At 36.9% G+C, this 72,089-nt stretch overlaps 2 protein-coding genes across 2 annotated transcripts in view; both read right to left on the bottom strand.

Moving 5' to 3' along the window:
• Positions 1–12,934: 12,934 nt before the first annotated feature.
• Positions 12,935–45,616, bottom strand: LOC145667936 (uncharacterized). Its single transcript, XM_081735359.1, has 5 exons — positions 43,825–45,616; positions 32,179–32,367; positions 28,405–28,533; positions 22,033–22,206; positions 12,935–18,929 (listed from the first exon to the last, which is right to left on the bottom strand). Exons 1-5 carry the CDS (start codon positions 45,614–45,616, stop codon positions 13,009–13,011), a joined length of 8,205 nt encoding a protein of 2,734 aa, XP_081591485.1. The 3' UTR covers positions 12,935–13,008.
• A 24,496-nt stretch (positions 45,617–70,112) lies between these two features.
• The window catches only part of LOC145667937 (uncharacterized), a 5,112-nt gene continuing 3,135 nt past the window's right edge, over positions 70,113–72,089 (bottom strand). The window contains exon 1 of the mRNA XM_081735361.1: positions 70,113–72,089. This exon is cut by the window's right edge and continues 3,135 nt beyond it. Coding sequence (XP_081591487.1) covers positions 70,113–72,089 — 1,977 coding nt within the window.

Consider the following 72,089-nt stretch of genomic DNA (forward strand, 5'->3'; position numbering starts at 1 on the left):
TAAATTCTCTTTAAGTAATAGTTTGCAGGACTATCGTTTTATGTATTTTGCTGATCATTTTTTTCTTTTGCTTAGTAATTTCTTACCAACAGTACATGGTTGCTTCAATTCCCGGCAGCAGCTCATATGGTTCAGATTCCACGTTAATAAGTAGGTCAACGTCTCATATAATCTCGCTGCTGAACGGACGTTAAACTCAAAATCATCAACAACATCTACATGGTTGTTGTGGGAAAATTAGTAATTTATTATGTTGCATAAACCACGTTTTCCACTATTACTGAAATAGTAAGAAAACAAGACAACGCGGGCATTTGCTACGTTTTTACAAATTAATATTTGTCATCTAGCAAGCAATTTAGAAGAAACAGAGTATCAGGCCCGTAGCCAGCCCACAAATTTAGGGGGGGGGGCGGCCGAAGTTAGGGGGAGCCCGACCCAATCATATTATACTTCATCACCATATTATAGTTTATTTGCAAGCCTATCGTGAAACCTTTATTGGGGCCAGCCAAAGTTTAGGGGGGGCGGCCCCCCTAGCCCCCCCCCGTGGATACGGGCCTGCAGAGTATTCAATACATTAAATGTATAGCACAGTTGTGAATCTTCTTTTCCGATGTATATTAAATCATTTGCTCCGTTCCCTCTATTTTTCTCTCTGTCTCTATGTCTCTCTCTCTCTCCTTGATATTCATTTTCCTGCAACTTATATTTTTGCTTGTTCTTCCTGTGTTCTCACCTCTATATTTTTTTCTTCTTCCTCTATTTCTATAGTCAGAGATAGAGTGAGACAGACAAAGTGATGTGTACTAACTACTCATTTGATTTTACTTTTCTATGCACGTGTAGAACTAGCTTTTTTAAGTACCAATTAGACATAGGTCATAGGCGGTCTGTCGTGGACATGTTAGACGTAGTTTTCTGCAGACTCCATTCCATCTTTCATAGGTAATGATGGAGGAACAGGGTATTACTGTCAGACTAGCTACATTAGTAGAGTGTTGGATTTCTAACACTATGGTTCTGGGTTCGAATCCCAGCCAAAGACGGTACTTTTTTCCATTTAGCAGTTTCCGATATTGTATACGTGCGAATCTCTTAAGATGTTATCTCTTTCTCATTTCTCCATGTAGATGGATGCTACGAAGAAAAACAATAGAGAAGTAATCTCTTGTTTCAGTTATGGTTGAGATTTTAAAGACATTTTCAGCTTTCTGCAAGCATTTTTATTTGTTTAAATAAATATGTGTTGTATAACACTTACTGTGTGTAATTATGTCTTTGTGGTTTGCTGATTCTCACAGTTATTATATATGGTTCATAACAAAATTTGAGATGGTCTCCTTTGAAGTGCATGTGTCATTTGTCAATATATGCGCACGTTTTCTTTTCCTTTATATTTCATATATTCCTCTTTATTTAGTTTTTATCACGTTGACCTTTTTCTCTTTCTCTCTCTTTAAAACTGAGGATGTAAAATGAGAAGAACCTCAATCTATTACTCCATCTTGTGAGAAATTTGTGGTTTGTAGTCACGTGGTCTATGCATTTCTTGCTCCAAACGAAGTGTGCAGGGGGACGAAGCCGAAGGTTATCCTGGCGTGATCAGTGCCACAAAGACGTTAGGTTGGTTGCCTATGTTGTTGGCGTAGTTTCACAATGAACTTAAACTTTCATGTTGCAGGTTTTTTGATTCGTATTGTACAATTTTGACAAAGTGAATACTTTCAAATATCTAGGATCAATATTAGCAGATCAAAGTCACATCCACGAAGAAACTAAATGTCGACTGAAAGGAAATTTATATTATTATTCAGTTCAAAATCTTTTTTTGTCGTCGCGGATTATGTTGAGGAATTTGCAGCTTAAAATATGTAAAATAATAATTATACTTGTTGTGCTGTATGGTTGTGAAACATGGCCGCTTACTCTGAGGGAAGAACGGAGATTGAAAGTATTTGAGAATAAAATCCTTAGACGTATATTCGTACTCAAGAAGAATGGGATGAGGAACTGAATAATTTATAACGTTTATTAAACATTGTTAGGGTCACCAAGTCTAGGAATCTCAACTTTGTAGGTCATGTAGCCAGAATGGAATAAAGTAGGAACTTTCCACGTTTTAACTAGCAATCCAATCGGAAAACATCTTTTAGGAAGACCTAGGCGCAGATGGGATTCTAATATTAAGATGGATCTCTCATTAATAGAAATACAAAGTAGAAACTTGATCCAATTGGCTAAGAACAGAAATCAATGGAGAACTTTTCTGAGTGCGACGTTGAACCTCCGGGCTCCATAGGCCTTAGAGTTAGGGTCGGTATGGGGGTGAGAGATGGATAGGAAGGGGTGACATGTAAAAAATAATCGAAAATGACCGAAATTAATGTCCTTTGCGTAATTTTTGGAGTCACTGAGATGATTAGTGGCACTCTTGATGCCATTTAAGTGCAGTTCAGCCCCCATCGACATGGAAGTGAAAGGGTGGGGTGGGAAGGGGTAGAAATTAAGTATTTTTTGTCATTACACTATAATTAAAATGCATTTCCTAAGGGAAGAAGGGTTCAAACGTTTTCCATAAATCTATCCTACCCGTCTGAACAAGGGGACGTTTCAGCTAGTTAAAATATAATTAACACATGTTATTACCATCCGACGAGAATTTTCCATTATTATTATTATTATTATTATTATTATTATTATTATTATTATTATTATTATTATTATTATTAATGTTAGTTCTACCTTACTCAAGTTCTGGGACTAATGAGTTTATGTTTTTTTTTTTTTTTTTTTTTTAATTTTAGATTTGTACCTGAAAATGTTTCTTCCAAGTCTCTCAATCTTCAGCTCCTTGTTTTAATTCCCAATATTTTCTTCTAGTTTTCAAATAATGGATCAGTTGTTCTTCTTCTTCCTATTCCTTGCTTTCCTTCTATCCTTCCTTCTATGACGGTATGAAGAAGACAATTTCTTAGCAGAATGTGTCTAATCCAACTGGCTTTCTTACGAAGGATGCTAGCTAAAAGCGTTCTCCTCTATTCTATCTGTTTTAAAACGTCTTCGTTTGTTACTCTTTCTATCCATTTTATCTTCTCCATCTTTCTCCAACACCACATTTCAAAGCTCTCTAATATTATTCTTCCCCAAGTCTCTGAACCATACAATCCAATGCTCCATATATGACACTTGACCAACTTTTTCCTTAGTCCAATATTGATCCTGATAGTTACAAGTGATCTTTTCTTGTTAAATACTTCTTTGGCTATGACATTTCTAGATCAGATCTCTCTAGTGTAGTACGCGTCTTTCGCTAAAATACTTCCCAGATATTTGAAATTATCGACCTCTTCATGTTCTCTTTGTTCTACTCTTACCCATAAGGGCGCATTTCCATGAGATATTCTCATGACTTTTGACTTTGTAATGTTGATTTCTGTTTCATAGTTTCCCAGTGCCAACGATTTTGTCAATCGTCCCCTGTAGTCCTTTTCCAGTTTTAGTTATATAAAGGTAACGAAGAAACTTTTGTCGCTTTTTCACCCACCATCTTCGAACATCGATATCACCTACGACGTATCTGGAAGATAAAAAATAGTCTCCGTCAGCATCGACGACCTTCTGCCAACGTTCTGGAAGGTCATGGATTCCATCACGATATAACTTGGTGGGCCATGAAGCGAATAAGTTATCAAGTGCATTTTCCACCTCTACTAAGGATTTGAATTGGTGTCCAATATGGTGGTTGTCCAAGCAATGGAATAGGTGATAATCGAACTGTGCAATGTCTAGTTCGGCGGAAGTATGGCGGATGCAATAGTGTTTTCCATCCAAGGCGTAGAATGGTGTCTCGGTCATCCTAGCCACCAACGGGGCTTAGCGTTGTCCTGTAACAAGAGGATCCATTTGCGATTCAGAAGTGTTGGCTCCAGAGTTTTGAATTTTTCTTGAACACGGCTCAACTGCTGACAGTACACAGTTGCATTGATGCTCTGACCAGCTGGTAGCAGTTCCCGATGCATGATGCTGGGAGCAGTCCACTACACACAGGAGGACCTACTTCTATTGCAGTGCTGGTTTCGGCTGTTTTGGAATCGGTTCATTGGATGCTAACCAATGCTGACGGCGCCATGGAGCTTCGTAGAGGACCCACTTCTCATTTTATTTGAGTTAGTCTTCCGGCGCGTGGTGCATCTTCAAGTCTTTCGTCACCTTCTTTAAACTTGTTAAACCACCGCTGCACTTTCCGCGTAGTCACGACACCCTCATCAAAGGCTTGGCATATCTTCCTCCCTGCTGCAGTGGTGTTTGACCCCAGTTTGAACTCGTACAACATGCACGCCCTTATGACGCTCTGTGGAGGCCCCATGTTCACTTTGCCCTTACGCAAGTTCATGGTGTAACTGAACTGCTACAGGTAGCAGTAGCAGGTAGCATGTTGGATATACCAACAACTGACCTTCGACTTCATAAATTCATATTCAACTCACGGTGTGAGGTCCAATTGAACACGGACCATCACAAAAAGCGACAGAACTTTCTTGGTTACCTTTATGATAACCGTATCTTCTGCATACCTGACCTTGCTAATGATTTATCCTTAAATCTCGAAATCTCCAATTCTCATTAATGCTTCTTTCATGAAACATTCACTGTAAATGTTGAATAATTGTGGCGACATACAACATCCTTGTCTGACTCCTCTTCCAATCTCCACACTATTGGTTTTTCCTTCATTCAAGCGCAACTTCACTCATTTTCCTGTGTACAATTTTCGAATGAGTCGTCAGTCTCTCTAGTTGACTTCAATTTCTTTAAGTATTTTCATAAGTTTCGCCCAATTGGCCCAGTCGAAAGCCTTATACCAGTCGATGAAGCACAAACACAACTCCTCCTTTACATCAAGAACTCTTTTTGATATAATTCGTATTAACCCAATAGCATCTCGCGTGCTTTTTTTTTTCCTTTTCGGAATGCAAGTTGATCTTCTTCCAACCTCTCATCTATCTTACTTTTCCAGCCGTCTGTTCAGGATGCGTACAATAATCTTTCCAGTGTGGGAAATCAGGCTAATGGTTCTGTGATCGCTGCACTTCTTTGCTTGCTTTTTCTTGGGCAATACAATCACTGTAACATCCAAAAAAAAAAAAAAATTCTTTGGCTATTCTTCCCTCAGGTAAATCTTGTTAATAAGTAATGTCAGTACTTTCATTGCATTGTCTTTTAATCCCTTGAGCGAATCTACTGGTGTCATCGTCTCCAGTGGCCTTTCTCTTTCGCATGTCTTTGATTCCTTGTACTATTTCATTTTCCAATATACTGGATCCTTTTTCTTCGTTATCCTCCTCTTCCTCTGCTTCGATCGCAATATCTTTGGGGCGGGTCTTCTGATCCTCGCAAATTCTAAGGATTCTTTGATGGTCAGTGATTACATGACCTTGTTGATTTTTTTATTTCAAACGTTTGTATACTTTTGTAACTTTCCATTACAACTAATTACTACATTACAAGGATTCCATTAAAACGTATAGTGTAGTCACGTAATCTTACCTTCACAGAACCTGTACCGTTTGTAGTGGGTGTACCTTTACGGTTGACTTTTCTTGAAATGGAACGAATCTACCATTTGAGGTGCAAGTAAATAATTTAGCACGAGTTATATTGTCTTTAGGAAGAAAAATTCACTTTCGGTAGTGTGAAAAATGGAATATCGTTCCGGAAATCCTAATGACTGTTTAAAAGTGGTCTTAATTTATAGTAAATCCTACAAGGATGAAAGAAAATAGGACAATTTTCTTTAAGAAATTTACTATTATTCTACTTGGTAACAATCCGCGTAAAAGCACGTGGTGCGTTCGGAAAGTAACCAACGATTGGTCACTGAGCGTGAAGTAGTGAGGACAGCACTACCATCTTTGCACAGACATGCGCAGTAGGTCAGTCTGCATCCAGCCGTGGTAGAGTGAAGGTTGTCTGATCACTAGTTCCACTTTTGTAGCGTCTCAAAACGTGTGCTGCCATAGAAAACCCCGCCAAGTGCGAAATGCGAGCTGTTATACGTTTTCTTTACGGTAAAACAATATTCGGCAGCAGCTATTCATCGAGAACTTTGTGCTGTGTATGGACCAAGTGTGATGAGTGAAGGAATTGTTCGTGAATGGGTTCGCTCATTTAAAAGTGGACGAACAAATATTCATGACGAAGAGAGGAGTGGCAGGCCATCAGTGGTCACTCATGAACTCGTTCAGAAAATTGATGGAAAAGTTTGTGAAAATCGACGTTTCACAATCTCGGAGCTTTCCGATGAATTTCCCCAGAACTGTGTTATATGACGTAGTGACACAGAGGCTAGGCTACAGGAAGCAGGCACGTAGCCAAGGGGTGGGTCCGGGGGGTCCGGACCCCCCCTTCGAAACCTAAAATAATAAAAAAAAGTAAGGAAGGATGAAACAAAAAGAATAATCAGCGTTAAAAATAAAAAGCTACACCAAGCGTTTAGTTACTCTTTCTTATGATGAGCTCTGTGTGGAAAAAACGGCGGGGGGAGTCCTGCCATTAAAAATGAATATTATTGGAAAGAAATGCTTGCAATCACCAATAATATGAGCCTGGGAACATAGATTCCAGTTACATTTTTTAAAGGAATTTTCAATTTCACGGCAACACTAATCCATTTTATAGGATGTCTTTACTGCCGAAAGAGATCTCGTTGTTATTCTTCTCTGAATAAGAAAAAGAAGACAAGTACAACCGAGTTCGAATGACCTCGGAAGACTATATCTTTTTCAATACTTTTTATATTTTACCCGAGATCTCTTCATACTTTGTTATTAAAATACTTACTAACATATCCTCTTTTTATTGTCCTAACAAGCGAATTTGGGTATGTTGGCAGTAAAATAGTTTAGATTGATCGAGCTCCTGTTGTGTAACCACAGTATTTCTTGTCACGCCTCCCCATTACGAAATCCTGGCTAAACGAACCAATATGTGTTGCCAGTAAAATACTTTAGAATGATTGAGCCCCTGGTGTGATACTACAGTATTTCATTACGGACCCCCCCCCCTATTACGAAACCTTGGCTACGTGCCTGCAGGAAGTACTGTGGCTTCAGGCGTAGGCGGGAGATTTTTATGTTGATGGAATTTCTAAGCTAATGCAGAAAAATGATAAGCGCTTAATTGTTTATGAAAACTGTGTTGAAAAATAAAGGAAAGAATTAATTTTCAGATGTATATAATAAATTCTTCTTATTTACGTTGGTGTTTCTTTTTTAACCAATCGGAAATTACTTTTCGAACGGTCCTCGTAATTATTTCTTAACGTACCTCGAGAAATCATAACCCATGATTTTAACTCTGACTTTACTAGAGATTTTAAACTTCAAGTATGAGAAATGTGTATCAATTAAAAACTTTTCATCTGGTTTATTTACCCACATGAGTATAGTTCCGTGTACTATTTAGCATGCTGGTAAAAGCTACTGGGATTGAAACCCTGTAATCATGAAAAGTGAGGTTCGATTGAGGTGGAGTAGGAGTTCTTTTTTCTTTCCTCTTCCTTTTTCTGCGAGTCGAGTGAACACATTAAAACGTTGGCATGAAGACTAATGCGCGTGTCCTCACCCACGTGGCCTTGGCTCATTTACATCCCCCTCCTCCTCCTCCGCAGAGGCTGCTCGGATTACGGGTTGCTATCACTCATCTGCAGACAGTTCGTTTATGCGAAGGGGTTTTCTCTGCTCGCGACGCCCGTTGTCGTCGGGAGACAAAGCTGATGGATTGGGGCTTCTTTTCGCTCCTCTGATGCTGCTCATAAGAGCTTCCAATACGCCACGCACACACAAGGAAATACTGCACAACGGGTAAAGGACTTATCAGTGTGGTCGTCGTTACATTCAAAATATTCGCGGAAACAAATACTTGTAAACAACCCAGAAACAGAATATTTATTTTACACTATATCGAAAATCGTAATTAATATTTATGTGTTTAAGAATTAAGTTGACGAGGGAAAGAAATTCATATTAATGGCGGAAAATACGATATACAGGGTGTTCCCGGAATAAGACTACAAATTTCGAATACGTGTTCAGGATCTCTATATCAAGAAAAATACTTATCCACGACTTTGACTGGAAAAGGCCTAATTACCCAGATAGGACCAATTTACAGTAATTAGTGTTATTGGTTGTAGGATTACTACACTGAATATAAAAACCGACAAACTTCACATGCGTATTCAGAACCTTAATACAAGAAAAAAAATGTATCTGCGACTTTGGTCGGAAACGTCTAATTACAGAAATGAGACCAATTTAAATTAACACTCTACAGCGAATCCGTTAATTACTTTATATAGCCCCAATCTCCGTAATTAGACGTTTCGACAAAAGTTGAAGGTAATCGTTTTTCTTGTATTGAGAACCTGAATAGGTATGTAAAGTTTGTCTCTTTATTCCTGGAATGCTATGTCTGCCAATAACCCAGAAAGAAACTCCCGGTTAAAAAAAAAAAAAAAAAAAAACTGATAAGTTTACTCTTTAAAATTATGTGCTTTACTACTTTAGCTACAATATTTTTAAAAGCATTTCCGGACTTTTGTTACACAGTGTATGTATGTGTATATAAAAGATTTCTTGTCTTTTACATCTAATTCCAATCTTGAATAAGAAGAATCATGAAGTGAAAAAAAACAAATCCATCAATTACTTGTTTCTCAAATTCCTATCTCCACTCTTCAAAAATTTCTTATTCTTCTTTCAAAGACTTCGGGAAATACAGTAGACGAACAGAACTTTAATGTGCTTATTCACTACGTAGTCGCATCGCATTTTCCAATTCGTCGAAGTTAAATTTGGACTACTTTCAGGAAGGACAGAGAAAGTTACGAATTTAGAAAAGCAGAAAAAGAAAATGAAGGTGAAGGTAGTGATCTTTCACCTACTCAATATGCTCCTTCTAATTCTAGGAATTATAGTATTCGTTTCTTTCTTCCCATCTTGGGATTTTTTTCTCCCTACGTTGGCGTTGAAACAAGTGAAATCCTGCAGCAGTCCTTCCTTGTTGCGTATTCCCAGAGGAAAGAGCCGGTGGAGTGCAGGTCGTTGCGTGGGCTGCTGGTGTTTAGGGAGACCCCATTGATTAAACAATAAGCCACGACAGAGAAGCAGGTGTTCGTCCATATACTTGTTTACTTGTTATCCAGGGAGACTTAACTTCCACATCTACACGCTAACGCCAAGGGAGGCCAGGCCCTTCATCCAAACCAAGGGAGAGATCTCTAGCCGAACCAACCAACCCTGTTGCCAAGTTGAATGAGTACACCTCAGTTCTCTCCCTGGATGATAGGAGGCAAAATTTTGTAATGAAACTGTGTTATCATTGTCAGTAAATGAAACAATCTTGTTTCCAGCAATGTTTTGCTTTTTCCAGACTTTCAAATTGTGCTGCGCATTCAAGTCTATGGGAAACCTATAGAATGACTATACCCGTTCGTCTATTGATAGTATCAGAGCAACAGGGACTCAGTTGTAGAGTGCTTACCTTTGGTGCATGGAATCCTTGGTTTGTGCCGGCCAAGTAAATTTGTGGTGGACAACATCGTGTCTGTGGGTTCTATCGGGGCACTCCTGTTTCCTCCCACATTATCATTCCACCAATTATTCCATCATTATTCGCTTGCCTTAGTCACCCGTCTCCCTTAGCCTAAGGGACATAAACGTGGGAAATTAAAGTGAAAATTTTCATTTGGAAGTATCAGCAAAAACGGCAACACATGCTGAAAATTGTGCTTTCGATTCAGATGGTGTTGCCCAAAGACGAGGGAACAATTTCCCTAAAATCTAAGTTAAGGCAGCGAGTAAAGGAACAAACTTAACTGCATTTGGTTACGTATCATATTGTTTTGGTTTCCTGTGAACTACTTTTTAAATAATAGTTGTATTTAGTTTGTAATAAACAAAATAGTTTTAACATACAGTTATTAAAATTAAATAATAATGTTAATTAAAAAGTAGCTCACAAGGAACCAAAACAACATGATACGTAATCAAATGCAGTTGAGTTCATTCTTCTACTCTTTGTCTTAACTTAGATTTTAGGGAAATTGTTTTTTCTGGCACCACTGTAATTTCTATGGATGGCAACACTGAACATTCTTCAGGTTCATATTTTCTGTTGTAGAATAGCATTATCTATGATTGTGGTGACTTGCATTTCATTATCTCCTTTCACTGATGAATAATCAAGCAAAAGGAAAATGGTAAATTTTGTATTATTTTTAGTAAGGCAGGCTCTTAAACGCAGTTTCAGTGTTACATAGTGCGGAGTATAAAATTATAAATTGATAAAGAGATACAGTAGTAGGAACACAATGACAAGCATTTACCAACGTTTAAAAATATGCAAGTCATTACACAATATACTTAAATAATAAATATGGCTTAAATGCGATTATATCACACTTTTCACGGATCACACTATTACACTTAGGGCATAAATTTAGTATATATATTTACAAAAGGAGACAAGAAGATTTTTGAGACAAGACTTCAACAAAATTTACGAAAAAAAAAAACAAGGAAACCTTATTTCTTGTCTCATCTCGTCTCGTGGTTAAAACACTAGATTCAAGGCGCCGAGAATATGTTTTATTTCAACTTTTATTCCTATATTGCTACCGGGAGCATAATCGTGGCTAAGCAGTTAGTGTATGCGCCTTTGGTGTAGGAGCTTATGTGGTTAGTGTAGGAGCTCATGTGGTTCGGATCCCATGTTAAACTGTAGGTCCAAGTCTCATATAGCTTCGCTGCTTTAAAGAGACACTAAACTGAAAATCAATCAATCAAGTTGTTGCTACCGGAAGTGGCAGAAATAAATTATTTCCGGTTTCAATATTAGTCTATATATGGCAAAATCACTAAGAAACTATTTTTGATATGAATTCAGAATTCAAAAGGATAGAAAGATCCCATCTCCACTCAATCACGCTATTACAAGGGTGTGTCATAAATCTTGCAATGTTTCCACAACCCAAAAAGCAGGCGCGTGTATACGCCGTAATCGACTACAAGTACAAGGTCAAACTCGCCCAATAGGTAGTGTGGTAAGCGGACAATTTAACACCACTCCACTCTTATCTTCAGATAGTTTTTTTTTTTTTTTTTTTTTGTGAGAGTGACAATGAATGCATAACAAAGTCTAATACGTGCACTGTATATATCAGTTCGAACTCGTGCATTATAGTGCGGCAGCAACTCAAAACATTTTTCATGCGAAAGGGGAAGGTGAAGTGAAGCACAGCACAGCAGCTCGTTTGTTCCAGAAATCTCGTGCAGATTGTGTCAAAGATCAGTCAAGGTCCGGCCGTCCCAGAGTAACAGATTTTGAGATCATACGACACGCAATTGAGGAAAATTATCTACCAATAGACAACGATTGTCAAACCAATGCCTTGTGTTCCAGCCTATTGTAGTGTGTCAAGTTCACAAACTCGGGAAGACCATCAGGACCAGCGGCATTATGCCACTAGAGTTGACCCCAGCTGAGGCCCAAAGAAGAATAGACGTGAGCGGACAACTGCTGCAAAATCCATATGATTCCTGAAATTGTCATATGTATTTTTTCCCGAGTTCGAATATCCGAAAACATTGGTTGGACAAGTCCAAACTTCCAGAACGGATCATCAAACAAGCCCGTTTCAAGCATAAAGTTATGGTCCGTATGTGCTGGAACTACGAGTCTAATTCACTTTGAGTTTGCTCCTAACAGTCATGCCATCAATGCCGACCTTTATTCCGAACAGTTACATTGCATTATTCTTCACTACGCCAAAGTATCCAGCATTGGTGAACCGAAAGCGCGTCCTGCTAAGTTACAACAGAATAACGCAAAACGGCACACTCAACTCGAAGCACACAACACAAAGTTCACAAACCTGAGGTATCGAACTGATGCCACCCCTGGTCCTGACTTTGACCCTTCGGATTAGTACATGTTTCGGTCCATGGCACTTTCGGAAATTACGATGCTTCACCAACCACCAGGAGGCGGAAACAGTAGTGACTGACTTCATTATTGTGTCTTAGGACAAGACATGGTACCTACGTGAATTTGAAGAATTGGCAGGAAGGTTGCTGCAGACAGTTCACTACGAGAGACTATCAACGTTAATCTGCTTTTGTTGTACTATGATACATGCAGGTATGTTGTGTACCAGAATACTGCAAGACTTATGACTAAATCCTATACAACCGGAAGGAATTGAAAACTTCTCCAACTTCCGGTATCAACATCAATCTTCATGGACAGGAACGGTAACTAGCGTCAAACAGTAACTAGTGTTTACTGTATCTGTCCGTGTCCTTTCGTTCAGAGGAAAAAATCTGAATAGTTACTTGACAGATCGCTATTAATACTTTGGATCTATAGACAACTAAGGTCGAAACAACAGAAAATATCAAAGCGTCAGAGTATCTTCTTAATGAAATACTCAAGAAATAATCATGACTTTTTTGAAGTTTAATCCCCCTTGATAACAGTTGTAAATATTGATTCAAACATGAACCAATTTAAAGTTATTGGCATCCTTACGTAGCTGCATTTCTACATAAAATTACACGTGTAGGAATTTCCTTGATCCATAGTTGACTTAAAATATATATACTGTGATAGGGCGCGAAATTTCAGATCTGAATCCAGCAGCCACGAGCGTTTGACAGCCATTGTTTCTTTGCAATTCGAAGGCAAGTTAAAGGCTAAATGATTATTGCCAAACTAAAATATTTGGTTACCAATGGTGACCTAGCGACCGGAAATTTCAAGCCCAATACTATGATATTGAAGATCAGAAGACAGAAAGACAGAAAGTTACACTGTTATATTTAATTCTATTTTATGAATACCAATATTACATTGAATATCTACAGCGTACTCTGTTAAAGATAACATTCTGAAAAAAAATTACAATATCTTGGTTATTTTAAATATAAATATTGCGTTATATTTTCAACGTCTTCTCATCTGTGTTGACCTGGCAAGATTCAAGGACGCAGCGTACGATGATGGATTTAAAAAGTCTTTACTCTGCCTTAAAGCTGGGTTAAATTGGATTTCAGATTGAGCACTTCTTTGCATATTCATTGGTAAATATTGGGGTGAGGCTTGAAATAAGGCACTGGCTGGCATCGCATTCCTTTTCCCCGTCTGTCGCTGGATGCTTGCTAAAAGTTGTCTTTTGTTGCTATCGTCAATTCCTCCGTTTATTGTTCGGCTTCTTCCTAACTCCATTTCCATTTGTGCGTTCATTCGTCTGCCTTGATTTGCTCTTTCTGCATCAGTTTGCAAGGACAATTTTCGCACTGAATCTCCCTTACGTTGAAAAGGAATCTTTTCCTTTGCCATTGTCGGTCTCAGGAGGTCTTGTGGTTTCCTTTCTCCTGTAATCGAGAATTCTTTTGCTGCACTGGCGCTACCCTGCGTTGACTTCCTTGCAAGTGGAGTTGCGTCTGCGTAAATGCTCGATGACTTATCTTCTCCTATTTGCACTAATCCCTGCATATCTTGATTTAATCCTTTTGGTTTTCCTTTAGCTAGATATCTTTGAAGATCCATACTGTTCTGTACATTAAAACTCCTTGTCAAATCTGGTGTAGCTGGCTTGTAATTCGGTATATCCATTTCACCTATAAAGTCCTTTGTTGAGCTAAATTCTGGTTTTCCGGCTTGCATTGCACTGAGAATACTTTGACTGGGTCGTGGAATCACAGCATTTGTTGTAGAATATCCTTGAATGTTCTTTGTGCTTGTTTGAGACATCCTTTGTTGTTGCGGCGGGAAGTAATCTTGAACATTTGATGCACTGGTCTTTGGTATCTGGCGTCTTAAAGTAGCATAAGCTTCGATTTCTCCAAGTTCAGGTTTTAATTTCTTTTGAAATGGCATTAAAGAATCTGGAATTTTCGGTATACTGGGCTTTTGCCGGCCCTGAAGTGCTATGTTTAAACCAAATAAGCCATCGTTTGCCCCAGAATCTTGTGGAATTGCATCTGAAAAGACTTGAGTTCCTCTATATTTCTGATCATCAAGTTTTTCCAGATCCACCTGCTGAAGATCAAAATCTTTTCTGCGAACTCCACTTACATCTGGATTCGAAGAACTGTCATCAGGGATGAAGTCCATTTGTTGAACATTGTCGTCATCGCCTTGGAATTCTGTTAATTTTGATCCAATTCTGTTTCCAAAGGATGACATGGTGTCTCCGATTTTACCTTGAATATTCCTTAAGTTAAATTTTGATTTTAGTTTTGATACCACAGGTGATTCTTTCAAGTTAGTCAGAATCTGCTTAGCTTTCTGTTTTTCTCTAAGTCCTAGCGTATTTTGACCATATGAATCTGATTCCATAGCTTCTCTCCCGATTGAAGTCGACAGTGTCCTTTGTTTCTGAAATCCTTGATTACTCTGAGTAGGATAGTAACTGTCTGTCTCTAATAGCCGATTATTTGATGAAGGACTTTTGTAAGCATCAGCCGTTCCTAGATAAGTTTCAACAGAGCGCATGTTGGGACCATTAGTATATTCAGCAGTAGCTCCGTCAATGTAATCAGATCTTCCATAATTCTGCTGCTTTGTTCTTGAACCTTTAAATTGTGCATCAATATCTATACCGGGAATGTTAGGTTTACCAAATTTTCTTAATTCAGTTGGGATAAATTTTGATAATCCCATCTCCATATCAATACGTTTGTTTCGTTCATTTCTATCATTGCTTGAACTACTACGTACTTGTTTTTGCCCAATCAATTCTTCATTGCCGTCATTATCAACTGAAAAATCTTGATTGTAAGGGGCATCGGAGTCACTATCATATTTTGCATATTGGTCCTCCTCTCTCCTTCTGTTTACTTTTCTTTGAGTGGTATCTCTATCCGTTTCTACATTTAAGTTATCCATAGACATTTCCAAATAGTCTGACGAAGCTCTGCCTTCTTTCTCAACATACATACCTCCACCAAGATATTTATCTATCTCTTTATTGTCTTCATTATCATTATTATAATATTCCTCTTGTCCTCTTTCAGTTTCCCCCTCACCTATATTATCGTCACTTTCTTCATCAACAGTATATTCTTTATTATATTGCATTTTCTCATCATAATTATTATCTGCATCTTCTGGTAGATTTTCATAATCTTCGTACATTTCGCTTTGTTCCAAAGTGTCACTATTTTCTGCATCTGAAGAATCACCTTTTCTCTTAATCTTATTTGTAGATTTGTCTGCATTGTAAGTGTCTTTGTTATAGCTTAACTTCCGAATTTTATCATCACTCATAAATGTTCCTCTGTCTCCACCTGAGGAACGTGGATTAGAATCATCATCTCCATCGCTGGCTTCTTTATCGTAATCTTCATCATTGTTTCGTTGTTTGCTGCTAGATGCGTATTGAGCTTTCCGTACTTCTTCAGAGTTGTTTAGATCAGAGAGCAGCATGTTCCTAAGTCCTTTCTGTTTAATCTTACCATCACTTTCTTGTGGTTTCTGCTTATTTTGTTTTGTTACTTTGTTCCGAGCATTTCTGTTGCTTTCTAAATCTATTGAATTCTGTCCACTGCGTTCTTTCCTTTTATCTTGTTTCGATACTTCCTTATTTCTCTCTTCTGCAATTCTGGAGCTTTTGTCTTCATCCTCTACATACTCCAAGTTGTCAGTATCAGCTTCGTGAACGTAGTCTTCGTTGTAATCATTTGAAGATTCTTCATTATCTTTAGGGTAAGATGATGATTGTCGAGTCTTCTTATTCGTAATTTTCTCGTCCTTTAATCGTAATTTGGAAGCTTTAGTCTTATCATCAGCATCTAAGTCATTGTCATCAACTTGATTTCTTGCTCTTTTATAATCATTGTCCTTTGAGGTCGAAGTTACAGTTCTCAAATCATCATTATCATTTGGAGTTGCTTCTTTTTCATTTCGACTCTTATTAGATACAGTTTTCCTGGAAGTGTTTTGTAAGTCCCTCAAGTTATCTTCATCTTTATTCGGTGACTTAGATTTGGATTGAGTTTTAGTTGTAGTTTCGGTTTTCCTATTGGACCTATCTGAAGTTTCAGCATTAGTTTCCTCTCCACTGTCAGTGTCTGTTATTCGTGAATTTTTCTTCTGGCGATTGATTTCAGCGTCATCCTCTGCATTAGGATATCTTTTACCTCGCGACGTTTCACGTGAAAAAGTTTCTTCAGATTTGTAATTCTGTTTCATGTTGTCTGATCCGTCAACATCTTCCGTATCTTTATCACTTTCGCCATTTTCATCTTGTTTTTCACCTTGCTTATTTTCAGTGTCTTCCAAATTCTTGTTACTATCACCTTCTTCCTCATTTGATAAGTTCTCCTCCAAATACTTTATAAGTTCATAATAATCTTCTTCTCCCGAGCCGAATTCGTCTGATGGCTCGTTAGTCTGGTCTACTGTATCTTCGTTCTTGGAGTCCTTTTCATCTTCTAATGGGCGTGATTTGCTTCTCTTTGTTGTTTCATCTTCATATTCCTCATCAACCTTAGTTTTCTTATTAGACTGGGATTCTTCTTGATCGGTTGGTTGACTTTTTCCATCTCCGATATTATCATCACTGTTGTCATTTTCACCAGGTTCATCGTTCATCCAATTCCCTTCATTCTGTGATGGATTTTCATCGTCACTTCCTTCATTGTCTTCACTCGCTTGCTCTCCTGTGTTTTCTTTATATAAAATAGAACTTTTGTTCGATCCATTAATAATTTTTACTTTCGGATCTGAACAGAGGACAATAACTTTTTGTTTTCCAATAAGGCTTATTTGCTCGTAGTCAATATTTGTCTCCTCTCTAGTATCGGAAAATTGTTTTTGCAAGTCTGTGCTCGAAAAATCTTTAGAAAGATCACTCTTTCTAATTTTATTGGATGGCTTTTCTCTGTTATGTGTTTTGTCGCCCGCATTTGAATTTTCAGACGAAGCTATTTCATTGGAATTGTCAAATGCTGATTCACTTTGTAAACCATTGTCTTCCGAGTCATCAGAGGCCGTCGTCGTACTTTTTAAAGAGGAATCATCAACATAATCTTCATTTGGATCAAAGTTTCGTTGTCTTATCAAAGAATTGTCTACATTATCAGAATTTACATTCTTACTATCAGCTTCTTTTCTTGAATATCCCTCTTTAGATTCTTTCGTACGATTTTCATTTTTTTCTTGATCCTCTGTGCCTTCTTCGTCATTATTTTCAGGCTCTCTTCCCTTTCTTTTGTTTCTCTGATCTTTGGAAGAAGAATCAGATTCTTTGTCTGGACGGTTTCTCTCTGTTTCAGAATTTCCAACGGAATCTTTATCAGACGCACGACCATCTTTTTTGCTTGAATCAGATGTATTGGATTCCGTTGATTCTTTAGGTTCAGAATTTTCCAAATCCTCAAAATTGTCACCGGCTTCAGTTGTAGAAGTCGATGAGAATTCTGAGTTGCTGGAGAATTCTTGATTCTCGTTTGACGATTCCTCTTCGGAAGCTGTAGTGGAACTAGTGGTCATTCCGGTTACAGAGCGCTTTCTTCTTCGCGAGCCTTCGGTTGTTGTACTCTGCACAGGATAATCAAATGCTTCTTCGCTGTATTTAAAGGTATCATTTTCTACATATTCTGAACTAATATCTTTGTTTATTTCATGATTGTCATATTTTTCTTTTGATAACTTTTCTGATTCTGCAGCAGACGTAGTAGAAGATTCTGCAAGATCGAAGCCTGAAGAATCCAAATCTGATGTTGATTCTTTTGTAGAAGAAAGTGAATCATGTTCATTAACTGACGAATGGTTGTTAATTTTGGAAGCTTTATTGTTAGACAAGGAGTTTTGATGTGAGGAACTCTTTTCTGTACTAGAAACTGGTGATTGTGAAGATGATTGTAAATCATTATTTGCTTTTTTGGAAGATTCCGTTGCCTCCTCTCTTGAATTTCTTTTACCTGATTCAGTTGAAGATAAATCGTCTTCAGAAGAGGAAGAATCTATAGAGTTAGACGTAGATTTTGATGTAGTTGATGTTTCCTTTTCTTTGTCGTCATTGTTTGCTGAATGTTGTTGTTTCTGTGTATTGTTGGAAGATTTTGCATGTTTTGAGTCTCTTTCATCTTTTGAACTTGAATTATCAATATTAGATTGTTCTGTAGTGGATGTTAGTTCTTTGTTATTGAAATTAGACTGTTTATCTTGAAATTTATCAATTTTTTGGTCTTTCAATTGTTCTGTTGAAGAGAAGCCTTCAGATTTTTCGGCCTGTTCCCTTTGTTTCCCGTCTATGCGTTCTGGTTTATCAATACCATGAACTTCAGCAGAATTAGCTTCTGGTAATTTCGAGTTTTCAAAATTGTCGTGTGTCGTTTTCGCTGTGTTTGTAGATGGTGTGTGACTTGAGATGGATTTTTCCGTTGATGCTTCTTTGATAGACTTAGAATCTTCAAAATCTTCTGTCCCCTTTACTGCTGAAGAATCGGACACTTTTCCGTGTTCGCGAAATTGAGATTCTTTCTTTGCAGACGAATCAGACAAATGAGATTCTTCAGAAGTAGTTTCTGTCGCTGGCTGCACATTATCAAATTTTGAGGCACCAAAACCTGATTGCCTTCTAATTCGTTTAGTTCGTATTAAAGCTTCACCTCCACTATTCTGCTGAATGATTTGGTATTCTAACAATTTTGAACATGTTGACACCTGGTTTTGATTTGTCTCTAGCTTGATTTTGGAGCCTAGAATGGCTTTCCCGGTTTTAGGATTGACACACCAACAATGTTGATGAGAACATTGTACTGGTAGAAAGTCCCCGAGATCATCACAATAAATCCTCTTGGGCATTATGAGGGAAGGTCCAGTCACTCGAGGGTCAGACATACTGGCAGCGCACTCTGTAATGACAAAGAAACGAGATAAATAAGTTAGTAATATTAAGTCGGAAGATTAGTTGGAACCTGAAGGAAATAAAACTAGTTGAAACCGTGCTTTACACGAATTCCAGAAATACTCATAATACATACAAACTTGGAGAAAGAGTTTGTTTAGTTTGACAGTTTGGAACGGGATTGTCGATTTGTTATAAATAATCAACCTTTTATCGAAAGAATAATAAAAATAAATGGAAAAGGGATATTGAATGTACGCCTGAGGGATATTGAATATGCAACGACTATTCATATTTTCTTTGGGTTGCAAACCTTTTTTATCACATACAAATACATTTAAAAAAATATACATCATATATTCATTTTCTCCTATTTTCATTTATAAATCAATAGGATCTTGATGGGAGTTCCAGCAGGAAGGATCAATTTAAAACATGAAGCCCAACCATCTTTCATTAATTTTTTACATAACAATTCGACCCTCCAAACACAAAGTGAGATAACTATAAAGGTAACCAAGAAAGTTCTGTCGGTTTTTCACTCACCAGCTTCGAACATCGATATGTCATCTAAGACTTATCTGGAAGATCAAAAATAGTCCCCGTCAGCATCGACAACCTTCTGCCGAGGTTCTGGAAGTTCATGATCGCGGTAGTACTTGGTGGGCCGTGAAGCGAAGAAAGTATCAAGTGTATTTTGCACCTTTACTAGATATTTGAACTGGCGTCCTCTAAGGTGATTGTCCAAGGAATGGAACAGGTGATAATCGGACGGCGCAATGTCCAGGGAGAATGGCGGATGAAATAGTGTTTCCCATCCAAGGCGTAGAATGGTGTTCTTTGTCATCCTAGCCATGGAGCTTAGCATTGTCCTGTAACGGAGGAGGACCCCTTTGAGATTCAGAAGTGCTGGCTGGCTCCAGAGTTTTGAGTTTTTCGTGTATACGGCTCAACTGCTGAAAGTACACAATTGCACTGATGCTCTGACAAGCTGGTAGCAGTTCTTGATGCACGATGCTGAGAGAAGTCCACCAAAAACACCGGAAGACGTTCTTCTGGTGCAGTGCTGGTTTCAGCTATTTTGGAACCGGTTCATTGGATGCTAACCAATGATGACGGTGCCATGGAGCTTCGTACAGGACCCACTTCTCATCACATATCAACAGCCTGTCCAGAAATAGCTCCTTCCTCAGACGAGACACTAAAGAAACACTGGTGTCTGCTAGCTTTGCCTTCTGGCTCAGAGTCAAATGATGTGGAACCCATCGACCCAATTTGTAGTGCTTCTCAAGTTAATGGAGGTGCTGTCGAATGGTTTCTCCACTCACACTGAATTGTAGTATCAGTTCCTCACATGCCTGTCCACTGTTCGCCTCAATTGCTGCCTGAAGATCTTCATTTTGTACATGTGTTGGTCTTTCGGCGCGTAGTGCGATTTCGAGTGTTTCTTCACCGTCCTTAAACTTGTTAAATCCTTGTTGCAGCGTCCGCGTAGTCACAACACCCTCACCAAAGGCCTGGCATATTTTCTCCCCGCTGCAGCTGCGTTTTGACCCCAGTTTGAAGTCGTAAGTCCGGTGTTCACTCTGTCATTACGCAAGTTCACGGTGTAACTGAACTGCCACAACCAGGTAGTATGTTGGATATACTCACACCACACCTTATTTCCATTCGCATTCAACTCGCGGTGTGAGGGCCAATTGAACACAGACCTCCACAAAAAGCGACAGAACTTTCTTGGTTACCTTTTATGATGTAATACAAAAAGACAAATTTTTTGTGGTATAGAAAGGAGAAAACAAGACCCTGAATTTCAAATCTTGAAGAAAAGTTATTCGCGCATTTAGAATTTACTGTTCTTTATCCTAATAGATGTAAAATTTATTATGCTGTCAGTTTTAAAAATGTTGCTATCCTTATTTATAAAAGTCATCCGTTCGTCCACATATTGAATAAATCTAAACAAATAGTGATTATAACCTTGATTTAAGTACTGTCCTTATTGTATATCAAAGAAGATAAATACTCAACCCCAGTACTAAATAGTAAACCTTATACTAGACTGGGAAAAGAATATATTTCATTTCCACTCTAACCTCTCTACTGAAACCGGAAGTTGTAATGTATTCTACCACTTCCGGTTTCTATATTAATTACCATACAAACTAAACTCCTTCACGAGGTGTACATGTGATACTGCTACATTAAAAAAACAGTCATCAAGTAATCAAATGACTAACGATAACAAAATGGGTTCCATGTTGTTGTTGTTGTTGTTGTTGACTGTAAACGAATGTATCGCAGTTCACATTACGTGTTAACATTATGATTGGCTTATGCATAACCATGGAATAACCATAGAAGTTATCTTAATGTCATTCAAAAGCCGATGGGTATGGAGTTACAACGAATGTTGATGCAGAGGTCTGGAATTATGGTGTGACAGGGGAATCGATTCGCTAAAGAAGAAAATATTTTTAAAAATTCTAATGAAATGAAATCTTTTAGTTTAACGTCCAACGATTATGCCCTTTAGGCTAAGGGAGACGGATGAATAAAGTAAATGAATTGTGATGAAAGAATTGGTGGGATGAAATGTGGGAGGAAAACGGAAGTAAACCGAGAAAACTCACGCACACGATGTTGTCCACCACAAATTTACTTAGCGTGATATCGAACCAGGAACACACGCATCGGAAGAAAGCGTTTTACCACTGAGTCATCGTTCCCCCTCCCCCGAAAATTCTACTTATATACTATAAGTCACTACCAAAAGTTATTTACTCTATACAATTTATTATATGATTAACTAGAAACTGAAAGCTAAGCTGGAAGAATAAAGCAGTGAAGTGAAGCGATTAAAATTCCGTTTGATTTCAAAGAAAAGCGAAAAATAATAAATCAAAGGGCTAAAAAACAAAGATGGCGCAGGTACTAGATACCGTTAAGAATAACTTATTCGTTCAGATTGAAGTCAGTCGAGGTTAAAGTTTGAAGTTTTTTTTTTTTTTTTTTTTTTTTTAACTCATTTCCTATCAAGAACAAAATCTTTGACTGCTTCTATTCTGTACTAGAAATCAGCCAACAGATCATTGTATCATTGCACTTACTGCATTCAGTGCCATCTATTGTCCTTGATGGGAAGTTTTTTCTTGAAAGTCTCTTGCCGAAGAAAACATCAACGCAGAAACATTCAGTGCCGTTGCATTGGACTGCTTTGTAGAAGCCCTTCTCATCACACGTGAACTTCACACGTTTTCCATTCGTTGATGTCGCACAAGTACCTAGGGAAAAAAAAAAATAGAAATAAGTTTGATAACAGTATTATAATAACACATTACACTATATGCTCAATACATTCAGTTTGATATGAGTGTGCTTTAAAATATTCGAAGGATGTTTAAACAAAATTTTATGAGTTTTATTTTCTTTAATCCACAATAAAATTTAGCTTCTCCTCCCAACACCGAGATACAGTGACGACGCCTGCTTTAATTTCTTGGCGGAAGTGATAGGAGGGGCAGAGATTTTTTCTTGAAGGTAGTTATCCTTTTGTATACCGAAAAGGGTAGTTTTATATTTCAAAATCTGCATTACAACACATTTTTTTTGGGGGGGGGAGCGGGAGGGGCAGATGGGCTTACCCACTTGCCTCCTTCTGAAAAGGTAACATAAACGTAAACCTACAGCTCAAAGTGAGATCCACTTCCATCCACATAAGCTCCTACGTCCAGTGATGATTTCAGAAAATTTTGTCAGGGGGGGGGGACTTTTAAGACACAGAGAAATATAAGTTCTCCGGACAGCGTACAAATATACGGTATCCTATTGCTTACTATAGAAATCAGTACGGAGCATACGTTATCCGTATGCTACATAGGCACTGCCCTTAGATGTTACATCATGCCGTTGCAGGGTGTCTGACATCTAACAGTTTTCCGTATATCACATGCATATACTTATGTTACCTTCGTCAGCTATATGTTATATACGTCCATTTGTATGTGAGATCCTGACCGCCTACATTGTTTCATACGGAAAGTACGTATAGATGGAACACTTATACAGAAAGTGTTATAAAACATGCGTTTTCAGTTATACGTCTGCTGTACGTTAAGACCAAAAACTACAGGAATTACACATGTAACCTATCTTTTTAAGTACGCCACCTACATTTTTTTTCTGTGTATACGGTGAAGAAGTAGTGCTGCGAAAATAATGATAAAGCTTTTCTATTTCAACTGTGCCCCTGCTGGTGCTGCTGTCGATGTGTATTTTCCCGTAACTCCCTCGAAAGAGGAGGAACAAGTTGCTTTGGCCGAGTTTTTTTCAAGAGTTGAATGTGGACTGGCTTGCCACATTGACGAGCTACACTATGGACTGTCTTGTTAGCCATTTTAGTAGCCTATGATCTTTACTCGTCAGGACCAAACGACTGAATGACAAATTGACAACATGGCAAAGGTTATTCACTTTTTTCCCACCAAAACAAAGGACAAGTTTCCTCCGTAAGAGGGCGGCGGGAGTGGGGCCGAGGTGTGTTTCACATATTTTCCGAGGGAACACTTGAAATAAAAAAGGCTTTATCGCAGGTTGAGCACGATCGGAGAAATGCCCCCAAGGAGAAATTCGTAGCTTCGGGGTTGGAGGGGTGCAAGGATGAAGAACTCCATAAGAGGGAGGAAGAAAAATTAAGAATAGCGGTAAAACCGGTTTTTCACCCCTTTCCGTTGTAATCAACTTCTGACTTTGGGACCTAAAGATTTTTTTTTTTTACTTTGAATGCATTTTTTTTTTTGATATGAAACACAAATATTGCACGGAAAATATTAACGAATTTGCCATAGTATTATCATATATCCAGTATATCTTACATACAGAATTATTTTACTTAGTTTTACACTAAAGATAAAGAATTCAAATTATTATTTAGGAACTGAAAAACAATTGATATTTCAACACTGTTCAACCTATTTCTCTAGTTTGAATTTCTTAATTGATTCTGTAAAAAATTTCGTTACATATCCATCAACGTATATGCAACAAGTATGTATGTCGGAGCCAGAATAATGCAAATAGCAATATATAAAATATGTTAATTAACAGTGTAGGTATACGAGGAACAGTCAAAAAGTTCCCGGAATTTCGTTGTAACTATTTATTACCATAATGTAGTTACACATTCATTTAATCGCCTTCAAAATAGGCTCCTTGAGAACGCACACACTTGTTCCAGTGCTAAATAGGGATGGCCACATTTTTTCGAAAAATACTTTTTCGAGGCTTTTTCGAAAACGAAAAACGAATTTTTTTCGAAAAACGAAAAACGAAATTTCTTTCGAAAGAACGAAAAACGAAACTTTTTCGAAAAACGAAAAAATTTCGAAAAAGCGAAAAACGAAGAAACGAAAAATGAAATTTCCGAAAATCGAAAAAAAGATTTTTCGAAAAAGGCCATCCCTAGTTCTAAATCAGCAGATTTCTGGCTCTTCCCCAAGATCATAAAGGGCCTAAAGGGTAACCGTTTTGTCACCGTAGAAGACAACAGGGGCGTCATTTAGGGGGGGCAGGAGGGGGCAATTCCCCCCCCAAGAGTTTGAGGAACACATATACTTTAACCAATTGTATACTAATATACCAGTACAAAACATGAAAGTCTTATATCGGGGATGCTCTTTTCCCCCAAGGGAAGTCTGAAATGACGCCCCTGGAAGACATCCAAACCGACACGACGACGGCTGGACTTCGGAACATACCAAAACAGGATTTTCAGTTTTGTTTCCAGCAATGGCATGGGAGGTGGAACAAGTGTGTGTGTTCTCAAGGAGCCTATTTTGAAGGCGATTGAGTGAATGCGTACAGTCACCCACAAAAGTACCTGGACCCCACGTAATGTAATTATAATGGTCAGGGGTCCAGGTACTTACGTAGGTGACTGTACCTATATTCTGGTAATAAATAGTTACAACGAAATTCCGGGAACTTTCTGACTCCTCCTCGTATTTTATTATTAATACGGTACAGACAATTTCTTTTAGCAAAATAAGAACTGTTAATTTATTATTGGCAACGAATAGCATACTTTTAGGTTCATAAAAATTAGTTTTTTTTATTTTCTCGAAAACTACTCATAAGAATTTACTGACTAGTATGTCATTTTGTTTAGCTTAATGTGATCTACCGACTGTTAATGTTTTAGTTAATCGAAAATGAAATTTTAAGATACAATCATACCTTTTAGCTGTATCTCGTTAACCTTACAATGTTTTGTGGTCATACTAATGACATAATGAAGAATTTAATCAGGGTATATTTCAGTATTAATTTCACCTCATTAAGTGGAATGGTCTTCATACAGCACTATTTTTTATATGAGGATGATTCAGAAAGTAATGCCTCTAACGTGATACTTTTACTTGTGTTTGGCAGCACCGATACAGGTATCAGTGAAAAGCTTGCAATGTCAGCTACAAATGGTGGTATCATTCTTCAACATAGTCCCCCATTAAGGGCAACACATTTGCGCCAATGCGAAACAACCGTCGGCGAAGAATGTGGTGGCTGCTGGCGACGCATTGCCGAACTGCTGCTCACAACTGTAGCATTAGCCCTTAGGGCGATACTTAAGTTTTGGGAAGAGCCAAAAATCGCACGGGACAAGATCCGAACTATAGGCAGGATGAGGCAGAATGTCAACAACCTTTTGCCAGCAGATGGGACAACTTTGATTCTTTTGGAGGAGGAAAGGACATCTGGCGGTACTCCATCGACTGACGTTTGTTTTCGGGTCGTAATGGTCTATCCACAACTCGTCGCCGGTGATTAATGTTCCTGTGCGCACAACGTTCCTCAGTCAGAAATCCAATGACAGCCCAGTGTCTCAACCAGACGTCACCACTGTATGCCACGGATTACTCCATTGCTCTGGAACGAGAAGAGATAGAAAGGTGAAAGAAGTGACATTCTATAGCTTAAACATCAGTGCATTAATGATAAACAGTTCAGAATGTTTGTAGTAGTATTGGCCAAGCAGTTGGCTTGGAGGCATTACTTTTTGAATCACCCACGTATATAGAGGATATAATTTTATTTCTATTAAAGCTACTTAATTATCCATGCATGATATTATAGAAGTAACCTTACTGTACTAATATAGTCTTTTGTTTTTCAGATTGAATGATAAGAACCATGGATTTGAAGTTAAAAGAAAGAGTCGTCGTTAAATTTCTGGCATATGAAGGTTGTCCATCTAAGGAAATCCATAATCGCTTGAAAAGTGTTTTGGGGAACGCTGTGATGGACATCAGGGATGTGCAGCGGTTGGGTGAAGAGGTTTAGAAACGGAGAAACAGAAGTTGCAGATACTCGTACACTGAAAAGTGGCCGGCCGACATCAGTCACAGATGCAAAAAATCGAGAACATGCTGATGAATTGATTCAAGGAGACAGGTACAAAACAATTCAGAATGTTGCTGATGTATTGAACGTCTCGTATGGCTCTGCTCAAGGAATAATTGCTGACTGTGGATATCACAAAGTCACGGATTAACTGACTAGGATGAAGTTAAAGCAGCCTTATAATCATGGGTCAAAAAGCGAACCCCTGAATTTCTCCAAAATGGTTTCGATGCCAGAGTTTGACGATGGTGCAAACGTGTTCAAAATTATGGAGATTATGTTGAACGGTAGTTTTCTGTAGAGGACAGTTCAGACTATGATGTAGCTTCATATATATATATATATATATATATATATATATATATATATATATATATATAGAGAGAGAGAGAGAGAGAGAGAGAGAGAGAGAAACTAGCTTTCACTGTAACATTTAAAAGGTAAATCAATTTGAATTATAGTTAAAGATTATGCAAAAAAAAAAAAAAAGCATATATCAGGTGCAATTAAATTTGTGAATTGTGAAATGAATGAAGAAACTATAAGTTTTTCCTTTCCAATAATTTGTATATGAGTATAGGAAAGCTAAGAATACTCCGACAATCTACTGCAGAATTCTCTGACTTTTGAAACAATATAAGCAGTCTTTTGTCGTGATAAGCGAACCATTAACGTACAAAAGCGCTGGAGATCCGGGTTCGATTCCTGGCAGTAGCTCATGTGAGTCGGTTCACATGTTAAGCTGTAGGTGCTATGTCTCAAATAACCTCGCTACAGAAAGAGACGCTATACTCAAATCAAACTAAAAACCCAAGCGCTTTGAGCATTGAGTGCAGGTGGTTTACCACTTTTTTTAAAAATCATAATCCATCTGCTTCGCGAATTCCCTACATATTTGATGTGACTTTTCGTGAAAAGGATGATTCAATCGCTCTTCATCCAATTCAATTATTCGACTGGTGTCTAGTCCTTTCTGCAGGTCAACATCATAATTTTTGAAGTAGGAAATCTAACGGCGAGTGGTAGTTTGAGACATTACTTCTTCTCCATACACAGCACAAATTTAACGGCGAGCGGTAGTTTGAGACATTACTTCTTCTTCATACACAGCACAAATTTAACGGCGAGCGGTAGTTTGAGACATTACTTCTTCTCCATACACAGCACAAATTTAACGGCGAGCGGTAGTTTGAGACATTACTTCGTCTCCATATACAGCACACATCTAACGGCGAGCGGTGGTTTGAGACATTACTTCGTCTCCATATACAGCACAAATCTAATGACGAGCGGTAGTTTGAAACATTACTTTTTCTCCATACCCAGCACAAATGTTACGTGCAGCGTTAGCGGCTTTGACATCTCGGTTAAAAGCAAAAAGGATTGGAATTAGGAATAAGATTTTTGGGCTTTCGGAATCTATAGCCGTGTTAGCCCTTCACATATGAGGAATGATGTTCTCGAGGAAGTGGTCTGGGACCTATATGTTAGGTATCATCCCAGAATTTGCCTTATTTGAATGAGGAAAACACACGAAAACCTTATTTAGGATGGCTGACGTAAGAAAGCTTTTATGTTTTTTCGACCGAGTGTCCCCACCGGGAACCGAGCCCGAGATTGAAATGCAGAAAGCAAATGGTGTCAAAAAATGCTCAATTCTGTCCATTCTAACGCTCTGAAAAGACACAAAAATCAAAAATCAATAGCATGAGTGAGCAAAAGTTCTCTCTTAAATAACACCAAACATTTTGCCAACGTCTTATATTTCTACGTAAATTTTTACATTCGAAAAATGGCATTCATGAATATTATTCCTGAACCGTCAACCTAATATGATAATCTTATTGCATTTGTAAGAAACAATTTACTTGAAGTAAGACATATGGAGGGGTATTAACTTAATACAGTACGTTTACACTGGATTTAAGTCATTAAAAAGTCCCGCTGATATTTTTATAGATATATCTATAAATATTAGAACTTTAAGAAATATTTCTCTTCGGTTACAACCATTTTGAAGCAAATTATGTTCCTGAATTCGAGATTGTTAATTATATATTTCCGACAAATTAGCGTTGTCTTACCTCGCTTTGCAACACAAGTGCCATCTATGCATCTCAGCGGGAACTTACACTCTTCAGGAATAATGTCTCCTTCTATGAAATCATCTGGGAAACTAGGGCCTAATCGGATCGTACATGTCTCACCTTTGTCTAGAAAGAAAAGAAAGTTGTTCCAAGTTAATTTCCTTTGAGAAATTATTTTTCTACATGCAACACTGAAGGTATTTTCAGCATTTGGGCCTATCATATAATTTTAGCTCACAGTACGATATATTTGAAAATAACAAACTAAAATATTATTACTAACATTAATAATACTAACGTGTATTATTATTATTATTGTTATTATTATTATTATTATTATTTATTATTATTATTATTATTATTATTATTATTATTATTATTATTATTATTATTATTATTATTATTATTATTATTATCTATATATTAAAATGTTAGGTTTACATGTTTGTCTCCAATCTTTTCGACAGTGACATCTCGGAAACCATAGGCTCTCGAAAGATGCCGTTTTCACTGATCGATTGAAAATTTTGTGTAGATTGTTCAGTTATAATTGAATATTTTTTAAAATGGCCGTTAATTCTTTATTACATTTTTAGGAGTACACTGGAAGTGTTGACATTTTAAAAATGTAAAGCATCATATCCTACGAGTTATACATTCCAACACCACACAGTCGTATTCGGAGTTAGTATATATCTCAGGCGTTTGTTGCATGGAAAAATGATAATGAAAACGAAGCAGAAACATTTCTCCAGTCTAACGGGTAAGATGAATATTTATTGTGTGGAGTGTTTTGTCCAATGAACACCATATAGGGCCTATATCACTGATATTAGGCTATAATTAATGTAATGTATTGTGTGTAATGTATTTGCTTTTCATATACTGAATACAAGAAGAAAGAAAATAATGATCATACATGAATTAGAAACTCCAACCGGAAGTAGGTTCAAATCTTGCAAACGGTGCTATATATATATATATATATATATATATATATATATATATATATATATATATATATATATATATATATATATATATAAAGTAATCGAAAAATCTGCCCTTTATGGTACCCCTTGCCAATTTTTATCAAGACGTCCTTCAGTTGTGTCTGTAAAGTGACGTGTACAGAAGTTGTGAGGAATGACAAGGAGATTCATGCTCATCTGTGAATGACGCGCTGTGTAGAGAGCGCAGGTTCAGCTAGTTATTATTATTATGCTACACATATAACACGAAGAGTATGTAGCATGAATGGTAGAGAGTAATGAATGTAACATGTATAATATGTAGCATGAAAAGTAGGGAAATCAAGATTTTGAGGCCTTTCGCTAGCATCGTAAGGTTTGCCAGATGGGAAACCACTTGAACTAAGAATAGGAAAGGGGGTCGAAAAAGAAGAAATAATGATTTTGTTTGTTGAAATTTAGCGTCCCTTTCCAACACTAGGGATGCGCACGAGACAAGATTTATGGCTATCTCGTCTCGAAAATGTGCTGTAAAAGTAATGTCTCGACTCGAAAAATGTATATTTCTCTATTGCAAGAGCCGTGTCTCGACTCGAATTTTGTCAGGAAAATCCTGTCTCGACTCGCCTCGTGCGCATCCCTATCCAACACAGAGGATATATATGATGGATGGACCTACATTTTAAGGTGGAATCCAACCCGATGTAATGTGTTCATTGATCCCCCACCGGAAATCAAACCCGGGATTACATGCACCAAAGACGCGTGTGCTAACCACTGGACCACAGATGAGGGGAAGAAATGATGATGTTGTGGAGTCAATGCGCTGACCACGCATACCTCAATTGAATGTCCAATATTGCATTGTGATAATTTTACAATAATGTAGTTTTTATGCAATATTCGTATAAAACTGTTCATCACCATATATATAACGTAAAGAAATCTGCAATCCATAGTTATGTTCTATGTTAAGAGAAGCGAGCTTTAGAAAATCTATAATTATTTTACACTAAAATAGTATCCTCTAACAATAGCAAATCCTACTTCCCCCAAGTGATAATGTCTACATCCAACATTGCGCGGAACTGTAGACCTAATACCATGAATAAAGAAGTGTAATCTTTTACGTGTAAAATATTCTGACTATAAGGACAGTCAGCGACAAAAGCTCTTTCCGTTTGCTGAAATTAGTTTCGTAAGTAACTTCAGAATGGAAGGACAAATTGAGTACGGTTTCCAGTAAATTAAAATGAATGTAATTTTCTGTACCTTTCAGTCATACCACAGTTATCCCCAAAATAAATTTTACCAAACGGAAATAACTTTTGTCGCTGACTATACTTGTATTACTTCATTTGAAATGAAGCTGACAAACAAATTATATTATGTTTAGAACAGTAAATATAATTTAAAATATTATTTGCAATATCAATTGTATTGCAAGCAGCAAATCAGATGTATATACTCAGTGGTGTCCACCCCCCCTCATGTCCATGACTCACCCCCTTCCAATTGTCTATCCGTATGTGTTCTTCCATGAAAAAAAATCTTTTCGATTAATTTTTACACCCCTTCAAACATATTTATATAAATTTTACCCCCCCAATATTTCAATGACGCAGTTTGCGTCATAGCCCCCGTTTGTGAGCACCCCTGATATACATAGGAATTAAGTTTAAAAAAAAGCCCTTATTATGTAATATGAAAACGCGCTTTTCATTTGCGTGTGGCTCCAGGTTCAATCCCGGTAGAATTACCAAACGTGTAGTGGTGAAGTTCTATCTCTGCAGAAAATAGGACTTTAAAACAGTGGCCCCGGTCTCTTCTTCTTCTTCATCATCATCATCATCATCATCATCATCATATTATTATTATTATTATTATTATTATTATTATTATTATTATTATTATTATTATTATTATTATTATTATTGGAAAAGGGGGGACAAGCTACATAATCAGACATCATCTACAGAAAATGAAGAGAATTTTAATACAAATACGGAGGGTCAAGGTAATTTTTGGAGAGATTTGGACCTCTTTGGTCCCTCAGTATGGGCGACCATGCTTTAAATTCTTATCAATGAATTAAAAAAAATACATAAAAACAGAAGTTACATGGCAAAAGAAGCATGTTTAATTTCTAATAAAACGAAGTTTAGTTAGTATTTATACGATAGTTGCGAAGAAGTTAGGTAGGCAAATAAATGATACTGAACGATTTCCACTTTGAAAGAAATAGTTTGAATTTAAAAATTAACACAAATCATAAATGAAATGAAATGAAATTTTTGAGTTTTACGTCCCACGGTTATGCCGGTTAGGCTAAAGGAGACGGTGATGATGAGTAATGAATGAAATGGTGGAATGAAGAAAGTGGGAGGAAACGGGAGAACCCCGAGAAAACCCACGCACACGGACAAATCATAAAAATGGTCTAGTGACAGGTCTAAAAGTAAAACTTGTGGGCAGCCAGAACCCAGGCAATGATAGATATATTATGAACTTACTATAAACTTTAAAAAAAATATATAAATAATACCTTCACTTATTTTTTATTACTCAAAAAAACTGATCCACCTCTGAACTGATCTCGTCTTTTCTTTGGTTTTAAAATAACAAGAATATGACCAATTAAGTATAAATATGACCATGTCATTTTTAGCTGGAATGAAATTACTATTATTATCATTGCTACTATTTCAACCGTTATGATTATTCTGTAATATGTATCTGCGTACAGTGCTTTCACTGTGTGATTAAGAAATAAAATGGTACATTAACTGGTAACACTTGCCTCGTAATCTGACGCAAACGTTACAGCACCCACATCTATCTCCAGCAACTCGAAAAGTTTCGGTCGCCGAGCAATCACTTGGCTGTGCGTCAATACATGTTGCACAATGGGATTTGCAGTCAACCTTCTTCTGCTTGCCGCTTGGTGCCGCTGTTGTCACTGCTGTCACAACTAGCAGCAGAAATATATCTGCAAACACAAAAAAGTTTTAAACAATTTTATAAAAAACGAACAGATTATAATGTTTAAATTCTAATGCAAGTTCACTTTCAACGTTTATAATTTATTTTTAAAGAAATTATACTAAAATTAGTGAGGTATTTATTTACAGTAACGTAGAAATTTTTAGAGATATTTCATAAACTCAAAAAGTTTCAAAAGAGCAAATGAACTAACTTGCAGTTCTCAAGGCGAAAATAAAATATAATGATGCCATAGAGATGGCGATACCTTCGAATTCATTCCAGAACCCCGGCCAAGTACAAGACAACTTTTCCCCTTTAAAACAATAGAAACTGAGTTAATGTTTTCCTGAGCATCATGAATTTGAATGTGTGAAGTAATTTTTGTAATAAATTTACTGTATTTTAAGATAAAATACTTTATTAAAAAATAATATTAAAATTTGAACAAGAATGTAAATTAATAAATTTAAAAAGATGAAAACCTGTATACCTTAAATAATATTGTTTTTTTGTTTGTTTGTTTGTTTGGATTTTAGCATTCCCTTCAACACCGAAACTATATGAGACATGACCTTTTTTTTTTCATCATTACACTTTGAGACTTTTCATCTCAGGACGAAGGAGATAAATTTTTCGCAAAGATCATAGCTGCACCATTTGAAATGAATTTTTGAACATATTTACAACTTGGGTCTAGATGGTATTTTATAATTCAATTTTCTTGCAAACACACCATAAGGGGATAGGAGAGGGTTCAAATATTTATCTTACATTTGCCACAAACCAATTTTTCCCGTGCGAAGAAGGGCATTTCAACTAGTTCTTAGTAAGATTTATTTTTGTGAAACCATACTCTCTTTACAAGAGCGGTGAGATCGGCTCTGCCATGAGCTCAGCCGAAGTAAAAAGCAAACCGTATGTAAATTAAGTTTTATAAAAGTTATAGAAGCCCCTAAACCTGGTCTTATTTACGTATAGCGAGCCCAGCAGGGCTTTATTAGCCGACACTATCTCTCTAGTTTTTCTGTTGATATTTACTTGAGGATGTAGGAACTATACCAAGGACAAGGGCGTCAATCCTGGGGGACCCTTCCTAATGCTCATGTATTTTTATGAATATGTATTTTTATTATTATGTATTTTTTATAAATATAAAATATGTGTCATAATTTGAAATCAATTTGTCTTAAAATCGTGATATATATATGCCTTCTTAGACCCTTGTCTGCAATCAAATACACATCTGAATGCCCCTTCCTCCCTAAGAAAAAAGTTACAGAGAAATCGACTCCCTTGACCAAGGATGTACAAGATTTCAACTTTAAGTTTTTAATTGACCTACAGCCACGGCCGTCCGCAGCAGGGGGGAAAGAAGGGAGTTGCTTCCCCTGGATTTTCGAAGGGTGTTCAGTTCATGGGAATTCATCCATGACAACATACTAATACATACTAATTTGATCTCACATACTGTGGGGTATTTTATATATTTATATTAAAGATAGTTTATTTACTGTAGTTAATAAGGAAATGACGTAAATAATTTATTTTATTTATTGTGTGTACGCATGCATTAAATTGTGTGTGTGTGTGTGTGTGTGAATTCGTAACTATGGTTGTGTGTCGGTCTTCTGCCACCTTTGAAATCCGTCTTATGCCCCTCTTGAAATCCGTCTTATGCCACCCCCTTGAAATCAGTCTTTTCTTCCCTGCTCCTTAGAGAAAATCATGCGGACGCCCCTCCCTACATCGTAGAGTGCTGCTCTTGTGCTGCTCTGCTCTGTGTAAGTGGTTCGCCGGCAACATGTGATCCTAATGGATTTAGGCCATAGAAATTTAGAAGATTGTTTGGAATTTTTCTTTAAGCTGTTAAATCTAAGAAATTTATGTTACATTATGCAACTTCAGTATAAAGTAAAATAGATTTCATATGATTTCATAAGAATTGCGTCGAACTTGAACAATCTTTTAAATTTCTCTGTTAACTTTTGATTTTCTCTTTTCATAACTTTCTCTCATGGCGTCCTGTTGCCATCATTTTCTGTTACCATTTTCTGATTTGTTTTCCGCTTCACTGTAATATTACAAATTCCGCTTCATATCCACAGTTCAAAATTCTCTTCTCGCTTTTCGTTTCCTTCTTGTATTGTCAATCTTTGCTCAGTACAGTATTCTACATAAGTAAGTTTTCTTAAACCTTATTGACTTCAGAGCTCCCTCGCGGCTATATGGTGAACGTACATGTATTTAGCGCGGGAGATACGGATTCAATTCTTGGTTAGAGCTGAAGTGGTTCGGGTCTCACGTAAAGTTGTAGATGTACCTACGCTTCATATAGTCTCGTTGCTAAAAGAAACAATAAATTCTCCAATCTAATCTTATGGACTTGAAGACATATTTCTTTACGAAAATAAAATAAATGAGCAGAAAAGAGGAACGAAATTTCCATTGTGTCTCAAGAATATGTCTGTAGAAAGAAACTACCTTCATATAACCGAGGCCATATTTATACATGGGCCCTAGTGACCGTGGCATTTATACATGACCATTGCCCGAGGCGGCAAATTTTCTAGTATCAATTTCTTTACACCATTTTTCATCAATGATCTTATATTAGTGTATAATCAAATCAAATGTAATTTTATTTGCTGAAAGTTACACATTACTTTATTTATTGTATATATATATATATAAATGTAGGCTATATATGTATAAATACATTATAAATGTAATATATATAAATGTATATTGTATGTTATATATATATATATATATATATATATATATATATATATATATATATATATATATATATATATATATATATAATTTTTCTGAGCTCCTCCGTGGCTAACGGGTTAATGTACGCGCCTTTGGTGTGAGAAACCCGCGTTCGATTCCCGGCGGGAGCTCATGTAGTTTAGATTCCACGTTAATCAGTAGGTCCACGTTTCATATAGCCTCACTGCTGAAAGGGACGCTAAAATCAAATCAAAATCAAATATTTTATTTTTCCACTTAAATATTAATTATTAGTTTTACTGTCTCAAATTTTCTACATCAATATGTATTGTTATTGAAACGGCGGTATTTATTAATGCACCGGGGTGGCAAAAATGTTAAATACTGCTCTGCATATAACTGAATACAATGTTTCGTAGATATACATCATTTGATTTATAATACGTTTTCGTGATTAGTATTTCGAAATTATTCTGATACATACGATTTATTTCAAAAGTCAAAGGTACTAGTATATATATCTTTCACAATTAAGCACCTCATTATAGGCCCAACATGTAATCCATATCAAGATAGGCGTCCTTCTAACAGGGTAAAATGATTTCAAGAGCCATATTCTTGCGATTCCTGGTGATTTGTATCTCATTTTAAGATATACATCCATGTATGGTTTCAATGTGAAAAGAAAAATAAGATTCCAAGTAATTCAGTGATCCTTTCGTCTGAATCCAGAAACGCTCCTGGACGCTCATGAACGTAAACTTCAAAACTAATAACCCTTCCTTTGTTTTGCCTACTACCCTCGTATATTAACGTAGGTTAGCAATACCATCCAACTTTTCCACTATTTTGTGGATTTAACTCATCGCAATTGGAAGATAAACACCCTTGCTTATTGCGATATGTGGTTCATTATATGTTCTGCATATAGGTCTAAGGCTAATAGTGTAATGGGAAACCATAGTTCCAGAAAAAAAAAAAAAATGTAAGTACAGCAGGTGAAGATAAAAGGCGATCATTCTTACTCCGTAATTGAGAGATTCTAGTTTCGAACTATGGGTTGACCATTCTAAATGAAGTTTTTGCAGAATTCGTCCCTTAACCAGTGGTGCAAATGCCGGGGGATGAGGGGAGCATGTCCCCTCCAATTTTTGAACTAGGGGAACTGTCCTCCCAATAATCCGATTTGAAATGTGTTTTTTGTGGGGAGAAATGTGATTATGTGTGTCCGATTGCTACAAAGAAAAATCAGATGGAATACCGTAGATAAATCTGCCCCAGAATAAGCCTCAAATCTGCCCGCCTCTCAATGTTGAGGACAACTCTGCTCCCCTGATCCTCCACAACATTGTTTTTCAACTTCATAAGTAGTTTGAACATACTTTTTTTTAAAATATATATATATATATATATATATATATATATATATATATATATATATATATATATATATATATATATATATATATAGAAACCGTCCTACCCCCCCCCTTTCATGTTGAAGACAGATTTGTGCCATTGTCCTTAACCATACCAATTATGTATCAGACATGATAACCTTAAATAATACAATTTTCCTCACCCAGTTGTTAACGGTTCTTTTTTTGAATAAATAAAATTTGCGATGGCATAAAATAATAATTCATGAATCGCAAAAATTGGTTCTGCTTTTCATTCTTATGCAGCACTGAAGTTACGAAATATAAGGTCTACAGTGTGGTTCAAATATCTTGTCACCCCCTGTAATAGTGTTGGAAATGTACAGTTTAATTTGTTGTAACCTTGTACATTTTATAGCAGAGTGTTTTTACAAGAAATATTCTTTCTCTGTTTCAGATGGCTGACACCAGTTCCATTCAGTTACGTTTTCGTGATAGATGGATGGGACAAGGCTCACAAGTTCCAGTGAATCTCGATTGACTTCACAGAAGCCCAGACCTCACGTCTTGCGACAACTTTCTATGAAGCAATATCAAGGAATGTTTCCTAAGAGCGCTCACTAATAGACTAAAGTTTTTCCAGCCTTAGAACAAAGTTGAAGTAAACAAAGCTAAATGTATTACTCCGCGGCTCACACGTGCTTCGGCAGTGAGAGACGTGAACAGCAAAATCGTCTGCTAGTTTAATGTCGCATAATTTGCAAAGTGTAAGGCTACGGTTGGTTGGTAAATAATAAACGCACTGACACTAACTGACTAATGTTGGAAATATGCATTTTCTTAAATCGTTATATAAACGAGATTGTCTCTGTTCCTGTTGCCCTCATTTGTGTTTTATAGCATGAGACGAAGATGGATTATTGTCACTCATCGTCAGTATGAAACTGCATTCTACAATTTCAAATGAGTGGGGTCGGCGAGCGAACGCATACGCATGCGCAGTAAATACTATATGTCCAAATACGGATGAGGTTGAAATAAAGCTACATCTGTTGTTAAATATTACAGTTACTGCGTTTCTTATCACAAAATAAAGGATAAATTCAGATATTTTTATTCAAACTAATATTTTAGTAGGGATTTTACTGCGGAAGGATACTAGTGCAGTGAGACCAACAACCAATCACTAGTCATCGACCCACTGGTAGTCAGGTGGGTTTGTTTACATCTACTTTTTTCTAAGGCTGGAAAGAGAATATCTAACAGTAGAATGACTATTAAGACAGCTTTTGCATTAATCACCAAAGGCTACCTTAGTGAAATATCACGGCGCCGCATCGTTTTGTGACACGAAAATTATGGTGTTAAAAACACACGTTTTGAATGTGTGACAGTATCAGTGAATAACAGTAACAGAGACAGTGGCCAATAAAATTTGGTACATGAGTCTGGTATTTTACTACTCTTCTTACAGCTGTACGTAGTGGATGACAAGACATTTGGACCAACTGTAATATAAGTATGTAAGCTCTAGACAGTGATGGATTTCGCCCGGGGCCTAGCCCTCCAGTTTTTTGAGTAACAAAAATAATTTGAGGTACTATTAATGTATTCTTTTTTAAAAAAGTATAGTAAATTCATGATATACCTATCATAGTCTGGATTCTGGCCCCCGCTCCCCCCCAGTGCTTACCTTCTACATCCGTCACTGTATTCAGTTCAATTTGCAGATATACAGACCATCATACAAAATAACCTCGTTCAGAATTAGTTCTTTCCTGCCACACTATCTTGCCTCTAAAATTACAGGACCACGTTAGAGTTTACGACACACGCAATTCGCAATGTTAGTTTCATGATACTTACAAATAAATTCTGGGCTATAATTACTATATTAAACAAAATACCTTACACAATCATAATTAGGTAATATATTTAAGAAGATAGCACCACATTTCTGAGATTTCTCGGTCGTGATACTCTGTTGCGTTTCCCCTTTAATGCTTGAAATATCTTTAATATGTATTCAATAACAAAATATACTTACTTTTTCTCATATTTCCTAGTTTTCTGTTAGATTTGCAACATTACACTGACCGTTTTCAACTGATGGGTCAAGTGATTGAACATACGTGTGTATATAAAATACTCCGGAAGTTCTTTCAATACATGGTGTCATTCCATTTGTTAGCTTTTTATTCTGGCATTTCCTGATGAATTAAACAATCTAGAATGGATTTAGGATATTATTTTTAGTGAAATAAAATCAACCATAAATTGTGTTCATAGGTTGAGCATCCGGTGTGAACATTTTAGTAGTTCTTTTTAGTGTTTTCCTTGATAAAATTACGTTGGCAGTAACCATCAATGTTTTAGGGTTTTTGCAAGTAAGTTACACACCACTACACCAAATAATACATATACAACATAAACGTCTACAAAACTTTGCTTTCAGTATACTTTCTTGGAATTTAGTGATAAAGTGCTTTACTCTGAGTCGTGAGTTCGATTTCCATCTGCATCTTCTGGGCTTGGTAATTGTGGATGAAGATATTGGATTTGCCTTTTCGTGTCCGTTCTTATTTTATTTTATTTTATTTTATTTTATTTTATTTTATTTTATTTTATTTTTATTTTTATTTTATTTTATTTTATTTTTTTTGTTATGGTATCAATTTTCTCTTCCTAATTTGAATTTATCATCTTCCCCATTAGTGTTAAATGGTTTTCAAACAGGCCCTGTAATCCAATTGTCTTGGAGGCGGAATTTATCAACTCCAGTGGTGTTAAGTGGTTCCCAAACAGGTCCTGTAAGGGACCAACTCCAAGGGACTGGTGTTGCGGTTAACATAGGGCCAATGTTACCGCTCTGATACAAAGCCAGAAGAAAATTAGATGACGGTGTTAATTTTGCAATGTGAAAGTAACAATGCGACAGTGTAGAGAACTAGGCGGATGAAGAAGAAATACGAAATAGGAACAGCACCAGAGTATTCATTCAATATATACCCTATGTTGTTAGTAACCTCACAGACCTTTCCCCCACTTCGGATCCAGAAATGAAAAATATTAGGAAGAATTAAACAAAAAGAAACGAGAAAAAGATGAATCAGCGACAAAAATATAAAGCTACAGCAAGCGCTTGGTCACCCTTTCTTATGAGGAGCTTTGCGTGGAGGAAACGGGGGAGAGGGTCAAGTTGAAATGGATATTATTGTAACGAAACATTTCGAATTCCATCTATCTCCATGCTAACCTTATGGACCACAAATGACTATCGATAAACCGGTTCAATAAGATAGACTTTCAGGTAGAACTTAAGAAATGCCCAGAATCACCAATAATATGAGCTATTTTGAATTTCGCGGCAACACTAATCCATTTTATAAGATGTCTTTACTCCTGAAAGAGATCTTTTTGCTATCGTTAGTGGCATTAAACGAAAATAAGAAAAAGAAGAAGAAAGAAGACAAGAAGAACCGAGTTCGAATAACCTCGAAAGACTATATCTTTTTTAATACTTTTTTTATATTCTTTTACTCAAGATTTCTTCATAGCTTTTTTATTAAAATTATTACTAGCATATCCTCATTATATTATCCTAACAAACCAATATGAGTATGTTGCCAGTAAAATAGTTTAGATTGATTGATCTCCTGGTATGTAACCACAGTATTTCATGTCACTCCCCCCCCCCCCTTCCATTACGAAATCCTGGCTAAACGAACGAATATATGTTACCAGTAAAATAGTTTAGAATGATCGAGCCCTGACGTGATAACCACAGCATTTCGTCACGGACCTCCCCCCCCCCCTATTGTGAAATCCTGGCTACGTGCTTGTAACACAGTACTAGTAATTGTATTATTCATCATTGATCCGCGAAAAATCTTATTTACTAAGAGCAGTGAGTTAGCTAAGAGTAATAGCTGCTTCAAAATCCTGTAATATATCTACACGGAGAAAAATGCATAATCCAATCGGCATGCAAATGCTGTTTTTACCAGGTTACGCGCGTCACCACATTAAGTAATGTTGTTTCATCAGTAGTACGATCTACACCACCGTCCAGAGAAAATTTTGTATTGTGGGACAACCATTTCAAATCTAGAATTAACGCCATACTCATTCCGACGGTGGTAACTTAGGTATATAATGTTGTTACTACCTTCCTACGAGTATCCCCTCTTGGTTCTTTCTAAATCTGTGACTCCCTACCTTACGAGAGTAATAGTTTTTAAACACGAAATCAATCATGTGAATAAAATTATCCAATCACAGCGAGTCTAGTTCGACGCCGAACTCCAAACTTGCCATGGTGTTCCCACCTGCTGTACTTTTATACATGAAATTATATTACTTAAGGAGCGCACCCGCGTAAATACGATGTATCCACACGGAAATCCTAGTTCTTTTTTTCTCAGTGTATACAGACAGACATCCCATCACAGGAACTCTAAATATTTCTGAACCAAGTGGGTTTCTTTTTACAGTGTAAAACTACGGTAGACTATCAAACTATCTGATTTCAATATTCAAACTTGAAGTAGGGATGGCCACATTTTCCGGAAAAACGGAAAATATTTTTTCCGGAAACCGGAAAATTGAAAACGGAAAACGGAAAATTTTCCAGAAAAACGGAAGGCGGAAAATTTTCCGGAAAAACGGAAGGCGTAAAATTTTCCGGAAAAACGGAAGACGGAAAATTTTCCGGAAAAACGGAAGGCGGAAAATTTTCCGGAAAAACGGAAGGCGGAAAATTTTCCGGAAAAACGGAAGGCGGAAAATTTTCCGGAAAATCGGAAGACGGAAAATTTTCCGGAAAAACGGAAAACGAAAAGTGTGATTTCCGGAAACCGGAAAATCTTTTTCCGGAAATGGCCATCCCTAACTTGAAGTAGTACATCTATAACTACTGGTTGCAATAGAGAAATAAGATCAAAGATAGAACCTGTTTCTTGGACGCTGAATCCATATCATCAAGCCGTTACTCGCTATGTCATACTATTTTTGTTCTATGGTGATAAAAGTTGAAATCAGAAATCATTATTTTGAACCACTTTCGGTTTGAATAGAGGATTGATGGAGAAAACGGAATTTATACTTGGAAAGTTGAATCAATGTAAAAAGAAAAAAAGAAAAAGAGAAAACGCATACCATACATCCTATATGTAAATCAGTATTGAAACCGAAAATAGTAATGAATTTCAACCACTTCTGATATTAGTACAGTGTTGTGGGTTGTGATGTGTGTTTTCCTGACAGCCTGAATCGTTTGCGAGAAACTGCTTCTTGCGTATGCCGTTAGCCTAAAAGAGACTGTGATGATGAGTAATGAATGAAATGGTGGAATGAAGAAAGTGGGAGGAAACGGGTGAGCCCCGAGGAAACCCAGGCACACGGTGTTTGTCCACCAGAAAGTTCACTTGGCGGGGGCTGGGATCGAACCGGGGACCCCAAGCACCAGAGGTGAACGCTCTACCACTTTTTTTTTAAACCTTCTTTATTGAGAAGAACAAAGTACACGAACATATTAAAAATTAAAAAAAAAAAAGTGAATTAATACATTTGTAAAAAAATATGGTAAAATCAAAAAAAAAAAAAAAGAAGAAGAAGAAGAAGAAACTGACATAATGAACAAAGACAATGCAAATATACATAGGTGTCTGCACGGGGAGGCAGGTTACATTATTATTAGTAGATTTACCACGAGTTATTCCTACATTATCATGAGCTGATGTGATAAAAGTGTATTACAGATTTGTCATCTTTCTGTTTTTATTATTATTATTATTATTATAACATTACATACATGGACAAAGACTCTGTAAGAACAGTTAAATAGTTAGCAAAAAATTTCCTTTTTCGTGCAGGTGAGAGAAGGCTGGCCTGATATTGCAAATATTGCTTGTATAATTCTATATGATAAGGCCGATTAGTATGCACAAGAAACATAATTCTCTGTATAGTTATCCAGATAACAGCATTGTTTTTAAATGTCGGAAAATAATTAAAAGCAGGCCACAAAATAAGTTCTGTTACAGTAAAGCTATGAGGTGAAAGACGACAAATTTTGCTAATTAAAATACAAAAATACGTCCAAATGATTGGTACATTGGAACAGGCATGAAACTTATGTGCTAGTGTATCAAGATTGTTGCAGTATGGGCATATATTACTATTGACAATACCTATATTGTGAAGTTTTTCCAATGTTTCGTATACATTATTGACTATGAAATACCAGGTTGTACGTTGGTGGTGGGTGAGAAAGGAAGCGTTGATGTTTTTCCATATAGCATTCCAATTTTTATGTGGATGCTTTAAGACAACAGTCGGTATACTAGTAACCCACAAGCGAACATAGCGCCAGTAAAGGTTGTTGACCGAACCAGTTTCAATTGGATCTTTTGCTAGCAAGGCGTATATCATATCAAGTATGACATCACGTAAATGAGGAAATTTGTAGCTCCAAGGAAACACGTGTACTGGCGCCTGAAGGTCTAAACAGTGGAAGCAGACATTGATAACAGCAGCCGTAATCGAAGTCTCGTGTTCACAGACCAGCTTACAACTTCTGTGCATAAGAAGGGCACGTGCCTGTGCTTCTATGTGCAAAAAGCTTATGCCTCCTTCACGTGAGGGGAGGTAGAGTTGATTCTTAGCCACGCGTAAGATTTTGGAATGCCATAAGAAAAACAAAGCTTGGCTGGTTAACTGGTTAGATATTTTAACTGGCATTGGTAAAATCTGTGCAATGTGGCTGAAAATACTAAAAACAGACGTTTTGAGAAATAAGTTTCTACTAAAAATGTTCATGTTTCGCTGTCTATGAGTAATAAGAAGACTTCGGATTTTATTTGCTGTAAGATTATATGACTGTTCTACTGTTTGATTGATATTATTGTACCACCATACACCAAGTATTTTGACACTTTGAACCGTATCATAGTAGTTGCTATATGAAGCATTGTATTCTGGATGAATACATAATATTTTTGTTTTTCTGTGATTGAGTTGCGCTCCAGAAGCCTGTTGATATAAGGTTAATAACCGTTGTAGGCAATTCATGTCGGCCGGATTTTGTAAACAATAGTGGGAATCATCTATATAACTTTGTACAGTTAGTTTGGTATTGTAGACAGACACACCAGGGAGTAAACGTTCAGTCGCGTATATAAGTGGTGCAAGGGACAAACTGAATAATAAACTTGACATTGGGTCACCTTGCAAAATACCATTATTAATGTTTATTGGGTTACTTAAGCCACCATTAACTTTAATTTTTGACAATCTATGCGTATAAATTCCTCGTACAAGAGAAATAAAGGAGGACCCAAAACCATATTTCTCAAGGACTTTGAATAAGTAGTCATGGTTAATCCTATCAAAAGCTTGAGAATAATCCGTGGCTAAAACAGCAACGGGTGAAGGAGCAGTTGATTCGTGGTAGGAAATGAAATCTCTAAGATTTGATAAAGCCTTATAGATCGGGTTCTGTTGGCCTATTCCATATTGATGTGCACTTAGCAGTTTGTCACTAAACACTTTTATTCGTGCAGTAAGACAGCGTGTTAAAATTTTTAAATCCGTACACAGAAGGGAAATAGGTCTTAAATCATTAACACTGGAAGTGCGAGAATGTTTAGGTACTAAAACTGTAACACCTGTGCGAAGAGATTCACCTAGAACTAGAGTCTGCCTATATTCATTGAAAAGGTTCGTAAGAAAGGGTGCTAAAATATCTATAAAGGTTATATAGAATTCTAGAGGTAGGGAATCAATCCCCGTAGATTTTCCTCGACGGCCGGAAGCAATGGCTGATTTAACCTCTTCTACTGTAAATGGACTAGATAGATATTCTTGATCCTGTTTCTGTAAGACTGTAGGAAGATAGTTGAGAAGTTCGGGACTGTCACAGAAGGAAGTAGGCTTAGCATACAGCTGTTTATAATGATTTGTGACACAATGTATTACTTGCTCACCTACATACACGTGACCGGTGGCATCTTTAAGCTGAGATATAAATTTCTGCTTTCCACGCATGAGTTCTTTGTTGATTTGTACAATTCCGGGAGTTTCTAAGTCGTCATATTGATGTATTTTACTGCGAGTTGTGAAACCTTGGATGCGGCGTTTGTGCATGGCTAATAGGTGGGCTTTAATTTCTTGAATTTGAGGTCGAAAATTGCTACCTTGATGTTCTTTCATGTAGTCTCTTAAGAGAGCGGTGTAATATTGATACTGAGTACAATATGAAGCATTCCGATTCCGACAATATTGTTGAGTAATCACTCGAAACTTCGGTTTGACTCTTTGTTCCCAGAAATGCATAAGGGATCCTTTATAATATTGATGACGGTGTAAAAGATCTGCCCATTCTTGGTGAATAAGATGGATGTAGTCAGGCTCCTGTAGGATGGAGGTATTAAAATACCACAAGCCGCTTCGTTTTAAAAATTTTGAGACGGGTAGATCAATGGTCATTATAACTGCCAGGTGGTCACTAAAGCAGATGGGTGTAATTTGTACATCTCGAACCCCATGAAGAAGAGATTTACTGATATAGAATCTGTCCAATCGAGAGGAAGACGATCCAGACGTGAAGAAGGTATGTCCTGGTTCATTAGGATGAAAATGGCGCCACACATCCACTAAGTCATACGTTGTTATTAGTTGACGGAGAGCAGACGAATCACTGAAATGAGGATAAGCATCGAGGGGAGAAAGTGTGCAGTTATAATCCCCGGCAAGAATGCATGGGGACTGACCATTATACAAAGCCGAGGGGAGTTCAGTAGCAAAGAAATTATTTCGTTCTCTTTTATACGAAGAACCAGATTTAGCATAGACACTGCACAAACGAATATCTCCGGTGGTAATACGCTCACTGGGATGTTGTAAAGGTGCCAAAAAATTGAGATCACTGCGGTAAATAATGGCGGTTCCTGAAGCTGTTTCACTAACACTGGTAACATGAGAATGATTCGGTAGGTAATGGAATTCCGTGACTGCGACTTCCTGAGCGAACAAAACATCGATTTCTTCTTGGTGTATAAAGTCACTTAGGGCATGGTGCTTAACTAAAGAAGTGAACTTATTGAGATTAACAGTCGCTAAACGGAACGTAAACATAAAAACGAGTAGAGACAAGAAATATAAGCGAGCGTTACAACACATGATAAATAGTAGGTAATATCACTGCAGAAAGAATAAAGAAAAGTACCACAATGCAGTATTATGATGCCACTACAATTTTAGGTACCCCCTTTTTCGGAATTAACCACTGATTTCAACTTTTTTGTGGAAGCTCGCGTTTGGCGTGCATGAATGACAGAAAGATCGTGTATAGGACGCAAGTCCTTACTACATACACTACTGAGTACTTTTTCTTTACTGAGTTTGCGTTTATCACTATGAGTAATTTCTGTATCTGAGTCACTTGTGGAGTCACTACCGCGAGAGCGTGATGTTAAGTTGAGAGTGAATTCTGGTGGAACAGCTAAAGGTACGGTCTGAGAGACGGAACAAGTCTCTTCGACTAAACCAGTATCACTTACCGTAGAAACTGATGTGCCGACTGTTGAAACAGCTGGTGCGGTGCTGGGTGTTATGGGTGCTGGAATAATTTTAGTATCCTGAGTTTCTTCTACTTCCATGGTATTAGATGGTACAGGTTCTGCAGGAGCCGATTCGGAGTGAATGGGGGGATCTGCAGGCTGGTTGTCTGATTCTTTCGGTGGATTTGAAGAAGGTGATTCCAGAACATTCTTACGAAGCACGGGAAAAACACTGTAACTACCTGTATCAGGAGCTGATGGATCCACTGGTAAATTATGAGGTACTCGCACAATGGGAGAAACGGAACTGGTTGATGAAGATGGCACAGTAAGACGTGAATTCCTCTTCTTAGGACATCCCTGAACAAAATGGTCGGGGGAGTTGCAGATGGCGCAAGTTTGAATTTGACCAGGAAAGCTGGTAAACAAACGTAAACCACAGACCGTGATAAACGAAGGAATGTTTCGTTTAATAGTCATTTTAACAAGCTTACGACCCGTTCGGGTAGCATAAACATGTTCCTTTGAATATTGTTCGTCGACAATACTAGTAACATCGCCATATTGGGAGAGCACACGCGTTAATTGCATGTCACTAAGTTCCATGGGGCATAAGGACACCTTGACTATCACCACAGAATTATCCGCCAAATCAATAGGCAACACATGTTCCCCATTATTATCTGAGTAGGTCACTACTCCATTAGTACTAGCTAGGATTTGTTCACATAACACTTTGTTAATTAATTTCAGATATAAGTTCTTACGTAGAAAGTCCATTTCAATGGACAACACCTGATCAATGGTTAACTTAAATACCTTACGTATCCATTCATGAACAGCAATAGACGTGGGCTTTTGACTCACTGTAACAAAGTTGATACGCAATGTATTAGCTCGTATGCAACTCATGGCAGTAATTCGACGATAAACGTCACCAAACTATGAACAAAATAAATATGCACTGAAAATGCTTATAAAGTTAGAACGGTTAAACTGAAAATAAGTCACACTGAAACTTCAAGTTCTCACAAAAAAAATAGCGATGTAAACAAACACTCGAAACTAGAGCGACGGCAGAGACGATGTTACTCGCCTCGTTGCGAGCGCTGAACTATCACTGAGTCACCGCGGCTCCATACACTTCCTCTTTGTGTAGAGCATTCGGAACAGTCATGGCATATTGACCTGGGACCTTGAATTGTTTGCGAAAAACAGCTCCTCCCTAGCTGTTACCGTTTTTGTTATATGGCGATAAAGGTTGAAACTGGAAATGACTAATTTGAACTACTTTTGGTTTGAATAGAGATTTAACGAAGGAGATGAAACCTATCGTTGGAACGCTATATCGATTGCAAGAAACTACATCTCGATATATCTTACAGTGTTTGTTCTGATACCTGATGACAAACGAACGGACGGACGGATACAGGTGTTCTATAGTACTTCCGAAATTTGTGCATAGCGTAGTTTGAAAATCTTTTTAAAAAACTCAAAACTCTCCTTAATACAAGGTAATAATAAATTAATGTATATCTCTGTGTATCTGTCATCAGTATTTCTCGTAGACACGAGTCATCTAGAATCACCAATTGTTGTTTATAACTAGATCCTCACTAGATCCAATCGAGTACGATGCCGTTTATTGATGTTTTCGGCTCTAAGAATTTTCCGGGCAATCAAAATATATTTACAATTTTACTATTTTCTAAGAACGTCTGTCTTGTATACAATCTACATTACTTTTGGGTGTTGCGGGTTACCAACATATACACCTTAAAAAAAAAAAAAAAAACATTGCTTGCATCTAAATCAACTATTTGACGAAAGGTCGTATCTCAAAATCTCACTTTTTCAGACATAAAGAAACAAAAAGTAATTACTTAGTTAGGAAAGCAGTTGAATATCTAATTACTCGCCACCTATTCCAGATAACAATTATATGGAATTATTGATCAATTATTGCATATTTAACTATTTTCTTCTCTGTGGAATTTTATTTCTTTCTCTATGTCTGAAAAATTGAGATTTTGAGACACGATCCTTCGTCAAATATTTCTGCATATTACTGAATCCCGTTACCTTTGAATTTATCAATATCCCTATACGTAAGTACCTATCAGAGAAGTCTCTGTAACGAGTCAAGGGATCAAGTATGTGCCATTCGACCATCTCCAAAAAATCTAATTTTTTTCATGAATGATTACCCTATATCAGGGTACTTCAAAACACAATTAATTATTTTTTTTACAACATCCCATGGCGACGCAACGGCTGCAACCATTTTGCGTTTTGTCGATTTTAGACATTTACGTTGTTTTGAATATCTCAGCATGTATTTGTCCTACCAAACTGAAAATTTCTAGACGTCTCCAAGTCTCCAACTCATGCAGAGCTAAAACTTTGATGTCTTAACAATTTGGCCTAAAACCACTTGAAGAGGGTAAAATCAGGGTCTACAGTAGCAACATTTTTGGACATTGAAGACATGTTTGGGAAGAGGAAACAACTGGCATAAAGGTTTGAATTTGTGTGCGCATGTAGTCCGGGGTCATAAGTAAATACACAAGAATTTACAGACCTGTAGCTGCTTCCAAAGGCCTGAAAAAAAATCGTAAAGTTAGGGAATTATACCAATTTGGCATGTTTCATTGTCCTATATCTCCAATGATCCTGGATAAAAAAATCTGAAATTTTGTGAATAGTTAGTCCTTTAGTATACCATAACACACAACAAAGCGTGTTTTGTATTTTTGATTAGAAGGGGGTCAAAGTATTCAGGAATGACGTTATATTCTAGGAGGTGTTTTGTTCATAAATTCAACTGGAAATTCGTTGTTGTGTAGTAAAATAAAGTAGGATAAATAGTTAGTCCAGTCAAGGCTCTCAAGCTCGTTTCTTTCCTCTAGTTGTAACACTGTCTTACCACACCCACAGCAGCACTGATGAAGAATCGGCAGAAGGCGAGGAAAGTCCAAATATACACTTGACGAAAAGTACGGAAGTACTCATTGCCCTTGCTATTTGCTATATCAATGATATTTAATCCTTTTTATTCTTGTTTTAACTGTCAACTCATGCAGGAGACTAATGTTCTTTCGTTTGATCTTCTAGAGCGAGTAAGTGTTTACTGTCTTGGGAATAAGTTAAACATTCATTTTTTAAAAATCTTGAAAAGGTCGAGCGGCAACTTTTCTTTTTTCTCGATCACTTAGCATGAGTTGACCCTAACGTCATCAACACTCGTTCTTTAACTTCGATATCTTTGATGCTTGGAGTCCCTGATTCAATCCCCGGTTAAGTAAATTTGTTGTGGACAACATCGTGTCTGTGGGTTTTCTTCATTTGTAACAAAACCTAAAACTGTATATTTCCGTACATGTAAAATATAACAAAATAATAATTACAAAAATACAAAAATAACACCATTTTTTTTACCACATCATGTACGTGTTAAGATGAATACAAAAACAAAGTTTCAAAAGTTTCATAGTTGTAACTTTTAGCAATGACACAATTTGTACAAAACAAAAACGAAAATTTGCTTTGTATGACCATCCATTAATGTTTGACAGTGTAACCTTTTGCAAGGTTCCTTAGGATCTACTGAAAGAGCAAAAATTAAGCTTTCATTTGACACCTGGATGAGCCCAATAACTTGAAAAATAAGGGAGTTACGGTAATTTTAGTTTCATGATGCTGAGTGCCGGAAAATGAAATTGGTGTCAAATTCACATTTAAAAAAAATCTCCCAGGCCCATTTCTTATCCAAAAAATCGGACAAAAAAATAATTTAGCATAATTTCATTGGTATTTATGTATGAAAAAATTTTGAAGAGAATCTGAGAAATTGAAGCACATTGCTCTAGATGAGTTGACATGGAATGAACCTTATGTACGGAGGTCTTCCTCCTTGACAGGTTATTTTGTTTCTAAGTTCTAAATTATTCAAATGTAACATTTATGATTCACAATTTAACTTTATGTAAACTTATTTGTACTTCTTGAATGTAAATAGAAAAATGGATCTAAATTTCTGTAGTGTACACTTACGACCGAAATTTCAGTAACATGCAAGTATTCAGGTATATTTTATTGCTTTTAGCATCCTTAGGGAAACTAGTGTCTCTGTACAGCGTCTATCTATAATATCTCTCAGATTAAGAAACAGAATAAATTTAAAGTAGTGAAACATAACTCTTTTGCAAGTAACGAAACAGTTTTGATCAGCTCAATAAATTCAATCAATTGGTGTACACCGTGTCTCATTTTTGGACACTATTTTTCGTTAAACATTAATAACATTCTATAATTTTGTTACTAACTAACTAACTAACTAACTAACTCTATGGCCTATGGAACCCGGAGGTTCAGTGCCGCGTTCACAAAAGCTCTCCACTGACTTATATCCTTAGCTACTTGGATCCAGTTTCTACTTTGTATTCCTATCTCTGCGAGATCCATCTTAATATTATCCTCCCATCTGCGCCTAGGTCTTCCTAATGGTCGTTTTCCTATGGGTCTACCAGTCAAGACTTTGAAAGCGTTTCTACTTTCTTCCATTCTAGCTACATGACCTGCCCACCTAAGCCTCCTGGACTTGACGACCCTAACAATGTTGGGTAAACCGTATAAACTATGTAACTCCTCGTTATGAAGCTTCCGCCATTCCCCATTCTCGTTCCTCTTGGGTAAGAATATTCTTCTCAGGATCCTGTTCTCAAATACTTTCAATCTATGTTCTTCCCTCAGAGTAAGCGACCATGTTTCGCAACCATACAGAACAACAGGCATGATTATCGTTTTATATATTTTAAGCTTCAAATTCCTCGACAGAATTCGCGACGACAAGAGATTTTGAACCGAATAGTAACACGAATTCCCTGCTTTTAGTCGACATTTAATTTCTTCGTGAATATGATTTTCCTCTGTTAATATTGATCCTAAATATTTGAAAGTATCCACTTTATCAAAAGTATTATTTAATGTTTTAACGCCTCCACAATTTGCCGTATTACGGTCCCGACGCACTTCCATGTATTTAGTTTTCTCTGCATTTACTTCTCAACCCATGTCCCTGCAAGCGTTTAATAATATCTCTGCATTTATTTCTACTGTTCTCCTATCATCCCCTATTAAATTTACATCATCAGCATATGCCACAACCTGGTGAATGCCGTTTAACTCTAGGCCCTGGTTGCTATCTTTGATTTTCCTTATGGCGTATTCCAGCACAAAGTTAAATAATAATGGCGACAACGCATCTCCTTGTTTCAGGCCATTTTCGACGTGGAAGCTCGTGGACAAAAATTTTCCTACCCGGACTTTACTTTGGGATTCACTTAAACATATCTTAATTAATCTAATTAGCTTTCTCGGTATTCCAAGCTCTGTAAGAACGTTGTATAATGTTTCTCTCCTAACCGAGTCGTAAGCCTTTCTAAAATCAATAAATAGTTGATGTACCGGGGTATTGTATTCCCACTTCTTTTCGAGTATTTGGCGAATGGTAAATATTTGGTCGATTTCGTCTAAATCCGCACTGATAATCTCCAATAATTTCATCTGCGTATGGGGTCAATCTTGCTAACAGAATATTTGAAAGGATTTTATAGGATGTTGACAGCAGAGAAATGCCTCGATAATTATTACAGTCAGTTTTGTCGCCTTTCTTGTGAATTGGAACAATGATTGACTCTTTCCACTCTTGTGGCAATTCTTCCTTGTTCCAGATAAGGAGAATGAGATTGTGTATCTTGTTCCACAATTTTTCGCCTCCAGCTAAAATTAACTCAGCCGGAATTTCATCTACACCCGGAGATTTGTGTTTCTTTAATTTCTTTATAGCGGCTTCCACTTCTATTCGATTGGGTTCTGGAATATACGGTTCTGCGGTGTGTATCTCCTTTTCTCCACGCACATTAGTTTTTGGCTGCGTGTTCAGTAAATCGTCAAAGAAATCTTTCCATCTATTTAAGAGGCTATCCGTATCAGTGAGAACTGTTCCGTCAGATTTCTTTAATAAGCACGAGGTTGATAGCCTTTCTTAAATTCGCCGATCCCCTTATACATGTCCCGAATATTTTTATTTTTACTATTATCTTCAAGTTCCTTAATTTTAGCTTTCAAAAAATCCCGTTTCTTTGTTCTAAAAGTTTTGGAAGTTTCCCGCCTGATATCTGCGAAATTTTGTGTAGTTATTTCATTCGGATTATGTAGCCACCGTAATTTTGCCTGTTTTCTCTTCTCTGCTAGTTTAATGCATTCTTGGTCGAACCATGGTTTGTTCCTACGTATTTCCGCGTGTCCAAATTTTTCTATTGCTGAACTTTTAATGCTATCTCTAATTTCAATCCAAGTATCCTCAACACTAGTGCACTCCGAGTCTTCTAAAACCGAGAGTCTATTCGAAACTTCAATCTGGTATTCCTCTCTTACCTGGCTCTCTTCTAATTTCTTTAAATTAAATCTCTCCGTTTTCGGACATTGAGTATTACCTTTATTCAACGATAATCTCTCCCGTATTATCGCTGCTACCAGGTAGTGATGAGTGTCACAATCAGCCCCTCTAAACGACCGGACGTTAATTATGCTAGATTGTCTTCTTCTATCTACTAAAACGTGATTGTGTGTTTTTCCGTCTGGTGATGTCCAAGTGTATTTATGAACGTCGCGATGTGGGAATTTTGTACTCTTCACGATTAGGTTTTTGGATGTTGCAAAGTTCACGAGTCTAACACCGTTGTCATTACTTTCCTTATGCAAACTTTCGTTCTCTATAATCGGTTTGAAAATATCCTCTCGTCCTACCTTCGCATTGAAATCCCCTAATAGAATCTTCATATGGTATCGCGGGAGTTGGTCAAATATCCGTTCCACTTCGTAAAAACTATCTTTTATATCGTCACTCTTATCTTCAGTTGGAGCATGTACATTTAAAACAATAATATCACACCACCGTCCCTTAATAGTAATAAAAGAAAGTCTGTCAGTAACAAATTCAACCCGTTTAATTGCTGGTAATATTCGTTTGTGAACGAAAAACCCTGTTCCTAACTAGTGATTTTTATTTCCTTCCCCGTAAAAGAACGTAAAATTTCCGGAATTCTCAGATCCATTTCCTTCCCACCTAACTTCCTGAACTCCTACTACGTCCATCCTGTATTTCTCTAACTCCCTCGTTACGGATTTTAACGCGCCTGCCCTATAAAGACTCCTAATATTCCATGTTCCAAATCTCATGTCTATTTTCTTTTGCTGAGGTCGTGCCAAGTTATCAGTCCTTGTCCGAGGCTTTTGTGAATATTTCTGAACAAGTGCTTTTTTTTTTACAGGATGAGGTTGTTAGCCCTACCCAAACCCCCAAGCTGGAGGACCACTCCTAGTCGGCTGTCCGCGACTGCTTATTCAGTATATTCGCAGCTAACCTCTATATCTAGAGGCCTTCTCCTCGATCCGCAACCTGAGGACGCGCCATGCCGTGGTGACAGGAACCCACGTTACACGGTTAATTAACGTTAACCCATAATTTTGTTACTAATTATTCGAATTCTGACATTATTTTTCTATTGCATCCGTGCATCTGTGCATTTCTTTTTATAATTTCCTGATAAACAAAAAAATAATAATTACATGCACATAAAAAATATAAATTTAAATCAAGATAATGTTAAAGACACGAACAGGAGATTAGATTAATAATAATTAAAGTTGTTTGTAATAGAAATACCACTCAAATTAAATTTCCTTTGAAAAAAATCATATAAATCTTTGCAAGAACTTAAAAAAAACAAGAAGGAATTTATGTAAGTAAGAAATCTCAATTTTCTTCATTTAGTAAATGATGTGTGTTCCTACCAAAGAAGTATTCTGTTGAAAGACAGGTTTAATCAAGATTTTTCTTTTTATAATAGTTTTTCTAGACAGCTATTATACCCAGGATAAACATTCATGAATAAGCACTTTTTTCGTCTTTGATTATTTTTTTTAACGTGTTCGTTTATGAAGAAAAAACTAAAAACGTGTTTCTACTCATAGTTATGACATGAATGTGGTGATATTTAAAAAAAAAAGTACTTTTGACTACGGATATACACGTTTTTTTTTAAAGTTTGTTTTTCTTAATGACAATTCGTGTAAATGTTTGTTTCTTCTTTGTATAACACGTAAGGATACAAATACAGTGTGTGTGTATATATGCATGTGTTAATTTTAACATTTCACCACCTTGGAATATGATTGATGCTTATTACATCTTAACGTATAATTATTAAAAAAAATAGCCTGCAGATAAAATCAGCACCATTTAAATAAGATAGAGTTTAATTTAATAATTTATCTTGGTCTTTTATTTTGTAGTTAATTAAATATCATGAAAATGACCTTTTAAAAAAATAAAATCATACTTCTATGTAGTGTTCTTTCTTCAAGCAATTCTTCAATTGTGCATTTAATAATAATAATAATAATAATAATAATAATAATAATAATAATAATAATAATAATAATAATAATTATTATTATTATTATTATTATTATTATTATTATTATTATTATTATTATTATTATTATTATTATTATTATAATGACAGCCTACTAAAAGATAAAAGTTCTGTGCGACAGGCCGCAAGGTATGGATTCGAAAATATGAGAGATTTTGGGTAGGAAGGACACTTTTTCTCCCATTAAAATTAACACGGTCAATTGTCTTAGGGTTTCAAAGTTTGGTTTCTGTGTAACAAGATACATCGAATCGATACCGTGAGGTTCACTGCAGAGAACTTTTTTTTTTTTTTTGGATAGCTCTACTATTCTATTAATAAAATTTATATAACTCTCAAACTCAGGGGGGGCAAATGCCCCTCCCTGCCCCCCTAAATGTCGCCCTTGATCCAAAATCGCTCAAGTTATTCGCCCATAACAAAAAATTAACACGATCAATCTAATGCTCTGTGTGTGCACTTTTATCAAATATATATGCTCTGAAACTATGCACTTTTCGCCATAAGTCCATATGAACTTTTTCTCTTATTTTGATGTGAGGAATTATCTCTTGAAATTTGGCATGATTGTAGCTTTTTGGGCAGAAAAATTGCCAAAAGTGAATATTTATAATTTTTAGGGGGTCTAAACGGGAGATGAAGAAATTCTTCATGTTATTTAAATGGACTTTTTCTTGGACCTATGATCTCATATTTTAGGTAGTTGAAATAGGAAAAAAACTTGAAATTTAGTAGAATTGTGGATTTAAGAGGTGCGAGGCCGTAGACCGATTAAATGTGAGGGTCAGGGGCGAAGCCCCCAGCTGTGCCAAATTCAGGAAATGTAATTAAAGAACAAATGCACAAAATTCACTCTTGATGCAAAGGCTGATTCCTAAGAGATGCGAGGCCGTAGACCGAACAAACGCGGGTGTCTGGGGACGGAGCCCCCAGCTAGCCAAAGGCTAGTCTATATATATTAAAATGCTAGGTTTACATGGTTGTGGTCAAGAAAATTTTATATGTTTGTGGACGTTCTGAATATTTGTGGCTGATTCTTTTGACAATAATATTTCGAAAACCATAGGTTCTAGAAGGATGCCATTTTCAATAATCGATTGCAAATTTTGTGTAGATTGTCCAGTTCTAATTGTATATTTAAAAAAAAAAAACATGGCCGTTATTTCTTTATTATATTTTTAGAGGTAAACTGGAATTATTGAAATTTTAAAGAAAGTAAAGCATCATATCCTATGTGTTATACATTCCAGCACAACATAGTTGTACACAGGGGTTGTATAACTCCCAGGCGTTTGTGTCATGTCCAAATGTTAGTGAAAAACATAGGATAACCTTCAGTCTAAGATCAATCTTTATTTTCTGGACTCTCCTTTATGGCACCTCTTGCTGATTTTTACCAAGACGTCTTTCACTTCGTCTATAAAGGGACATGTACATATATTATGAGGAATGACAAGGAGTTCATGCTCATACGTGAATGATGCGATGTGCAGGGAGCGCAGTTTCAGCTAGTGTTTTATCTGAAAAGTTTAATAATTTTGGCTATAATTGTTCTGAAAGTTAGAGGTAGATTTCATGAAACAAAACTATCATTTACAATTCATACATAAACTAAAACTTCATTTAATAATGTCTTAGGAGCTAAAGACTCATTTTATGTAGAAACATACATGGAACAAAAATATATGTGTAGTACATATTTAACGGTCAAATTAATTTATTGAGGTTGTTAAAATTGGAGAAGGAAAAAATTTAAAACGATATCCACAAGTTTCCCATTTCAAATATATTGACATGAAATAACATCATGCCCAAAATGGCCGTTTATTGCTTTTAAAATAGTAAACTGAACTCGTTTTAATTTCTAATAGAATATCAGAGGCTAACAATAAAATGTTTTCCGCACAAAGAACAAAATTTTATACCAAAAAAATATTTTTTTTCTTTATGGCACTTCTTGCCTGCCAATTTGAATTTATGTGATCATTCCGTAGATAAGGTGTATAACTCTTTATCACTTACATTTGGTAAGGTGGTTAGGCAACCAAACCGGCACTTTTGATATGCTGAGTTGCATAACTTAAATTTACTATAGGGGAGCCAGCAAGAGAAGGTCTCTGATAGCTCGCAGAGACGTTGCCACTACTCACGTGTCAAGGCTGTTTTCGGTGAATCTATAATAGCAATTTAATTAGTGGTGTAAGACAGAGTGACCGTGGTTGTAACACTAGCACCAAAGTAAGGGGTTGCATTTTCGCTCCACAATGTGGTAAGAAACTTCAGAGACCATCTGTTGTTGACACTGCTATAGCAAAAGATGCAGTGTCGGTTTGAAAACCAAACAGGATGACCAGTCTCGGAGTAAACATAGATCTCACAAGTACTGAACGTTATACAGACAATTTCAAAATTTACCAGAACCCATTACAGAGAAACAAAGTTGGTATTTGAATAATAATAATAATAAATCAGAAAAGGACAAAAAGGAATAAATTTCCATTTTCCCCTCGGCTTGTATGGGGGAAAACCTTTATTGTCTTCTTTTTTCTTAATCTCTAACTGTAATTGATCAAGTTTTAATGCTCTGCCTATGAGAATCAAACCCATCAGTGCGTGCTAGGCATTAACTAGAGGAAAGGCTTGAGTGATCATTATGAAATGTAGATAATGTAGTACTTGTGATACTAAGTACGAATATTTCACTAGAAAGGTATTAATTACAATTTTAATTCTTTTAAACGTTTGAAACATGAATAGACAGCTCTTGTTTTCACAAACGTAGTGAAAAGATTCAGACAGGGGTAAAAGTGGATCTGAAAAGGTAGGGGGATGGATGACGTCACACTGTCTCCCGAGCCTATCTTTGTCCATTGTAATTTTTTAGGAAGTGGGGGGGACGCCATAGATATTTTTTGGAAATGGGGGAACGACATTCTCCCGTGTTCCCCTTCATATTTACCCCTGGATTCAGAGAAAGAATTTGAGATTAAAAGAAAAAGATCCTGATGATTAGATAACGCGATAACCAGACAAAATGAGACCAGTGATAGACTTGGTGTGGTGTGAGCCAATATGGTTGTAAATTAAGATACCAAAAAATCATACACATCCATAAAAATTTAAAAATAAGTTCTATTACGTATATTGAAATATGCCTACGACAAGTCTATGCATATGAGCATACCAGTAATAATATTATTTAGACCACTGAATGAGAACATAGTCTTGATTCTGTAATGCTTAATCTACATACACTTTCTGCAAACTGTGAGATTTTTATATACATTTATATAAGTGCGTTTGAAGTTTGGTGAGTCATATCGTATGAGAATTTACGACAATAATAATTCTACCTGCGAAAGGGTTTTCTATAGAAACCTGTCTTCCTGCCTCTGTCGTAACCATGAATTGAGGGGAAAGGATCGCTGAAGGAGGAACCTATAAATCTTCATGCGTAGAGCCGGGAAGTCGATCGAGATGGCTAACATAAAACGCTCAAAAAAAAAAAAAAAAAAAAAAAAGCATAGACGATCTCCGATCACCGAAACAACATACGGAAGATTTATTTACCTGCATTTTTTTCTACGGCTCCTCCACACTTGTTATATAGGTTCGCTTCCTCTGTCAGGAACGAATTTAAACATTTAGTGGAAGCAGTTGTCTCCCTTTAATTTTCTCCTGGTGAACACGAAACTCATAATTCGTGTAAAGGATTTGGCTCCTTGTCGTTATAAGGAAGCAGTGACAAAGCCACAGGGAGAAAAGAGGTGGCCACTCTTCGGTGACATTGTTAGCCCCCAACTGCAAAGAAAACATATTATTTTCAGTATACAGAAAATTCTGCCCCCCTCCGCACGAAATTCCTCTCTCCCTCAGCTTGCCAAACTCCAAGAAATCAAAGCTGCTGTCGTCACTGTAAGCAGTAGGTTAGCCAGGATGTGTGTTTGGGGGGGGGGGCAAAGTGCTGTTATAGGTACATATAGAAAACTTACAAACAAAAAATATATAAACATAAAAATATATAAAAAAATTACAAACATCAAAGTACCAAAGTACATTGTCGGATCTCTTTGGGAGGGCGGCCCCTCTGGGCCTCCCCTTCTTTACGCCACTGATTAAGGGAAACAAGGTGTCTTACATTGAAAAAATGAAACGAAATCTTTCGGTTTAACGTCCCACGTTTATGCCCTTTAGGCTAAGGGAGACGATGATTAAAGCAAGCGAATGATGATGGAAGAATTGGTGGAATGAGAAAGTGGGAAGAAACGTTAGTACCCGGGAAAACCCAAGGAAACGATGTTGTCCACCACAAGATTACTTGGCTTGGGATCGAACCAAGGACCCCACGCTCCAGAGGTAAGCGCTCTACCACTGAGCCAACCTTGCCCCCTGTCTTACATTGAATTAACTTATGTTGGATGAATATTAACCCTTTCGCTCCCAGTGAGAAACATGTGTCCCACACATGGGCGCCCAAAGGGGAGGGCAGGGTGGGGCCCGAGCCCCCCTCTAGCTTATGAAAATGTATACGTAATATAGCAAACCACGTATATTAAATACCAGACGTAATATAGTAACCATGGGGATGGGCCCCTCCCTAGAAAATTTTCTTCGGGCGCCCCTGGTCCCACACACTTTTGGATGATATCATTGCAACTAACACTCTTTAAAATAATTGAATATTCACTCTTGGAATAATTTGTTTCCCAATATTTGAACAACCGCATATTCGTTTTCGATATTCGAATATTAGTTCCATTATTTGAATATTCGAAGATTCCATTATTCGAATATTCGAATTTTCAATTATATCAATTTTAACAGCAGTAATTAAAACTTGTTTCCATTTTGTTGTTCTTGTTGTTGTTTTTAATAGTCCCACTAGTTCCATCATGTTCGTTGTGTGATTGATTGTTATATGTGCTAATAAGTAACACTCCAATGGATGTTTTCGCTATTGTATCCTGTGCCATACGGGATTCGTTCCACTCTTATCGACAACTTGAGAAAAAATGGAAGATAAAGGGTTTAATTGACGTGCGCACTAAATGACTTTTTAGTGCTACTCACGAGAAGAGATTTGGACCTGTCTCCGTGTCGTGAACGTGCTGTCTTGTTTCGAAAAGTATACCTGCTTCTATTGGAATAGCTCTGTCTCGTCACGAATATTCTCGTCTCGTGTTGTCTCGTCTAGTACATTAGGCGGCTACCAGTGTAATGAAACCTTGATTATACGATTCTTATATACGTGTTATTATGTATCGTAATTCTCAACCTATTCCTCTATCGAACCTGATTTTCAATTTATGATGTTCCTTGTTAAACTACAGGGAAAGAAATTGGCCAGCCCTACTCTATATCTAGTCTTTTGATCGAGAAAACACCACCTAAGTACGTTTGAATAGTAAAATAGAACATGCCTCTTCGGGGGAAAGCTCACATAATAACAACTAAGAGCATATAAATGATTACTTTATTTTTTTACATGTACAGTATTAATGATAGTTATAAGTAAACACTTTTGTATTTCGGAAACAACATTTTCGATTCTCGGTAGAACCAGAGTGAGTGGAAAATACTGGGGAGGGGTAAGACAAGAAATTTTCCCCATTAATGTTACTGGAAGGGTGAATAAAGTGATACCATTGTCAGGAGTTTGCAAATTAATTACAGAGATTATTATTATTATTATTATTATTATTATTATTATTATTATTATTATTATTATTATTATTATTATTATTATATTTCATACGTAATTAATGAAATTATTGTTTAATTTTTAATTAATTTTTATGAATGTTCAAATATGTGAAATTTGTGACGAAATATTGAAGCTTGAAAAGTTGTTTTTAAATTTGTTCTACCTCTCCATCTCCCCCCTGCCCCCCCCCCCAAGAAAAAAACAATTCGACGCCCATTATGGTATAGTAGCATGGTGGAAGCGTGTATTTATTTATTATTTTTGTATATTCGTTTCAGGGTCTTGTTCTCAAATACTTTCAGTCTACATTTTTTTCCTCAGAATAAGCGACCATGTTTCGCAACCATACAGAACAACAGGCATAATTATCGTTTTATATATTACTTAAAAAATGATTTGACTATTAAATATTAAATTAATTATACGAATATAACATAATTTGATTTTCCAGGAGGAAGGAACATTTAAATAAATTAGGAAAGGAAATCAATATAATAATATATTACATATTAATTTGCGAAATACTTTTTTTTTTCTGTACCTTTTTAAGTGAAGCAGAATACGAAGTGTATGCCATCACAATTTGTTGGTCTACATGCTTTTTTTCCCTCCAGATATTAATAGAATGAGAACCATGCTCACCTTGTTTTATCAACGATACCTCGACCTCGCTCTGATTCTATTAACTTAACGGGAGAAATTTCTGGTTGCTTGGAATTTGTCTGTAGATATGGTGGCTGGCGGGTGAATAGTCTGTGACCTGATCCAGTGGAAGGATAACCTCACCAGCCAGTGGCAACAGGAGTTAATCAGATCGCACTCCCTGAACCAATGGAAACGACGACCACACATTCACCAAGGGAAGAAGGGGTTGAGAAGAGAGAAATGGCAGCCGAATACTTCGCATTAAAAACATTGCCTCTGGCTAAGATTCCACCAAAGCAATCTGGAAGGAACTTTTATCTTCGGAACACCAACTACAGTGTTGCAAGTTCCTAATAGAATTCATTAAAAGCAGCTTTGCTATAGCGTATTTAAAATTGTTTAAGAATATTTTTCAGCATCAGTTATATACGTAAGCAGTCTTGGGAAGTAACGTAATGAAAGTAATGAAACGGAAGTAAAGCGTTTCATTTTTTCCAAAGCAACTGTGACGGTAACGCGTTTCAAATTTTGAAGTAACGTACCTAGTTTGCGTTACATTTTGAACGAGTAACGAAACTATATGTATATTTTTTCGGAAACAAATGTTTCTTTTTGGTAAGGGAATTTTTCAGAATGGAGCAATGGATCATGAACTATGTAACTATATCAGTGACCGTCAGTCTATCACCAGACACACAAAGAAACAGATAAGATCATAGTACCATTGCTGTTTTTGGAAGATGAGTACAACCTCAGGAAAATGACATATACTGATTGATTTTGTCACTTTGAAGATTTTGTCATACGTTTTGATAGCTCCAAATCAATACATTCAGCGATTGAACTACGAGATCAATGGTAGTCTATTTTACTTTGATTAGTGTTGTCTTTATAAAGATGGAGAACGAAAATATTTTACCTTACGAACAATTGAAAGAATACTTTTTCTTAAGAGCCGAGGATGATGGTGGACAGAATTTAAAAGTAAAGTGTCTGAAGTGCACCGGATAGGACATAATTAACGATATACAGTAAGGGGTTAAATAAATAAACTGTGTCCTGATGAGCAGGCCTACTTTATTACTAGAAAATCGTTTGTTGATGATGTGTAATATTGGAGTTCTGACAGATCAGTTTCTGTATCCTATAGCACGGCCAACAAGAGATGGTCTCTGACGTTTCTTACCAAATGCGGTCTGACATTGCAGCCCCTACTTTGATACTGGTGTTACCAACCACGATCACTCTCTCTTATACCATTAATTAAATTGCCACTACAGTTGTACCGAAAAAAACCTTGACATGCGAGTAGTGGTAATGTCACTGCGAGCTGTCAGAGACGTTCTCTTACTGGACGCACTATAGTCCCGTTAATTATAGAATTTGGAACAAGTAGCTTTGAAAAGCATTTATCAATTTTAGAGTTATTGGAAATTTTGATTCACCCCCAGTTCATGTGTTCTCATTTTATTAGTTGTAGCGCAATGCTTCTCTATATTCTGTATTTTTAATTTTACATAATATTGTTATTATTATATAATTACAGTAGTTTAGCAGAATAATATGAAAAGATCCATATAGCTGTCAAGTAAGAATTCGTTCTTGCATTTACATAAAGCGATTCAGAAAGTGCAATATTGCGTTTATAAAGTCAGCGAAACACATCAAATTTCCAATAAAATAATTATCCGCATGAAAGGATATAGCAACGCTACTATTATCAACCTACAGTTCTAAACATTTGCAATGATTGGGGAAAATCAGAATATGAAATAATAATAATAATAATAATAATAATAATAATAATAATAATAATAATAATAATAATAATAATAATAATAATAATAATAATAATAATAATAATAATAGTGGTAGTAGTAGTACTAGTAGTACAGAAAATTGAAGTAATAAGATTTTTTTTTACATATTCAAAGTTTCGGACCTAAAAGTAACGCGTTAGTAACGTGTTACTTTTTCGAAGTAGGGCAAGTAACGCGTTACATTTTAAGGGAAAGTAAAGTAACTTGTAACGCGGAACATTTTTACAAGTAGCTTACCCAACACTGCACGTAAGACAGGCTTAAGGTTCAATGTGGAATACAAACAACATAGGCTTCACCGAAAATTGTATCAAAATTTCCTGCAAAAAGAACTGGAATATTTAGTCAGGGCAATTGCTTTATTTTGATTGTTCGTTGCGACACCTACTTAACTTAACGTTAAAAAAAAAAAAAACTCTTTCTTTATAATTAACTAGTACCAGACGTTGCCCGTGGTAAATGCTGAACAGCCTGTGATCTCTTCTGTACATTTACCTAGAAGTATGCCATACCTAGAGAAGTGGCGGATGTAGCCCAGGGATGGGGTGGGCTAGATCAATTATTATTTACATGTTCCTTGTTGTTATTGGTTGAGCGTTCCAACCAAAAAGCAGGTTTTAACCCACTTATTCAAACGGAGTGAGATAGTGATTCTGAATCAAAAGAATAGGAGTAGGATTGCCAGTTTCTTTTCCCCTGTGGTTTAACATTGTAAACTGAAAATCAAGTTCTCTGGAGGAATAGGTTGAAATTTACCATTCGGGGTAACACGTATATAAGAATCGTATAATCAATGCTTCATTACACTAGTAATCGCCTAATGTAGTAGACGAGAATATTCGTGACGAGACAGAGCTCTTCCAAATATAGAAACAAATATACTTTTCGAGAAAAGACAGCACTTTCACGACATCTAGTCGAGACGAGACAGATCCAAATCTCTTCTCGTGAGTAACAATAGTAGTCACTTAATTGCATACGTCAATTAATCCTTTATCTTCCATTTTTTCTCAAGTTCTCGACAATAGTGGAAGGAATCCTGTACGAATCAGGATACAATAGCGAAGATATCCACTGGACTGATAATTGTTGTCAGATATAATGATCAGTCGTACAAAAGACATGACGGAACTAGTGGAATATGCGACCATAAAAAATGGAAGCAAGTTTCAATTACTGCTGTTATAATTTGAATAATTCAAATTTCGAAAACTCAAATAATGAAGCCAATATTCGAACAAACCTTGTTATTCAAACAATTTTTCGAACAATATAGTATAACGTATAAATATTCGAACAATTCGTATAATTATTCGAATATCGAAAACGAATATTCGGATATTCGAATAATGGGAAACAGATTGGATTAATTTTAAGAGCGCTAGTTGCAATGATATCGTCGAGAAGTCTGTGGATCATATGTTTCTTACTGGGAGCGAAAGGGTTAATATTCATCCAATAAGGGTTCACTCAATGTACGATAGGGGACACGGTGTCTCTGTGGTAGATCGCTTATCTCTAGTACGTGGGGTCCCTGGTTTGTTCCTCAGTCAAGTAAGCTTGTGGTGGACTACATCGTGTCTGCGGGTTTTCCCAGTGTTGATTCTTTCAGGTTGTGTGTAAAAGTTATTCAACTATTGGCATATTTTCCTTCGACCGTGATGTGGATAGTCAGTAACTTCTTACGTCTTTTACAAAACCTGTGGTCATTAACTTCGTATGACTATTTGCAGTTGTCTCTGGGCGAATTGAAGCATTCATCGAATTCACTCCATGCCACCATTTCTGCACTACAATGATCGATTTCCATACTTCATAACGCGGACCGATCTGAGCTCGCTCATAAACAGATAAGCGCCATGTTTGTTTACATTCCTCGTGCTGCTTCCAGTGGTCAACGACTGAAATAAATGATGCAAGCAATGTGAAAACTTAATAAATACTTTATATTATTAAGCACTGTTTACAACAAGAAATCAGTAATGTTATAAGTTTTATATAGTATCTAAAAATGCCTAGTTATTTTCCACTCACCCGGTACTACTCTAGTATTTAATGTAAGAATATTAAATACTATGTATAATATGTGAGTGAGTTGATGTTTTGATATATTTCGAGTAGCGTAATCCCTTCAAAATCCAGGAGTAGGCAATTGCCTGTTTCCCTTTGTCTCACTTTGCGTGTGTCTAGTAGATATACAGGGTGGTAGGTAACTCCACCGAAAAACTTTGAGGGGCTGTTCCTTATACGAAATGAAAGAAAAAAGTTCTAATAAACATGGGTGGAAAAACGTCTCCTTTCAGAGTTATGAACTACCGAAAATTCGAAATATCACGTTTCAAAACATCCTGGCTTAGAAACTATAGTGCCTATCTCAAGCGGTTTAAGGAATTACACAGGAACTGGTATACGCTGTATCTAAATATCCATGTTTCAGAATTCACCAGTACCAGCGAAACGAACGCACCATTAGTACTTAAAGGAGCATCCCTATACTTCAACTTCCTTTTCACAGTTACTTTCACCGATAACGGAAGATAGTAAAACATGGATATTTAGATAGAGAACATACTAGTTCCTGTGTAATTCCTTAAACCGCTTGGGATAGGTCCTATAGTTTCTAAGTTATTCTCCTTTAGCCTAACCGGCATAACCGTGGGACGTAAAACTCAAAAATTTCATTTTCAGTTTCTCAGTTAGAGAGTTTTGAAAAATGATTTTTCGAATTTTCAATAGATCATAACTCTGAAAGAAGGCATTTTTCGGCCCTATTTTTCGGCAGTTTATTAGAACTTTTTTTTTTTTCATTTCGTATAAGGAATCGCCTCCCAAAGTTTGTAGGTGGAGTTACCTACCACCCTGTATATTGTAGGGTTGATTTCAATTTGGAAAGATTCTAACGTAAAATTCACAGATGTTTCCATGATTATCTGTGAAATTGAAATAAGTTTTATTTATTTTGTTTTAATTCCAACTGAAATATCTGAATTCACTCTATTAAAAAGTTACATATTTTATTGACTTTTAGTACTCGAGTTTCAGTGTCAAAAGTGTCGATTACGTTGTTCTGGGATGTAGCTACTAATCACACCTTAATGTTTTGTCCTTAAAGGTACAGCTATACCGAAATTTTCCTACTTCATTATTTTCTTTTTCTCCTTCAATGGGACGGAAAAAGCAAGAAAAACATGTTGTTTTAAATTATAGCTGGTGATACCGAATCAAGCTTTATATCTCCTTGCCTTTTACAAGAAACAAACGTGTTTATTTCTCCCAGTGGACAGCACGCTGATCGGTTTCTTTCTCTTTCTTGCATACACAGCAATTCTGCTTGCACAGTGATGTTTAAAACAGGGTTGCAAGTGTCTTATTTACTGCAAATGTGATGTTGCTGTCTAAGCCGCTGGGAACTCTTTGAAAGTTTTTGCTGCGAACCGCGATACACCTCTTAGTGAGGAAAATTAAGAGCTAAACTTGGCTTAAACACGCTGTTCGATTAATGATGAAGGATGATTCGAGATAGGAAAATTGAAAAAGGAAAGATGAAATAGCAAAATTACGGTATAACCGTACCCTATAGAGTTCTGTAGCAGTTCTTAATTCTCTTGTACGTTAAATTTAATATTCACCCCTGCGCTAGTTACAGGGATTCACACAGTTTGATGGTTTTAAGGAAAACAGAGCCTGAATTTAATACTGTTGTGTGTACAGATAAGGAATATTGGAGTTATTATTTAGAAAATGTAAGGGTAAAATTTAGTAATTTACAAAGAAAGTGTTTTTTTTTTTTTTTGAGAACAGCTTTTTACTTAGAAACCACACCTATAAGTAACGTAATAAGATAGAAATAGCATAACTAATGCAAGTATTATTGTGGCCATATAGTTCACCTTCAGAAGAAGCAAGTACAATATATATATATACATACATATATATATATATATATATATATATATATATATATATATATATATATATATATATATATATATATATATATATATATATATATATATATAGGGTGTTCTAAAAATGGCGCCCACGGACAAAAGAGCACTATTCTACAGGTCAAAATCAAGCGAAAATGTTATATGATGGTATGCCCTCCACAGCCTCCTTCAGTCACTATGGGGAATCAAAATTTCACAATGTGGCAACGTTGCAGAATAACTTGGAGCCATTAGCATTACTCCACGAACAAGCAGCTGAATCGATTGCTACAATAATAAGTGATGCTAGTGTTAATCAATATCGACTTAAGCAGCCATCTAGAAAGAATCAATATAACTATTTGATAGGTTAGTAGATCTAATATATGGTTCTTTATTTGTGACGTTGCCACATAATGCAATTTGTCTCTCCAGAGGAGGTCTCGAAAGGTATACAAATATATATATACGAGGGGGACCCAAAAGAAACCGGATTGAAAGAGCGCTGTCGTTCCTAGGCGTAGTAGAGAGTTCTCCTGCTAGGTGGGTCTAGTAGAGACCTTCCCAGATCAGTTGGCCAAGCGGCGTCTGCGTAGAAGGATAACGTTTGATCGTATTACTGTTTTTCTCAACTGTTCTCGTTTGCCGCGTGCGAAATCGTTATGGCAGATTCAAAGGAATAAGGAATGTGTTTGCTTCCTACTTGGAAAATCGGAAACGAAAACTTACCAAATGCTTCAACGGGCTTTCAAGAAGGATACTGTGAACCGCACATAATTTTTTGAGTGGTTTGGACGCTTTAAGTGTGGTGACATAAGTGTTGAAGATCATGCTCGTTCTGGGTGCTCTTCATCATTTCGAAACGATGAAAACATCGAACAAATCTGCCCCAAAATCAGCGAGAATCGTCGTTTCATGATCGATGATATTTCAAAACAGGCAGGAGTGGGTTGGAGCTCGTGCCAGCGTGAGGTTTTACAAATGAGACATGTTGCCGCTAAGTTTGTTTCTCACCTGCTCACACAGGATCAAATCATTCGTCTGAATTTGAGCCAGGACTTGAAAAATCAGATTGAAAGTAACTTTTTGACCAACATGATGACATTTTCTGAGAATTAAACAAAATCTAAAAGGAAAATCTTTTGAAGGTGTAGAGGCTGTAAAAAGAACTTCGCAGAGCGCATTGGACGATATAAAAGTTCCAGAGCTCCAGAGGTGCTCCAAACAGTAAGAAAGAAGATGGGAGAAATGAATCGCATTTAATGGAGAGTACTTTGAAGGAGACTGAAAGAAGTTTGTAAAAAATGTAATATTTTTTTAAAGTGTTCTAAAGATGGCGCCCACGGACCACAAAGCACTATTCTACAAGTCATAATAAAGCAAAATATACGGTATATATGTTTGTATACCTTTCGGGACCTTGTCTGGAGGCACGAATTGCACTATGTGGCAACGTCGCAATAAAGAACCATAGAGTTGATCTAATAATCTATTAAATAGTTGCATCGATTCTTTCCAGATGGCAGCTAAAGTCGATATAGATTGATACTAGCATCATATATTAGTGTAGCAATCGATTTAACTGCTTGATGTAATTGTAGAGTGATGCTAATGGTTCCAAGTTAATATGCAACGTTGCCATATTGTGAAATTTTGACCTGTAGAATAATGCTCTATGGTCCGTGGGCTCCATTTTTAGAACATCATATATATATATATATATATATATATATATATATATATATATATATATATATATATATATATATATATATATAAGTGAGGGGTAAAACCGAATAGCGGGTAATTCCGAACACTGCAATTTCCAGGAACTGGTAACACTGTGAAGTGGACTGAAGTGTTCATTTGTTTCCTCACGTGACGGATTTGTATGAGAAATGGTTAAGTATGAGGTCGCTCTGTACATGTAGAAAAAATTCACAAAAAACAATTTTACTCCTTCGTGTTATAAAGATAATTGAGTAGTTGTAGGCACATAGCACAAATAGCATTATGGTGTTGGCAATAATATTTTATGATTGACATTGCTGAAGATAGAGTTACTAATATGTAACATCATATCCATATAGCTCTGCTTTGTTCATGCGGGAAGTGAAATATTGCACTCAAGTACAGAGTGGGGTGCAAGGCGAACAGAAGGTTTGCAAGAAGAAGAGAGACAGTTCAACTGTCAAAGCTCCTCCTTCACGTCTTCACTTGATTTTAATGAATGAAGGTGGGCAGTTGAATAAAGACTATTACTGCATTTTCTGCAAGGAATAGTACTTTGATCTCCTGCGGAAAATTGGATTCAGTGCGACAAGTGTAAGGAGTGGTGTCACGAGGATTGTAGTGACTTCGACCCAGAAACCTCGGGAACCAATTATAGGCCTACTTGTTATTTTTGCTGTTCAAAAATGAGTAGGCGTAGATAAGTCAATAGTGAAGTACGAAGCCTGCACAATTGTAATTCTACTTGGACCTGTGCCGCTAAAAGAAATAAAGAAATACAGAAATAATTTGTAGTAGTATCAGAGTAGGGCTACAGTGAACTAAAAGGTTTCCATACTTTGTCTGTTACAAATATTAAGACACCACATTTATATTATAAAATTGAGTGGCAAGCGCTATGGTGTAACCTGTTTTTTTATTCATATGTTAAGTCCATATAACCTTTTGTCAGTTATATTCACACTCACATTCATATTGTCAATCATATTCATATTTTGTCAGTGTCATATTCTGTACAATGTCATCGTACAGTCTACAGTGCCATTTTCTATGTATTACATTACTGTAAGTAGGCCGTTCGGACTTACCCCACTAGTGGGAAAAATCAGAATTTTAATATGTCTTCTGTAACTGGTCATGCACTGTAATATGTTTATCCAAACAACGGTTTGTTGTTTTAACATATATTTAATAGTAACACATAATAAGGATTACACAAATTAATGGACTGTATTTAGTACACCGAAGATTGATAATTATTCCAATTGAAAAGGAATGTAATTTGGTCCTCCAAGCACGATCGCGGTAGCGCGTTACACACACAAAGCTTTCACTCCCACACACTGACAAAAGATGCTTGGACGCGGCCTAACTGTAAATTTTGAACAATGGGAGGAAAGGAACCAGTATGCGAAACTTCAGGGTAGAGAAAAAGTCACCCCAAGAGCCATCTGTACACAAAAATTGACACTACATACAGCATGACACTGTCAAAAATTGAATATAAGGCTGTTAGAAAAATTAATAATATTTAATTGGCAGAGAACAGAATGGCCCAAACATAGCCCCCACCTTGAAACGCTCAAGTTTCAAAGAAAATAGTAACTTCACAAGCCTTGAATCACACAAATCACATACACTGCATAAAACTAATGAATATTAATACGCTGAAACATGAAAACACTATTTACAAATTATAGGACAGCAGTCAATGCACTTATCACGACACCGCTGCCATGACCTATTTATTTTGGGAATTGAACGGGATCAAACACAGTTTCACAATAGGACGTTTCAGTTCGCCCTGGGCTGTTTTAATTGTAACTACACGCACTGCTCCATCGCGGCCTGAGTGAACTTCCTTGACTCTCCCAAGCTTCCATTGTAGTGGGGGGAGGTTGGATTCCTTTATTATCACCATGTCGCCCACCTTCAGGTTATCGTGTAGCGTAGACCACTTTGCCTTTTGCTGAAGGCAGGACAAATACTCTAATGACCAGCGACGCCAGAAATGCCTCACAAGCTGTTGTACCAGCTGCCATCTTCTAAGGTGAGAGAGGTTAGGGGACGAGCAGTCCTTCTCTGGGAGGGCCAAGAGGGATTCCCCAACTAAGAAGTGAGCAGGGGTAAGACAGGAGAGATCATTAGGATTCTCTGACAACGGTGTGAGAGGACGCGAGTTCAAAATTGCTTCGATTTGGGCCAGCACGGTGCACATCTCTTCGTAGCACAATGTTACATTTCCCATTATTCTTTTTAAATGGTGCTTGACACTCTTCACGCCGGCCTCCCATAAACCACCAAAGTGAGGGGAAGAGGGGGGATTAAAATGCCAAGTTATTCCCCTCTCGGAGAGGAATGATGTGGTCAGGTTATTTTCCTTGGAATGCGCGCTGGCCTTCAACAGTTGATTTAATTCTTTACTAGCGCCCACAAAATTTCGACCACAGTCACTATAAAAATCACTTGGAACACCCCTGCGGGCTATAAATCGCTTCAAAGCGGCTAGAAATGAATTGGTGCTGGCATCAGATACCAATTCAAGGTGTAGGGCCTTGGTAGCGAGGCACACAAACAGAACAATATAGCCCTTACCCTTAATACGACTTCTTCCATAGCTGTTTTTCAGAACATATGGCCCAGCGTAGTCTACACCAGTCTTGGAAAAGCACTTGCCGGGATTAACCCGGGATGCTGGCAGTGAACCCATAATTTGAGTATGGGTTTTTGTATTGAAACGCTGACACCTTACACATTTGTGAATGACATTACGCACTAAACTTCTGGCCCCCAGCACCCAAAACTTTGTTCGCAGGGTAGCCAGCACTAATTGAGGCCCACCATGCAAAGTGTTTGCATGCTCACATTCCACCAATAGACGAGTAAGTTTATGCTTTTTGGGCATCAAAATAGGGTGTTTCCTATCCACGGACATCTCGGCATTCTGCAACCTTCCACCAACACGTAAAATTCCATCACTGTCAATAAAGGGAGTCAAACATAACAAACTGCTCTTACGGGGAAGGGGCTGTTCATTCTGTAGACACTTAAGCTCTGTAGAAAAAACACTTTGTTGCACTACCTTGACCAGGCACAAAAGACTTTCTTCTAATTCTGTCGCGGTCAATGAACCACGAAGCTTCTGTTTTGGGTTTCTGCAATTGTGAATAAACCGCCGACACCAGCTCACCACTCTTTTCAACTTTGACAGGGAGGAGTAGCGGTTCGCAAGGTCATTTTCGGTGTTTACACACATGACTGTGACACATTTTCTTCTTTCTTCCTCAACTACACTTGAGGCAGCCGGAGTACAAAATGACGCTGGCAACACTGCTTCGCGCATCCACGAAGGACCCTCCCACCACAGAGGGTGACCTAAGAGCTCCTGGGGTATGACCCCCCGCGTAGCACAGTCCGCTGGATTGTCATTACTCTCGACATGTCCCCATCGGGGGGCAGGCAGAATATTTTGTATTTTCGCTACTCTGTTAGCAACGAAGGTTCGCCATTTGTCCGGTGACTGAGCTAACCACGATAACACGACCATAGAATCAATAAAGGCTCTAGCTTCTTTCACATCGAGATTAATTGCACTAGCAATTGTTTTTAGTAGCTTAGCCAACAGTAATGCCGCACACAACTCCAAGCGGGGGAGGGACACAGCTTTGATGGGCGCAACCTTAGTCTTAGCCGCAATGAGGCTTACGACCACACCCCC

This window comes from Thermobia domestica, chromosome 13, assembly GCF_964235325.1.
Source record: "Thermobia domestica chromosome 13, izTheDome1.hap1.1, whole genome shotgun sequence".
Classification (NCBI taxonomy): domain Eukaryota; kingdom Metazoa; phylum Arthropoda; class Insecta; order Zygentoma; family Lepismatidae; genus Thermobia; species Thermobia domestica.

What these genes read in the sequence shown, in the direction of transcription:
- LOC145667936 (XM_081735359.1), bottom strand. Translation starts at nt 45,616, where the DNA reads ATGTTTACGTTCCGTTTAGCGACTGTTAATCTCAATAAGTTCACTTCT. An exon ending in CGTTTGCGTCAGATTACGAG is followed by an intron (nt 28,534 to 32,178) that starts GCAAGTGTTACC and finishes TTTTCTTTCTAG; the next exon opens with ACAAAGGTGAGACATGTACG. An exon ending in CACTTGTGTTGCAAAGCGAG is followed by an intron (nt 22,207 to 28,404) that starts GTAAGACAACGC and finishes TTTTTTCCCTAG; the next exon opens with GTACTTGTGCGACATCAACG.